Source organism: Melospiza georgiana, chromosome 11, assembly GCF_028018845.1.
Source record: "Melospiza georgiana isolate bMelGeo1 chromosome 11, bMelGeo1.pri, whole genome shotgun sequence".
NCBI classification, from domain to species: Eukaryota; Metazoa; Chordata; class Aves; order Passeriformes; family Passerellidae; genus Melospiza; species Melospiza georgiana.
The window spans coordinates 12,015,024-12,068,412 of NC_080440.1; the positions used below are offsets into that span (position 1 = coordinate 12,015,024).

The 53,389-nt window shown below is 56.4% G+C and overlaps 3 protein-coding genes across 4 annotated transcripts; all 3 read right to left on the bottom strand.

Annotated features, from left to right (window-relative positions):
* Nucleotides 1-599: 599 nt before the first annotated feature.
* On the bottom strand, nt 600-9,373 carry LOC131088235 (cytochrome b-c1 complex subunit 1, mitochondrial). Its single transcript, XM_058032102.1, has 13 exons — nt 9,272-9,373; nt 8,802-8,942; nt 8,287-8,373; nt 7,178-7,307; nt 6,223-6,421; nt 5,565-5,644; nt 5,306-5,421; nt 4,756-4,899; nt 3,852-4,012; nt 2,809-2,894; nt 2,269-2,357; nt 1,628-1,703; nt 600-819 (listed from the first exon to the last, which is right to left on the bottom strand). The coding sequence occupies exons 1-13, from the start codon at nt 9,341-9,343 to the stop codon at nt 755-757; spliced, it is 1,446 nt and encodes a 481-aa protein (XP_057888085.1). The 5' UTR covers nt 9,344-9,373; the 3' UTR covers nt 600-754.
* Nucleotides 9,374-13,100: 3,727 nt separating this feature from the next.
* Nucleotides 13,101-18,187, bottom strand: SLC26A6 (solute carrier family 26 member 6). The gene is made up of 19 exons (XM_058031695.1): nt 18,057-18,187; nt 17,619-17,758; nt 17,413-17,523; nt 16,971-17,143; nt 16,728-16,892; nt 16,448-16,600; nt 16,187-16,269; nt 15,947-16,094; nt 15,726-15,839; nt 15,544-15,621; nt 15,317-15,412; nt 15,088-15,194; nt 14,930-14,999; nt 14,685-14,777; nt 14,475-14,579; nt 13,804-13,971; nt 13,626-13,680; nt 13,267-13,388; nt 13,101-13,188 (listed from the first exon to the last, which is right to left on the bottom strand). The coding sequence occupies exons 1-19, from the start codon at nt 18,182-18,184 to the stop codon at nt 13,165-13,167; spliced, it is 2,133 nt and encodes a 710-aa protein (XP_057887678.1). The 5' UTR covers nt 18,185-18,187; the 3' UTR covers nt 13,101-13,164.
* A 2,895-nt stretch (nt 18,188-21,082) lies between these two features.
* CELSR3 (cadherin EGF LAG seven-pass G-type receptor 3) lies at nt 21,083-52,619 on the bottom strand. Of its 2 annotated transcripts, none has more exons than XM_058031693.1 (36): nt 49,490-52,619; nt 43,039-43,671; nt 41,265-41,487; nt 40,788-40,903; nt 40,320-40,408; nt 39,748-39,905; nt 39,398-39,561; nt 38,811-38,936; nt 38,486-38,655; nt 38,069-38,254; nt 37,816-37,926; nt 37,386-37,554; nt 36,993-37,134; nt 36,697-36,817; nt 36,211-36,394; nt 36,029-36,130; nt 35,384-35,398; nt 33,765-33,859; nt 32,813-33,022; nt 32,189-32,372; nt 31,582-31,731; nt 31,082-31,262; nt 30,636-30,803; nt 30,104-30,230; nt 29,709-29,915; nt 29,441-29,615; nt 28,807-28,919; nt 28,430-28,509; nt 27,657-27,783; nt 26,913-27,026; nt 26,639-26,775; nt 26,447-26,553; nt 25,654-25,827; nt 25,308-25,508; nt 24,059-25,136; nt 21,083-23,369 (listed from the first exon to the last, which is right to left on the bottom strand). In XM_058031693.1, exons 1-36 carry the CDS (start codon nt 52,617-52,619, stop codon nt 23,342-23,344), a joined length of 9,495 nt encoding a protein of 3,164 aa, XP_057887676.1. In that variant the 3' UTR covers nt 21,083-23,341. The 2 variants fall into 2 exon arrangements, with proteins under 2 accessions (XP_057887676.1, XP_057887677.1); XM_058031694.1 differs by having other exon boundaries at nt 28,846-28,919; nt 49,490-52,215.
* Between the last annotated feature and the right edge of the window lie 770 nt (nt 52,620-53,389).

Here is a 53,389-nt window from a genome sequence, read left to right on the forward strand (position 1 = left end):
TTAAATCTCCCTTGTCAGGGCAGAACCTGGAAATTAAATGAGAACCTCAGAGACATATCCCAAAGAGAAAAATCAAATAGGAATACCTCACAGGTTCCAAGGGGAGCTGTGACAGGCTAGTGCCACCTGGTGGGAAACTTTTCTCCATCCCCCTTACTCAGCTTTCTGTTCCATGTTCCAGCTTCCCAGTGGCAAGACAACGGAGCAACAACCAGTTTAACACCAAAAAGGCAGAGCTGGGTAGCTCTTCCAACTACTCAGACCTAGAGATTATCTTATGGGTTCAGGCCTGAGAAGGTTCTCAGTTATTGCCTAGCTGAGCCTGACTGCATGGAGAGTAAAAGAGGAATGTGTAGTCCAACACCACCACAAGACAATAATCTCTGCTCATTACTGAGCTGGTTTACAGATAACCAGGAAGATGAGAGGTAACAAATCTCCATATAGAAACACATGGGTTATTATAACCTAGCCCCTCTGGACAGATGTTTGCCTATCAACAGCTCCAGCTCCTCACATCCCATGTCCCCAGTTTGGCAAGATGAACACTGTCTACACGCACCACCCAGGAAGAACAGTTGACTACCAGCAGAACTAACTCCACTTAGGATGTATTTATTTTTATACATTTAACACAGAGAAGACAGCTGCTGTGAATGGACTCAGCTTGCCCGTGGTGCCCAGGACATTCAGAGCCAGAGGCAACCTGGCACAGTCCACACGTTCATGATTTCCAATCTGCAGGCAACACCTCCTAGAGACGGACCCAGTACATGGCACTGCGGAGGCGGTTGTAATCCAAGAGCTGCTCAATGGGACCTGAGTGAACAGAGCAAAGTTACTTTGAGACACAGTTAAAAAATCCTTCTACAATTTCTTATGGTTTTTACAGCAGATGGTGGCAGAGCAGCCTGTGCTTGCAATCCATAGCAGCTCTGCACAAAACCAAGCAACTACAGCTCAAGCTTGCATCAGGAAAACTAACAGATACCAGCTCCTGACAGAATAAGGTGTTTTCTCACACTGCCCCACAATGCTCAGTATCAAATACAGGGAACCACCAAGTCATTTCAACATTTCAACTTCCTGCTCAAACACTGTATCCCTTTTCCAGCCTGCTCCACTTTTGAAGGCCAGAGGAAACAGCTGCAAGGAGGAGGGGAATTCTCAACACACAGGAAGGAGGCAGCAGAGCTGAGCTGCTTAGGCAGGTTTTCCGAAAGGAATTTGTCCTTGGCCAGACAGACATGCCAGAGCAGCACAGGAGAATCAGGTCCCTTCACTTCCCTTACATAAACCACCCTGACCCCAGGGTAAGGACACCTGGCAGACGTGCTGGGCCCGCACCCAGCTACAGGACTCCCTGTCTTAGGCACAGCTCCACAGCAGGCAGAGGTGGGAGCACAGCCAGAGCTCACTGCCACTGCTTCTCCATCACCTGCAAGTCTGATCTCGTGGCAAATGTGCCTTGGCACACCTCATGTGCACAGGCAGGAGGGTATCAGTGAAGAACCAGAGTGGCTTAACGAGTCAGGACAGACACATGAGGACTGCCTGTAACACCTGCACTCAGCCCTTGGCCCTGCCTTGTTTTTTAAGTGTGTACTGATTGTCACCTACTACTCACCAACTGCTGCAATTGCCGGGCATTTGTCATAGATGTATTTACTGCACACATCTCTCACCATTTTTGCATCAACAGCCTAAAAAAGATTCAACAAGCAATTAATGACTCTTCCAGCAGATCTACACTTCTCAAAGTTGCAACTAACTGCTGCCATTACATATCAAGATCATTAAAAGTTACAATCAGACCCTTGGAACCATCTGCACCAACTGCCCAGCTCTGCCTGCAAGGATGGCTAACGTCCCTACACAGTGCATTCTCCTGGGGGTACAGAAGACAAGGCCAAAAACAGAAGCCTTCAAAGGAATAGAGTGGTTGCTGAAATTCCACAAATTAGGCGTGGGACACCAGTAGGAAAACTGTTACAGGAATTTCAGGTTGTGCTGCTTAACACAATTGAATGCCCTCTTTTTGGGATGGACTGACTCCAGTCACAGGGACACAGCATACACTGTGTCTAAGCCAGAGATTCTGACAGTTACATCAGTGTCAGCAGGATAACCACTGGACTGACTCCAGGCAGTCTGATTAAGGGATAAGTAAACCACATGTTACTGCAATGTTACTGCAGCACACTAAGGCCAGACAATGCTGACACCCACCATGCTCAGGTATACCAGCCAAAACAAATGGATACCTACAGAAATCCTGGCATCCCACTCCTCCAGAGGGATACGGCGTCCATAGTGCAAGAGGTGGCTTGCAATATTCTCACACACTCGTGTGGTACCTGGATGTTGAAGATATTGCATGGTCAGTGCACCAAAAAGCCTTCCAAAATTGCACAGCCTGATCATCAGCCAAAGCAGAGAGTAGAAAGTCTAAGCATTAAACCCTCTGCTAACAAAGCACAGTCCCAATTCCCACTCTATGCAGCTCCAGCAGGAGCTACACAATACACAGATTTCTTTACTCATCTCCCAAGTGTTAGAGCCAAGGCAGGCCAGTTTGAGGGTCTCAGTTCTTAGGTCACCAGCAGTGTGTCACTCCTGGGAGCACAGAAGGCCAGGGTCAGTGGCTTTGACAATGTGGCAGGAGGAGTGTGGAGCAGGAAAAGCAAGTTTTGCCCAGCGCCTGCCAGCAGAACTGCAATCTTTAGCACAGGTCCTGCTCCCCAGGAGAACCTCAAGCAGAAACCCTCTGAAAGCTGCACAGTGGTCAATCCATCAACCAGAACATACCATCCAGCTGAGCCACCATGGCATTTCGGACATAGTTCTTGGCTCTTGCCACTTCTGACTCTGTGGTACTGGTGCACAAACGCATCCTGGAGAAGACATGGAAGCTCTTAAGATGTTTGTCTGCTCAGACAGAACATTAATTCCTCCCTTTCCCAGTCTCCTCAAAAATAAGCTGCTATCAACACCGCTTCTCTTGCAGGCTGACATTCATCCTGGATCTCCAGAGAGCAGCAGGAGGCAGAGCTCCAGCACACAGGCAGGGGATTCAGCCAGCAGGATACACGCTGAGCTGCACTCAGAGGTTCAGCAGCCCTGGTGCTGGCTCTGGCTTGCCCAGCAGGCACAGCAGCACGTGCTGTGCACGGCCCTATCACAGGAGAGGGAAGGCGTGTCAGCCATTCCCATGCATGGCAAGCTGCTATGGAAATTGATGCTGGAAGAACAAGACAGCTCCACAGTCTGTCTGGACTCCAGCTGCTACATCCCTTCTTCTCCTGCCAATGGGCCACGTCTCTGGGGCAAGGGCTCACTCCACCTGCTCCTCAGAGAGGGGCTTGCAGCTCAGATGTAGCCTTGAACTGGTTCATGGACACAATAAGATGGACAGCCAGAAATCTCCCAAACACTGGCATGATTCCAGCAGCAGGTCATTCATCAGCCACAAGACAAGAGCCTGAGCAGCAGGAACTCTGCCTGTTTTGCTCAGGCTTAACAAGACAATGGAGATAAATCTCTTGGGCACCTAGGAAAGCCTTGTCTAAGGAATGATCTCACTTGTATACAAAAAGCCCCAAAGCCTCAGTGCTAATACTTGAAAGCATGAACAAAAGACCAGAGGAGCCCTAAGGGACTAAAACAGCTCCTCAAAAGCCACATTCCTAGAGATTTACAAAAACCACTTACAGGATCACTTAACCAAGAAGTTACCAAGAAGTTCATGAAGAGACACAGCTCTCTGTAAACTTAATATGCTCCCTCAGCAGCTCAGTCTCCTACAAGAGGCTCAGATCTTGAACAGCAACTTGTGCCAAAGTTGTACTTACCACTCTCCCTGAGCACAGAACATCATATCATCTACAGAGAGGGGATCAGAAACAAAATGGAAACCGAAGAGGCCGGTGTCAGAGTAGCAGGTGTTGAATGGCTCAAAACTGTGACAGAGATTATGCTCCACAGCAAGCGTGGCCAGCTTGCTAGACTGATTCTGTAAACAAGGAGATGCTGTCAGCCATTTCATTTTCAGTTTCCTCACAGCTCAAATTCTTTCCCACTGAGCTGTTTTCACAAAGACCATAGACAAGACAGAGCGGAACACTTTGCTGAAGGAGAGCTTAATTTAGAGCCTTCATGTGGTCAACAGATGAGAATCACTGCTGGAAAAGCCACAGACAATGGCCTAGGAGTCCCTCCAGCAGAACCACTTCCTTTCCCAGCTGCAGATGAAAAGCTGGTATGCACACCACCACAGGAGTGGAAAAAAAATGAGAAGGACAAGGTCTCCCAGCAGCAGGGGTTAGCACAGACATACAGGCCAGACAGATTTCAGACAATAATGGATTCAATACTGAGGTTTTAAACAAGTTCCATTTGCTCTGCAGTGGCAAGACAAGCTTGCATCATGAGACTGTAGAGTATTCTGTCCTGCTTCCATCCCCACCCCCACTGAGTGGTTAGTTGTGAGGGTGGGAACAAGCTGCTGTGAATCCACCAGCTACACCTCTCCCACAAAAGGTTCAGTTCATTTGCCAGCATCACCTCTCAAGAACTGTCCTGGATTAGCCTCGATTACACTTCTATTTACTTTCCAGCCTCCTACTCCCTTCACAGCTGGAAGCTAACCACGACAGCCTCTCCTAAAGCACATCCACCATAATAAAAAAGCACATTCTCCATAACACTTCACATGAAAAGGCTCCAGGCTCTCCCTGCTGCACTCACAACTCTTACCTTGCCACCTCCGAACGTGCGGTCGTAGCGCCCTATGATAGCATTGGCCACGTTGAGCACCACGTTGTCAGGATCAGCCCATCCTGGCCCCTCCACAGCAAGAGCAATATGGGCAAGAGGCAGACCATCATCTCTGGCACGGATCTGCAAAATCATCAAAGAGTGGGGGAGAATTGCATCAACACTGCACTCTGTCTGCAGCCTGCTGCAATGTCAGGCTGACTAACTGGGGCACTTGATGTTATTCCAGTGAAATAAAAGAATCCCAGGCAGAACTGAACACAAACCAGCTGCTCTGATGTGAATTTTGTAGCAGATCATATGAGCAATAGCCTCACACTCCTAACGGGTTTGGGTCCCATCTAAAACCCAACACGTGGCAATAATCCCCAAGAAGAGAACGTGGGAGCACTACCAAGATGGTGCATCATCAGCTTCTCTGACACACATGAACAGACTTTTCCACTGAGAAGCAGCTCTAGTTGCTTTCCCATTCATTCCACAGCTGGGCAACAGCTGCTCGTTTTGATGGAGACCAAAACAAATTTACCTCACTCCCTGTGAAGCGACAGCGCCTGAGGGTAGGCACAGAATCCCCCTTGGATGTAAAAGGTGGCCCAGTGAAGTGCTGCTTAGCTGCCTCTACCAGTTCTTTGTGGGAAATACCTGGCAATGATAAAAAGAGAGATCTCCAGTCTTAAAACAGACTAATTTAACAAAATTATCTGATTTTACCTTAGTGATGCGAGACAAGTCTGATCACATGAAAATACCAAGGCTTCCCAGGATTACAAGGATCTAGAACTTACCTCCAGCAGCTGCCAGGACCATACGAGGTGCCTTGAAGTGAGTATCAACATATGAAACCAGATGTCCTCGAGTCATCCTCCTGGAAAGAACACAGAGACCCAGAACATCAGCATCTCCAACTCTGCAGGAATGAGATGCTTAGAGGAAGCAAGTTCACACTGCAGAGACAACAATGATTGTCTTTGCTGCAGGGTAACAATGCTTTTTAGAAGCAAGACTGCACTGTGTACTGTGTTTGCCCTGTGCTCTAATTCTAGAACACAAAGAACAGGAACCAGCAGCCAAGATGGAGAGTCAAAGACAGACTTCAATACAGACTGGAGAGTACTGAACCCGGTCACTGAGCTAACACAAGGCCACTGTGTTAGTGGCATCCCTAGCTCTCTAATTTTTCTAACAAACTGAGAAGTATGGGAGGAGGTTCAACCTGTCCCCTCCAGCCTCAGGAAGGGCTTGCACGGGGTGGTTCTAAGGAATGCCTGCAGCATTACACTTTCACCAGTGCCAACGGGGGAAACAGAGTCAGGGCACAAGGAGCAGCCCATGGGCTCAGATCACCTCCCTGTACACACTGTGCAGTCATCCCACCCAGGATCAGCAGTCGTGCACCCACACACTGCACCCCAAGGCTGTGCACCACACCCAGCTGCTGCTCACTTGATGTTGTCTGTGGTCCCTTCAACGGTGTGGGCCAGCGAGGTCCCCTGGTAAGCAGTGGCATGAAGGTAATCAAAGGTGACATCTGTCAGGTTGCTGTCCATTTCCTTCAACTCCTGAAGGATGACAACACGCTCCTTCTCCATCTGAGACTCCTCCAGTGCACAGTTCTGCACAAGGTCACTCAGAAGCTCCACAGCTGCAACACAATTCCTACATTAGCATCCCACTGCCCAACTGCTACCCAGTGCTGCTGAAAGGAGACACACAGGAGTGAGCAAAAACCACGAGGGGGAGGGCATGCAACCTTGCAGAGCTGGGTGCTACCCATTCCCAAAGCATCTGGGAGGAACAAACAACACTCATTTAGCAAGAAGGCTCCAAACCAGCTTGCCAAGCACCTTCACCAGCAGAGTGCAGGCTACATCTGCAGAAGGTGAAGTGTATCAGAAGCAGGTTCTCCTCCAGATACACACTGAATCCTCACAGAGAGTTTGTGATGCCTACAGCACAGCCCATGTCTACCATAAGACCCCTACTCAAATCACTGCCCTGCCCAAAAGCAGCCCAGAGAAGGCAGCACGTGGCAGTACAGAGCACGAGGAGCACCTGCAAGAGCTGCACTGAGGACTCCTCACACAGCAGCTCTTGCTGACCTCAGTTGCTAAGCTGCACAAAACAACCACAAACTGGTGAATCCCTCCCATCTTCCCTCCTGGCAAGGCAGTGCAGCCTGAGATAACTGGAACCCTTGGTTTAGGGACACACCAACACACAGCCTTGAAGCACCACATCACTGCACTGCTCTCTTCAGCTACCAACCAGAACCTCCAATTCACTGCTCAGCTTCAACTTCAGTTCCCGGTCTGCTGATAGAAAAGCTGCTTGGGGATGAGAAACAGAAGCACATGCACTTACTTAACCTCCCAGTCAGACTCTGCCCTGGCCATCCTACCTTTGGGCATGTCCTTGGACAAGGCTTTTATGTAGAAGGCAGTTTGCTCACGGGAGGTGTACCCGTTCAGGTGAGCTCCCAGACTCTCCACTTCCTTCTCAAAGTCTGAGCCAGGACGCTTCTTTGTGCCCTAAAGGAAACCAGACAAACTCAGCTATGAAATGAACAAAGTTCCCTTTAGGTCAGAATTAAAGCAATGAAAACAACAATAAACACTGTCTTGTGAATCATAAAAACCAAGGGCAGGTGCACAAGAGATTTAATACGTGGTTTATTTCCTCTAGATAAAGGATGGCTGAGGTGTATTTTGAAAGACCAAGACAAACTGTCAATAAAGCTTGTGTTTATTGAAACACAATAAAGCTGCCTGAAAAAATAAAGGCTGTCATCACCACCAACCAACACAAACTCAGCAGGGAAGGAGACAACCTATGCTGAGACAACAGTGTTTGAACAGCACATCCCTGGAAGTAAACCAACAACAAGCCCAAAGCAAAAACAAGCAGGTTTCTAGCTATCCAAGCAGAAAAAGACAAATAGATGCAGGAGACTATTTCTAATACAGGGCCCATCTCTTAAGGAGCTAGCCAAATGCTGTAGCTGTCTATGAAGGCACAGGCTGAACTTGAGCCAGCAAGTCCTAGGCTTAGATGTCTTCTGCCCTGTTCAGCAGACACCTGAATAATTTAAGAAGCAATAATTGTAGCCTCTGAACTTTGCTGTACCAGTAAGAAAAGCTAAGCAAAATAAATGGCAACAGGAAATGCTGCTTTGAACTCTCTGTGCTAACCTGAGGAAAAATGCTTCATAACACAGTGCTCAAAGTGTACTACACTGTTTAATTGCAACTTTTTTCCTTTAAGAGAAAAACAGCAAATAAGAGTTATTTTTATTTCATGCATGCTTGCAAGTTGCTGCATATTCAACCAATATGCACCACATAGGCTAGATGCCATTTTAGACTTATTTTTATACTGTATGCAAAGACTCTAGGACTCAGATGACCTGGTTTACACCCTCTTTCAACAGCCACAGCCTCCAAAACGACAGGTCAATGCACGGACAGAATATTCAGGGCAGCTGTGTGCAGAGCTGGCACACATCCTCACCTTCAAGGCCATGTGCTCCACAAAGAAAGCAGCCCCGTTGGTCTTCGGGTCTTCATAGCGGCTCCCAGCCTTGATCCACACACCCACCTGGCAGCAAAACCAGCCAGTACCAACATCAGAGAGGAAAACAACCAGCACCCTAATGACACAAACACAGCAGCAGCGACAAGGGGTCTGCTCCACACACATTACACTACAAGAACCAAAATAAGAACAAGCAAGCAACGGTTCCCTGCACATATTTTGACTTTTTCTCTCTCAGCTTCACCACATCTGGTTTTGCCAAAGAGATAACTTTTACTGCTCACTTACTGCTCATACAAAAGGCTGAGCACATTTGTACAGCACAAAAACTTGTCTAAAGACAATACAACACCAGTCTGGGCCTCCTGCTGCTGTATTAATCCCATCTGCTCACAAACAGAAGCAGTGGGGTCTCTCCCTTTTGGAAGACCAGCTGCAGGCTAGGCAAGGCTGATTGTTTCAAATAAGCCCCTAATTTATGTTAAGCTTACCGTGCAGGTTGGGTGATTGGACTCCTCTGAGGCTACCCGGAGGCCGTTCTCCAGGGTGGTGACCTGGGTCTCAGGCATATTCTGGAGTGTCTGGGCATAGGTGGCAGCACCTCGCTTCCTCGTCAAAGTCAATAAAGCTGCCTGTAAAAATAAAGGCTGTCATCACTACTAACACACTGTTCCCTCGGCAGGGCCGGGAACCCAGAGGTTTGAAGAGGTGGGAAACCCCAAGGGGTACCGGGGCAGAGGGCGGCTCGGTGGCAGCCCCGCACTGGGTGACAGTGACAGCCGCCGCTGCTCCCCGCCCGCCCTGCCCTGCTCCGGGGCTCGGGGGCTCCCACCGCCCGCCGCGTCCCCATGACCTTCCCGGCCGGGACACAGGCGGGCCCGGCAGCCTCTCCGCACTGCGGGACCGCCGCGGCCCGGCCGGGCTCCCCCCCGCGCTGCCCCGGCGGGATGCGGTGACTCACGGAGGGGCGCGGGCCCCACAGCAGCGCCCGCCCGGCCGCGCTGCCCGCCCGGCACACTGAGCGCGCCGCCATCTTCTTCTTCCGCAGACCGACGGCCCGAGCGCCGCGCGCATGCGCATGGGCGGGGCCGGGCGCGCGCAGAACGGGCGGGAGGGCGGGCGCGCCCCCTCGTGGCGGGAGGGCGCAGCGCGGGGGGCGCGGACGGGGATCCGGGAATGGGGATCCGGGAATAGGGTACGGGAATGGGGTACGGGAATGGGGGTACCGGGAATGGGGTACGGGAATGGGGTACGGGAATGGGGGTAACGGGAATGGGGGTAACGGGAAGAGGCATACGGGAATGGGAGTACCAGGAAATGGGGATACGGGAATAGGGATACGGGAATGGGAATACGGGAATGGGGTACGGGAATGGGGGTAACGGGAATGGGGGTAACGGGAAGAGGCATACGGGAATGGGAGTACCGGGAAATGAGGGTATGGGAATAGGGATCCTGGAATGGGGGTAACGGGAATGGGAGTACGGGAATAGGGATCCAGGAATGGGGGTAACGGGAATGGGGGTACGGGAATGGGAATACGGGAATGGGGGTAACGGGAAGAGGCATACGGGAATGGGAGTACCGGGAAATGGGGATACGGGAATAGGGATCCGGGAATGGGGGTACGGGAATAGGGGTACCGGGAATGGGGAACCAGGAATGGGAATACGGGAATGGGGGTACGGGAATGGGGATACGGGAATGGGGATACGGGAATGGGGTACCGGGAATGGGGGTAACGGGAATGGGGGTAACGGGAAGGGGGATACGGGAATGGGAGTACCAGGAAATGGGGATACGGGAATGGGGTGCGGGAATGGGGTACCGGGAATGGGGGTACGGGAATGGGGGTACGGGAATGGGGGTGCCGGGAATGAGGGTACGGGAATGGGGGTACCGGGGAATGGGGGTACCGGGAATGGGGATATGGGAATGGGAATCTGGGAATGGGGGTAACGGGGAATGGGCGTCACGGAAATGGGAATCCCTGGAAATGGGGGTCTATTGCTTACATTCCAAGAAAGAGTATTAAATACTGAAACGACCTATGGAAGGTGAAGTGGTTGTCAGTGTGAAAGTCCGGTGTGTGGCAGTCGCAGAAAGGAACCCATGAAAGCCCTTTAAATCCCAACACACAAGCTGTGAGTTGGCAGGGTATGCCAGCTTTTACCAAATCACAGCAAACTGCAGATCCCAAAAATTGGCCATTAGGTCAGATATATAATGAAGCAATAGGCATCAGCATCAACCCTGGTAAGTGGTATAAGAAATTACAGTATTCTTATTGATATTAACAGAAATTTCAGTGAGTCTATGAAAATTATAAACTAGGCAAAAAAAACAAAAGGGGGACACTGATGCTTACTGTGGCATAGTGTTTCCCAACAGAGATTTTCAAAATGTAAAAATTATATCATCCTTTAATCTGAAGGAAGGTATTAAAATGACAGTAAGGAAACGACATCAAATGCTAGAAATCTTAGCATACTTATAGACAGAAATGTCACTGGTACACTGAGAAAATGGACACCAATGCAGCATGGTATTGAACCCCAGAAATGTCCACTGCTTCACTGTCTGGCATTTCATTAATATGCACATAGCAGCTCTACTACATTTCTACGGATCCCCTTCTTGGCAAACCACTAGTTTCTTCAGTGCCAAGATTTTAGGTACATGATCTTAGTGATACAAATCTATGCCCTTCAAGTGAAATGTATTTGGAGAGAAAATCCTGTCTGACATGTTCAGTCATTCCATTTTCTAGACAGACTAAATAAAAAGAAAGCCAAGCTATAGGATTGTGTACTTGCTATTACAAAACACCTGCCGGCATCTGAAAATAAGCTAGCAAAAAATCAGCATAAATGACACTTGAGGCAAACAACCTTTTGAAGAGAATAATGATGTGATAAATAAAAACAATACATTTCCAGGCTATCAAGGTACTTCAGAAAAGGATTGAAAGCAGAGGCTGAACTAGTGGGGAAAGATTAGAGAATCCCAAGAAAAACATGACCTGGCAAAACTCCTGAAAGATATGGGCAACTGACCTGTTGAAACCTTCAGGAAATCAGCGGCCAATGGTTTAGACAGACTATTAAAGTAACTTGCAGGTAATTTTCACCTTCTGCTGCTTTTTCACCAGTCAGCATCACAGGGTGAATTGTGACCATGGAATCACGATTTTTTGGATTATATTTTAGCTTTAGGAGAGAAGTACAGCAGCTGAAGTACCTGTTACTGATGTGATACCCAAGAGCACAGATTTGACACATTTCATTCAAGTCCAGTTACAAATATTAATACTAATAGGAAAGGATTGGTCTTTTGCATTGCACTCTTGTTTTACAGCCTGCTCTGATCCTGGTGAAACTTTTATGATTAGCTTCTCCCTAAAAAGGAGGAAGTCAAATTAAATTTCCCTCCCTATTGGTGGAGGTTTCACATTTTGTTTGTTGAGCCTAAAAATGGAACTGAAACTAGCAGGAATGACTGTATTTTAAGTGCTATGTCCTTGAAGGCCATCTCAGTTTGATGAAAGCCTACAAAGAATATTCTGTTTCCTCCAAGACCAGATGCATGCCATTTAGTCAAACTTTCTTGTAATAAACCCCAGTTATACAAGATAGTCACAAATAGCAGAAACACTTATTTCACCATTTAGGGAACCAACCTTCTCACCCTCTTTAGGGTGAGCATTATCTGGTAGCTGAAGTAATAAACTTGAGAGAACATAAATCTCCCTACTTCTGAGAAGCTGCTGACACAGGAACCACCCAAGCTCTGTGACTTCCTCCTTTACATTCACTAGTCAAGCTTAGAAGCCTAAAGTTACTGGGTCAATCAAAGACTAATGCTAACCTAGCCAGAGGTCTATAAAAAGTCCAAAAATAATCTGAGTTCTTCTTAGATAATGAGAAATGGAACCAGAACTACCAATCTGGTTACTTGCAACATACCCCTAAAACTTATTCCCTTCTATTCTTCCTTAATGCCTAGCCACGGGTACAACCAGGAAAAGATGAAAGTTACTGATGTCAGCAAGGGAAAGATCATAAAGAACTATTCCTATTAATCACCATACAGGCAGCAACTCTATAATTAAAGACACAGAAACAGAAAAAATATTGAATGAATGCTAGATATTGAAATTGTGGAACTAGCCTTACCCCTGCCCCCAAAACCCCATATCAGCCTTCTCTTGGCTGCAAGCCCTTTCCCCTTTGGTGTAGGTATGATTGCAGCCAGCAGGTGCTGGTGGCTCCCCAGTCAGGCAGGGAGGGTGCTGTGACCCTTCTGAGGGTGGGGATCCCTGCCCATACTGCTATCCAGAGCAGGTGATGGTGAGAAGTGGCAGAAAAGAGCCAGAGGGAGTGTGCTGGGACAGGGAGGCCATTCCCAGCAGTGCTGGGGTGCAGCGGGGTGGTCTAGCCCAAAAGTACCATTATTGAGGAAAGGGCATTGAAACCAACCCTGGAGAACACCACGGAGCTTTATTCATGATGCCAGCCTGCTGCTGGGAGCAGGAACCCTTTGGCCCCTCCATCACCCCCAAACCACATCCTGGCCTGGTGGGGCAGGCCGGGCTGGGCAGTGTGGGGGCAGCAGGCGGCCCCTCAGTGTGACAGCCAGCTCCTCCGTGTGACAGCCAGCAGCAGCTCCATCCTGCAGCTCCATCCCCATCACAGCAGGGGTCACGGACAGGGCAGAGCCCCAGCACTGAGAGTCCAGAGGAGCTGGTGGGGATCAGGGCATCTGGGCCCTAGGGTGGGTGACTTGGTGCCATCAGGGTGGCAAAGCCTTCCTTGCCCGCCCGTCTCCTGGGGGAGATGTCTTCCTCTTGAGGGGCTACATTCTGGTGCTGTGGTCCACCTGAGGGGGCAGAGAGGGAGGGGTTGGTGTGGCTGCCCTCTCCATCGCCATGCTGGGACAGCAAGGCTGGGTACTCACCGAGGCCTGGGGCCGCTCCCTGCTGATGTGCGCCACGGCATCATGCACAGAGGGGAAGAAGGAGTGCTTGGTGATGGCTGAACTGAAGAAGTTGCCCCGCTCCAGCTGGGCCAGGACAGATACTGTGTGGAGGAATAAGCACCCAGCTGAGCCCCCGTCACCCACCCAGAGCAGCCTCCTCCCACCTCCTGTGTTTTGGGGGACACCAGGGTCACCACCATGGGACAACCTGCAGGACCCATCCTCTGAGGAAACCCTGGGGGTGGGAGCACCATGGGGGGACCCCCCAGGCTATCAGCTGTGTGCCAAAGGGGTGGCCATGCCCAGCCAGGGCTCACGACTCTGCAGATCCCCCTCACCCGAGCAGCTGGCAACGAAGACATCCACTTCTATCTCATGGAAATCCCTGAAGATCTGCAAATGGGAACAAACATTTTACCCAGGAAGAGGAATGGGCAGCAGCCATTGGGGCACCCCACAGGGCCCCAGAGACACCATCAGTGAGGCTGCTGTCCTGCCTGCTCCCCAGCCCCTTACATTCTTCAGGATCTTGATGGCGACAGTGTCCACGAAGTTGATGGGGCTGAAATCCAAGATGACAGCGTGGAAGTTGGGCTTGGGCAGCCCTAGGCTCTGCAGGGTGGGCTCTGAGGGTGCACCGCTCTCTTCTGAACTCAACTCAATCACTGACACACCTGGACCGTCCTCTGCATGCTGGGGAAGGGAAGGAGACCCGGTGTCAGCAGCACCCTGGTCATGGCAGTGCTCCCCCGGGCTCACCTTGGTGAGGCTCTTTGGCTGCCTGAGGGCACAAGCAGTGGGTGGCTCCAGGAGTGGCTGCCCCTTTCACATCTTCACCGACTTTTGGGCTCCTTTCAGATGTATCAAAATCCACCCCTCTCCCCAGCACCACTCTGTAGAGCCAGGCTCATTATCTGGCACCAGGCCAGCCTTTGTCCTTGCTCTTAATTCTGATTAACTAGCAAAAGGTTAATGACTTGGCAGCTCCAACACATAATCATTAACAGCCCAGCTTTCCTACCAACCTTGGGGGGTGTGACTCAGTTCAGTCCCAGTGCCTTTCTCACTCATTGGCCCTAAACTGAACTGGGAATCATGTGGGCCACCAGGCCACACCAGTGCACTGACAGAAGTGTCAGAGCTGGGGAAGGAAGAGGTGCAGGATGTCACTGGAGGAGTGGAGGCACCTTTTTCCTCTTTGCCTTTTCCTTCTCCAGTTTCTTCTGCTGTTTCTTCAGCTTCTTGAGGGCCTTCTTCTTCTTCTCAATCAGGCGGTCCACATCAATGCCGCTCTGCAAAGCAGTGTGGCCCTGTGTCCCCAGCTGCCCCAATGCCACCCTGCTGCTGGCAGGCAGGCAGGAGACAGAGGAAGCACTCTGAGCTGGTGACTCTCCTACCTTTTTCTTCAGGGCCTCGGCGTACAGCTCCACATTGGCAAAATAGATGGTGGAGGAAGAGCGGAAGATCTTCACGCCAGGGACCTCCTGAGCCTGGGGGCAGATGGGGAGGGTGCTACCCCAAGGATGGAGCCACCTGTTCCCCTCCCCTTCCCCCCACCAAAATGCCCCCAGCCCCTTTTTCCAGTGAGCTTTGAGCTGCCCCCCAGCGCAGGCAGCTCTTCCCCCACCGCTTGTGCTGTTACCATCTCGTATTCCACCACATCCCTGTAGACGTCGGTGTCGGAGATGCGCCCCAGGATGGAGTAGTGGGGGCTGCAGGGAGGAGAGCAAGGGGCTGAGGTCAGCACAGGCTCCTCCTGCCCTTGGGACGTGGCACAGGCCCCAGCCCCGGGGTACTCACAGCTGGGTACGGAAGATGACCGTGAGCAGCCCAAATGCCACTGAGGCCGCCAGGCCGATGTCCAGGTTCAGCAGGAGGGTGGCTATGAATGTCACAACCCAGACCAGCTGGAGAGGGGACACAGTCAGCTGCAGCACAGCCTCTCCACTGGCACCCACAAGCCTCAGGGAGGGTGGAGAAATCCTCTCCAGGAACAAGAGAACAGCCCTCGGGCTGGCCAGCACCTTACCAGGTCCACCTTGTTGGACTTCCAGAGAGTGCATAAGTCCTTGAACTGCTTGAACATGCCCTTGAGGTTGGCAATGATGATGGCAGCTAAGATGGCCTAGGAGAGAAATTTCTGCAGCTGTGAGGAAGCTGAGGGCAAATCTCTTTCCCGTTCCCCTACCATATCACCATTGCATGGGACAGGCACAGGTGAGGGATGTGACACTGGGGCTGTGGGACTAGATGTACCTTGGGTAGGTCCCTGAAGAGCTCTCCAATCTTCAGAATGGTCACCAGGATGACCAGGGATGCGATGACACCAGCTACCTGTGCAGAAGGAGAGCGGGAGGCAAGGGGTGAGCCCCCACTGCTAGCTGTGCTGCCTGCCCCTGCTTCAGCCCCAGAGAGGGGGCAGCACTGCCCAGACCCACCTGGCTGTTGCCCCCTGTGCTCTCCTGTACCAGGCTCCTCGACATGGAGCAGCTGATGGCAAAACACTGGAAGAATCCTCCTAAGAAGTTGCAGAGACCCAGTGCAATCAGCTCCTGCAAGGACAGAGCAGTGGCAGGGCAGCACCATGCTTTCATCTACCTGCACGAAGGGCAAGATTAGCTTTCACCCAGGGTGGGGGCCCTGTGCCTCAGAGCATCACCTGGTTGCTGTCCACTTTGTAGCCATGTTTCAGGGCAAAGATTTTGCCCAGGGAGATGCAGATGGCATAGCCTACCACAGCAATGGCAAAGGCATTTCCTGCCACCTGCCCAAAGTAGCTCATGTTAGGGACCACAGGTGGCTTCAACCTACATTCAAGAGAGAGATGGGGCTCAAACAGGGGTGCTGTGGGCAGCATGGTGCCCTGGCACAGCCCCCTGCACCCTCAGGCCCCGCTCACCCACTGGGGATGTTGCCCACCACGGAGATGCCAAACTTTTCTTTCAGGTTGACCCCATAGGAGATGCCAGTGGAAACGATGATCTGGGGGAGAATGACTGGAGTGAGGCAGGGTCTTCCTGCACAGGGACTGTGGTGGAGGAACACATGCCCTGGAGCTGCCAAGGAACCCAATCCCACCACTCCCCACCCTGAAGGGGACAGGGATACAGCAGGAATTCCTGGCTGTGTCCCCACAGGAGGCCGGGGCAGCTCTGGGTACCGTGATAAGCTCGATGGGGATGGGCATGGGCAATTTGGCAGCAAACTTGTGGTTGAGCTCCTTCACAATCAAGATGGCCACAATGGCAATGATGGCAGTCACCAGGGTGCCCACATTGGTGCCTGGCAGCTTCTTGCAGAGATCGATGATGGTCTAGAGAACACAGGAGGAGGGAATGTGCTCAGGAAAGCAGATGTCTCCCCAGCAGGTTTTTGGAGGCCTCTATGTGCCCCACAGGTGAGCACCAGCGGTCCTTGTGTGCCAGCAAGCTGCCACTCACCACAAACAGCGAGAGTGGCCCTGAGGCCTCGCCTTGGGAGATTCCAAAAACATTTTTGAGCTGGGAGACAAGAACGTGCACAGAGGCAGCGGTGGTGTAGCCACGCACCAGCGGGTCTGAGAGGTAGGTCACCACAAATCCAAACTGCAGGAGGCCCAGGGCCACCTGGAAGAACAGATGGCAGAAATTACCCACAGGTTACGGTCTCCTGCTCTCTGCTAGACTAGGCTGGGACCAACTTACCTGGAAGATACCCGTCAGGACAGTGATGGTGGCCACCAGCTCCACCCTGGCAGCATCGCGCCATTCCTCATCGATCGTTGTATTGCTGCCATTGATAGATACCATGAAGTCCTCACTGGGCATCAGGGACTCTGTCAAGCTCCCAATCATGACAGAGATTACAGCAAAGGGACCTGAGAACAGGTAGAGTATGGGCAGGGAGCCCAAGGTGGGCACCAGGATCTCTCTGAGAGGATCTCTTAAGGGGTCAGCTCCTCTCTCCTTAGGCCAGGCTCAAAGCACACACACTGTACTTTGGCTCTGGCTTGGCCACCCCCCTTCTTGGTGGAGCAACGTAAAGGCAGGAAGGGTTCCCCCAGCTGCTGATGTGGTAATGCAGTGCCATGGACATCCTTGCTCCCTGCCCACCATTGCTGTGCAAGCACATGGTCCCTCAGCTCACCCACGGAGTTGTGCCTTGACGTTCCAAAGAAGAAGTAGAGGAAGACGGGGTAGAAGGAGGAGTAGAGCCCCGTGACCGGCGGCAGCCCGGCCAGCAGCGCATAGGCAAGCCCTAAAGGTGGAGAAGGGAGACATGTCACCAACGGCCAACCCCTGAGCACCCCAGCTGTGGGGGGCCCCTGGCAGCCTGGGCATGGCACCACTCACCCTGGGGCAGGTGCATAATGCCCACACTGAAGCCCGAGACAATGTCCCCCAGGAGCCAGTCCTTGATGGGGTAGCGGGGCAGCCAGCGCAGGAAGGGCAGGAAGCGGAACAGCAGGGACTTGGCAGCAGAGCCCGAGCACCTGGTGGGGAGGCAGCAGGAGCTGAACTTGAGCACAACTGCAGGGGGCTTGGGGACATCAGTGAGGGTGGATGAGGCCCCATGGGAAGCAATGTGGGACCATCAGCTCCATCCAGTGCACGATGGTGTCCCTCCAGGCAGGAGGACAGAGTGGGCACATGGGTGTCTGGGCATAGGGAAATGAACCCCCAGGTCTGCAGCTCCCTGTCTAGGCAGGGCTGGGGGCAGAATAGGGCAAGGTGGGGCCCACACTGTGTGGGGCAAGGTCCAGGCACATCCCACTGGCCACATGGTCTTACCTGGTCTTGCGGAGATAGCCACGCAGAGAGGGCCTGGGGGGAGGTTTCCTGTGAGCCACCTCCTCGAGTTCAGCCTCATCCAGCACCTTGTGGGGCCCTCGGTGGCTCAGGGCCATCTCTGCTGCCATGCCCACCTGGCTCTCCGGAATGCCAGTCCACTGCAAGGACACAAGGGACAGCTCAGCTGCATTCCCACTCTCAGGGGCATCCCACCCACCCTGAGGCCCCTCCTCCAGCTCCCCTCGCCCATGGAACCATCCCACCTGCCGACCAGGGGGGCAGGAATGGCCCTGAGAATAGGCACCAGCTGAGTTTTGGGAGTCCTGAAGCAGCAGCACTGCCTCACAATGGGGAGCAGTAGGCAGTCAGCAGGTGGGCAGGGAAGGCTTTGGCAATCAGTGCTGCCCACTCCTGCCCCAGAGCAGCCCCATCCACCCCACTGAAATGCACGGGGGGGGTCTGCCAGCAGAGCTGCCTCGGGGGGCTCCCTCTCCACCTGCCCACGCAGGACCCACCTCGGTGCCAACACCTTCCCCTCCGTGAACTGCAGCAAGGCAGGGCAGTGGGCCAGCACAGCTGCTGGGCAGAGCCCCATCCATCCCACAGCCCCATCTGCAGACTTTGTCCCTTTACACATGAGGGAAGCAGGAATGTGAAACCCGGCAAATGTCACGGCTCACCATCCCTCCAAGAGTGCCCTCCCTTGACCCCTGAAGTGCAGAGCAGGATGAGCCTGTGAGCAGAGGGGCCGGGCTGGGCTGAGGTCTCACCCTTCCCAGGGCTGGGATGGTGGGTCTGAGGAACCCCTGTACAAATCTACAGCTTGTTCTTGCTCAGGGCTCACTCTGAGGGCTGCACCATCATTCCAGGCCCACCCAGCTGGTGGCCTGATCAGTCTTAAGGTGCTCATCCACTTGCAGCTGGACCCACAATCCCCTCCCTGAGTGCTGGGGCTGTGCCAGCCTGAGCCCCTGTGTTACCCCCAGCCCTCCTACCTGCTGTGCTCAGCTTGGTCAGGAGCCACCAGGTGTGTACTCAGCTTCCTCCTATTTATTAAAACCAGCCAGTGATCTTTGAGACGCTGTTCCTTGCCTCCTGCCCTTCCTCCTGCCCTGCCAGGAAGCCACCCTGCTTCCCAGCCCCATGGATGCACAGCACCCACTATGCCCCCCTTGGTGCCCTGGTGTGCTCGGTTCCCCAGCTGTGCCAGACCCAGCACTGGTACCACTGTGCCCAGAGCCATCCCATTCTGGGGTCTGTCCACCACAGTCCCAGCTCCTGGTCTCCAGCTACATCCAGGATGCTGCCATGCCTGACCACCCATGTCACGAGTAAGGCAGGGGGCTTCTTGCCCCTGGGCACGACCTGGTGCCAACCTCCTGCCAAGAGCTGCCTCCCCAGAGCACTGCTGTGCCCCCATGGCTCCCATGGATGTCTGCTCCCCAGCCCATGCCCTGGAGCAGGAGCTGTGACCAGGACAAGAAGGGTTACCCAGAGCCTCTGGCCATGGCATCCAGGGTACTTTCCCCAGACCCTTGCTTACCTGCTGGAACAAGGTGTGCTGTGCTCTGTGGACTACCCTGGTCTCACACAATTTGCACAGACCCAGCTGTTATCTTGTTCCAAAGGTCCCCCGCGGGCGCTATAGTCCCACTGAACCCATCACACCTCCCTGGGCTCTATCACAATGTAGAATTGGCTACAGGGAATTTCTGAGTCACATTTGGCCCAGGCCCACGGGGACACGGCTGCGGAAATCCAGGCTCAGATTTCTGACTGGTAGCAAGGTGTGATGTGAAGGCAGTGGGCAGGGCCAGGCATTAGAGAACCCTGGGTCCCCTGCGTGGTGGGATGGGGATGAGAAGCAGCAGGAGCGGTGACATCCAGGACCACAATCTCTGGAGTTGGAGCAACTTGTCTCCATCCCTGGTGCCTTGTGGGGGCAGCCTGTGGCCACCTTGGCTCTCTCTCAACCCAAGTCCCCCTAGCTTTCAGTGAGGCTGAGTCTCTTCCCTCAAGCCATCCCTGGCCCTCCCTGTCCACCCTCCTGCCCATCAGTGGTCAGGTAAAGGCATGTCCAACACAGGCACCCACACATGACTGCTGCCTCCTCGTTTATCTACTCCCCATCATTTATTCACTCCCCCAGCACATGAGAGGCTATCACAGGGCTCCTGCTCCCAAGCAGATAACACCCTGTGCCATTTATTGCCTCTTTATCAGTGCTCCCTGTCCCCTTCCATGCCATTCCTTCCCTCACTCCAGCCTCCAGTGCCCCACGTGCACCTCAGGCTGGTCACCCTGCCTGTGCCCCTCTCTCCATTCCAGCCCCCCAGTGGCTCTCCCTGGCCCTCACCCCCCAGCCAGCCTCTGGCAGGGCTGCAGGGCAGGACCACAGCTCCTGGCACTGCCAGCACAGCTCCTGAAGGCTGCCCTCCACTCCCTCCCAGCGGCTCAGGTGACAGCCCCTAGGGGACAAAGGGATGACAATTGATGGTGACCCTTGCTCAGGGCACTGTGTATCAATGCTGCCCTTTGCTCACCTGTTATTTCCTCTTCAGCAGGAGGGGAGGACACAGGGCACCAGGATCACGTTCAGCCTTCTCTCCCCACACTTCCTTCTCCTTGCTTGACCCTGCTGAGGTCACGCAGCCTTTGGAAAATGGATCTTCTTCCCTTCGCCTGGTCAGGCTGGGGGTGCTGGCAGCTGCCAGGCACGAGCCCCACAGCTCACCACAGCCACTGTGGCACTGCAGCCCTGCCAGCCAGGCCTGGAGCCACGGCACAGCACCACAGCCAATCCCCCCTCTGGGTGAACAGCCTGTACACAGCCCAGTCCAACCACCTCACCTCGAGTCCCCATCCCAGTGCCACCTTGCCTCGGGGCACAGTGACTCCAGGCAGCTCAGGAACTGTCTGTGAGCTCCTGCCCAAGCCCCCTGCCAACAGCAGCTCGAGCCCAGGTGCTGCATCCACAGCCCCAGCCATGAATCCCCAGCAGAGGGAGAGACAGCACAGAGGCCAGCACCATTTTATAGACTTTTATTTCCAAATCTGGCGCTTCCATGATACACTTTTACACAGCCAAAAGGGGGTGTGGGCATCTCTCCCCTCCCTGCCCAAAGAGTCAGGAGACAGAGAGGAAACAAAACCCAACCAAATCCCCCAAAGGAAAAAATCCAAACTCAAGGAGGATGCTCCCCAGAGCCCAGGTCACAGCACTACAATCAGGGACCAAGCTGCAGGCTGGTCTGCAAGAAGCAGATTTCTGCTTCTTGAGTGGCCCAGCTCCGCAGGGATGGCCACCAGCCCTGCAGGGATGGCCACCATCTCTGCTGCTCTCTTCTTTTTGGCACTTGACACTTGCTCTCCATTTGGCAGCAGCATAAAGAGCCCTGTGCCCAACTTGGCAGAAACATGGGCCCTACAGTGCAGCAGGGACAGGATCCCAGGACTCTGGAGAGAAACTTGTAAACGAGCTTGTTTCCAAAGGCAAAGATGGGCAGCGTGGAGGTGCCTGGCTGTCCCAGCAGGTGGGGCCAGCAGGCTTTCCCTCTGCACACTGGTCCCAAATGGCATGTAAACATGTCAGCAGGCCTTTCTCTCCTCATCCCTGGGAGAAGGATGACAGTGAGCCTGCCTCATCAGGGCTGTGCTGGGGACCCAGGGCACCCCCAGTCACCAGCCCTTCTGTTCCCTCCATACTCTCCCCACTGACTCGGGGAGGCAGCCCAGAGGACGTGGCCTCCCTAGAGGCATGAGGACAGCAGCATGGGTCCTCTCCTGTAAACATGGCGGGCTGGGCTACAGTAAGATGCCATGGCAGTGTGGTAGTAAGGCAGTAAAGAGCACATGGCCATGCAGCCCTGAGAGCACCCGGCAGGTGAAAAAGGGAACATGCTGGCCCTGCTGTGCCTTTTTCACCTGGGGGGTGAAAAAGGGAACATGCTGAGCCAAATGTCCCGGCCTGAGGCTGAGGTAGGCACAGAGTGCCATCTCACAGCACAGTCAGGGGTCAGGCCCCAGGCTGAGCAGAGAAACCATCTGGGTAGCCTGAATTTCCAGAGGGGGCAAAGTGCTGCTTATCTCCATCTCCCAAAATTCAGGCCACTCTGAGCTGTGGTCCTTTGCTACTCAGGGGACAGCAGGTGTACACAGAGCCCCCAGGGAACCAGCTAGATACAACTTCTGGGGGCAATGCTGGACCCTAGAACTGGAGCCACATCATGCTCCTGTGGAGGTTAGTCCTCTGCAGAGTGAGGACTGGCTCTGGGAAAAGCCAAGCCTGCTCCTCAGCAGGGCAAGGGTCATCCAGCTCCTTTACCAGAGCCACAAACCAACAGAGGTTTGTTCTGTAACATGCAGGTTAAAGAGCACAACACCCAGTGGGTAAAAGCCCGGTGCTCACTTGCTGAGCTGAGGAAACCAGCAGTGATGAGGGTGGGACCACCCTAGGACAGGACAGGACTGCACAGCAGAGCTTGGCTCCTCCCCAGCAGGTTCCCAGTGCTGAATTTGCTGCCCCACTCACCCGTGCTCTCGCTGGCACAGCCCCAGCTCACAGACAGCCCCAAGGTGGTGCCATGGCAGGGCAGAGGCCTGGCTGCAGGGGCTCAGGGACACCAGGCAGGCAGAGACAGAGTTTGGAGCTGCAGTGGGAGGGCAGGGGGGCAGCAGGGCCCCTGCAGGGGGAATGGACAAAGCACTGCCAGCAAAGCCTTAAGGACTGCCTGGCACTGTCTCTTCAGTCCACTGGGATTCTCGTAGCCCCAGGGAAACTGGCAAGGGGCTGTTGGTGAAACAAATGCTCCAGGTCCTGGGAACAGACCATCCGTAAAAATAACCATAGAAATTTCTCTTCTCTCTGATTACAAAGATACAAAAGGATAGAAAACCCTCCCTGCCCCCACATCCTAGGCTCCATTTCTGTCCCCCTGCCACTGCCCACCCTTCACACACACACAGGCACACCCCACACACAAACAGCTCGCAGAGAAAGACCTTGGCCCCAGGGGGTCGGAGATGCCACCCTCACCCAGTACTACCTGTCACACCAGGCAGGTGATGGAGAGCACGGTGGCAGTGAGAGCCTGGAGGCTCCTGGCAGTGGGTGGTGTGGGCTGCTGGCCCCTGAGCCCACAGGGCAGGGGAAAGCAGGGTTGGTTTTGGGCCTCTGACAACCATCAGTTCTGGCCCCTGCTCCATGGGGATACCAAACCTCAGCTGGCAGTGCCTGGTGAAGAGCCCTGCTTCTTCCATCTCTGTTGTGATCCATCTCCGGCCCCTCAGGAATGGCCATCGTTTCTCATTATTCTTCTCAGAGGAAAGAAAAACAGTGTTAAGCTATGGCATCTCTCCTGGGCTCCAGCACCCTTTCCCCACTATGCCAGATGGGGACAGGGCAGAAAACCTCTCCTGTGTCAGGGCAGGAAGAACTGTCTCTGAGTCTCTGAGATAAGGGAAGAGGGAAAGAGGGAAGGGCAGGGGTGGGAGCAGTGCCAGCAGGAAGCACAGCTAGAGGGGAAAAAGTGACATGCTAAAACAGAGTGCCTGGAGAGAAATGTGGCTGGGGAAGGCAGGGCTTCCCTAGGACTTGGGCTCCCTCCTCTCCAGCCAGCCTGGCCCTTGCATACATCTATGGGACTTAGAGCCAGCACTGCCCAAGGGATCAGCCAGGAGGCCAGTCTAGCTGCACAGAGCATCCTCCCTGATTACCCTCAGGCCACAAGCAAGGGCCATCATCTCTTGGGCAGAGAGGACACTCACATACACAGAGGCTTCTGCTTGTGCTGCTCAACAAGCATCTGGAGCTGTCTCACCTGAGGCTTCTCCCTGCCCAGTCACTATTCAGTCCAGGAGACACTTGCCACTCACCCAGGGAGCTCCTCCTTCCACAGCCCTCTCCCTCCAAACTAAACACCTCTGGGAAGAAGCCAAGCAGGTGGACAATGCACAAGATCAGCTGAACAAGACCTGGCTGAGGAAGGAAGGAAACCACTTACTCTGAGTCTGGTGACAGCTCTGAGATGCTGTGGGAGGTGGCAGAATGAGGTGTAGAGGGACACACTGCAGAGGGCGTCGAGGTCTGCATGGCAGAGGGGGTGGCGGTGGTCTGGGGGCCTGAAGGTGTGCTGGAAGATTGCACTGAGGACAGCACAGAGGAGTTAAAAGAAGCAAGGATGGAAGAAAGGATATCCAACTGTTCAGTGGAAGGATGTCTGCTGGGAATGGCCTCCAGGTTCTCCCTAGAATGCTGTCTCCTTGACAGCGGTTCCAGGCTCTCCCTGGACAGCTGCCTCCGAGACAGACTGCCCAGGTTGTCCTGCGAGGGCTGCCTGCTAGGCACTGTGTCCAGAGGCTCTCTGGAATTGGATCTTCTGGACAAAAAGTCCAGCTGCTCCCTTGAAGCTTGTCTAGCTGATGCTAGCAGATCCCTTGAAGGCTGTTTTCTAGAAAGCAAATCCAATTGCTCTCGAGAAGTATCCCGACTTGGCAACATGTCTATTTGGTCTCTGGACACTTGCCTACTTGGCAATGTGTTTAGCCACTCTCTAGAGACTTCTCTCACTGGTCCACAGTCTAGCTGCTCTCTTGACCCAAATCTGCAGGGTAAAGTGTCAAGACAGTCTCTGGAGCCCTGCCTCCGGGGCAGTGTGTTCCCATGATCTCTCTGACTGGGCCTAGCAGCAAGTAGATCCAAGTTCTCCCTGGATGCATGTCTGCTTGGGATACTTTCCAGGTGTTCAGTAGATCCATGCCTGCTGGGGATAGTGTCCAGCTCCTCTCTGGACCCATGCCGACTGGGCACGGCTTCCAGGCACTCTCCTGAGTTGTGCCTGCTCAGCTGCTCCCGGGACATCTGTCTCCTCATCAGCATGTCAAGCTGCTCCCGGGACGAGTATCGGCTGGCTGGCTGGGACAGACTGCCAGCCCCAGAGTAGATCCTGCCATAGGAGGCAGCGGGGACAGCCCTGTGACCCAGCGTGGACGTCTTGTACCACGTCAGCTCGTTGGTCATCCTGCCAACGGATGGCAAGCCCTGGAGAGTTGGGGGGTACTGGAGGCGGTTCTTCAAAATCCCTGCACCAGACAAAAGAGAAGTCAAATATTTGCATAAGAGCAAGAAGAGCAGGAAAACCAGGGAGACACCTCCCCAAGGGCAAGGCCACACAGATCTGATTCCGAGCTTTCAGTGTCATGTCAGCCTGAGACAGGCAAGGCCACCCTTGCCCACTCGCTCCAGATTTTTACCTTTTCTCTGCCGCTGGGTCTGGGTGAGGGAGTTCTCATCCCCACTGGTCAAAGCCAGGTCTGGCTGATTATTGTTGGCTGCATCCTTATTGATGTCAAATCCCAGCTTCCGCTCGGAGCCCCACTTCTGCAGGGAGCAGGGGTGAACCTCGCACTCGCCCAGCGCTGGCCAATACGACATGAGGTCATTGCCATCCACATCTGATGAAGGACACAGCAAATCAGGCCCCAGAGAAGAGGGAGGGAATATTTCCATGAGCAGCAATTGAGCCATCACAAGACATGCATGGCCTGACCCCCTAGGGAGCTGAGCTCATTCTTTTCCCTGCCAGAGCCCCAGCCTTGCCTTTGGGAGTGTTGTTGGCAGGGTTGGTGAGGAGGCGCTCGCTGTGCGCCGCCCGCTTGAGCTGGCGCTGGAAGCGGCCCCGCAGGCGAACGTTCTCCTCGCTCTCCGAGGATGGGATGGAGAGGCTGCGCTCCTCATCCAGAGACAGGTCACTGTCCGAGTCTGAGTCCTGGTCTGGAGGAACATGGTGTGGTGGGGAGACATTTGGAATGAAGGTGGGAGAGGTTCCTGCTGAGAGCACCAGGAAGGCAGAACCACCCCAGGCTGACCACACTCATGAGTTGCCCCTGCCCTTTGCTGCCCCTCCCTCAGCAGCAGCCTGTGCCAGCTCCCTCAGCCCTATCACCAGGTACCTGTGAGAAGAGCCCAGGTCCATCTCACTGCACCTTCCTGTAAGACAGCTGCAAACAGCACTAAGATCCTCTCTGCCTCCTCTTCCAGGCTGAGTAAACCCACATTCCTTACCCTTTGTTTCCCTATCCCACACCCCAGCCGGTCTAGCTCCAGTGAGTCAAATGTCTGTGCTGTACTGCAGAGCCCAGTGTCCCCAGAGATCCCACAGTAGCCCATGTCCCCTCTGTTGCCTCCCCCATTTCTACTCCCTTGGGGACTGGCTACGCCCTTTGCCATCTGTCCAGGAGGAGGCTGTGCTAAATGACACAATGGCTGCCTTTCCCGCCATCTCCCACATATTTGGAAGTTGCAGCTGAACATGGGGTACAAGACGTAACCACACACCCAGAGCCTGCACCAGGAAGAACTCCCCCAGCTCAGGAACAGGGCTGAGCCTTACCTCCCCCAGCATCACGGTGGAACATTGCCATGTCGATGTCCGTGGGGCCAGCGTGAGCCAACAGGCTGTGATCCAGGGCTGAGCCCTGACGTGCTGCCACGTTGTCTCTGAAAGAGAGGAGGCTCAAACTGTCACAGTGGCAGGAGCCTGTGGCTCTGCCCAGGCACTGCTGGCCCCCTGGCTGCTCCCTACCTGAGGTAAGCTCTCTGGCTGGAGTGGGTGCGGGCAGAGCGCACGCTGCTCACCGAGGACACTGTGGAGGCCCCCAGGGTGATGCGGATGAGCCCGCTCTCCTCAAACAGTGCTGTGTTGTTGTAGGCATTGGGGCCCTGGGAGGAGGGAGAGGGCACATGCCCTGTTAAGGAGCTGCCACGGCAGCCCAGGGAAAGTGGAGATATCCCTGTCAGCTCCTGTCCCAGATGTGCAGCCTGAGCCCAGCCCCCTGGGCTGCTCTGCTCTCACCCACCTGGGTGCTCCTCGTGGCCTCCTCGCTCTGCCCCTTCTTGCTGAGGCAGGCCAGCTGCCATGCCTCCCTCACCTCCTCGTTCAGGACACAGAACAGGACCAGCACTGCCAGGCCCTGTGGAGAGAGATGCCATGAGAGACAGCCCCTCACTGCCAGCTGACCTGCTTGCCCACAGTGCCAGCAGCACGTTCCTCCCCTGGCTCCTCCCAGGCCACCGGACTGGGATGCACCAAAAACCCCAAATACCAATGAGAGCTAACACCCATAGTGGCCATGGATGAGGGAGGAACAGGTGGGGTGTCCACCTGTCTGACAGTGGCCAAGAAGCAAATGGCAGGGTCCCCTGCAGCAACATCAGCTCCAATGGTGGGAGAAGGTTGGCAGGGTGCTGCCATGGATCATATTTTGAGTGTCCAACACCTCCATCACATTCTCTTACTCTGCCCTCTCAGGACCTGGAGGCACCTTCCCTCCAGATGGCACTTGCCATCCCTTGGATGTTACCTCTGAACCAAATGCCTTGCAGCCACCTCCTGCTCTGTGTGGCTGCTCACCACAGGCACAGCAGCAAGGAGTGGCAGGAGTCCCTCAGTGCCACAAAGGTGGCAGCAGAAGGGACAAGGAGCTCAGTGAGATGTTGGGAGCTCAGCACAGGGCACCCATTCTCCACAGATAGCTGTAGGGACCACAGGGATGCTCCACTGGGCTGACCCTTGCCCTCCCCAGCAGAGGCTGGGCAGTTACCTGGAGGCTGCAGAGGACAGTGTAGAAGTAGTGGAAAGCCAGGACACTGTTGTTGACAGCCAAGAGGCCAAAGAGCCAGGTAGTGCTAATAACTAGAAGCAGAACAAAGGAGCTCCGTAACGTCATGCTGGAGAGAGAGAGACAGACAGACAGACAGGGACATAGACACACACCGAGAGGTTAGTGCGAACTGTTAAGCTACAGGCTAGTGCTCCCTGAGATCCAGAGGGGAAAGCTCCTGCAGAGACCTCCCTGCTGTGCCCAGCACTGCAGGCACATCCCTGCACAGTGGCCCAGCTTCCCCTGACTGTCAGGCCTTCCCTTCTGGATCACACATGGCAAACACAGGGGCCAAAATGACACAGGTCATTTTGAGCCACAGAGAGCTCAGCCATGCTCCAGGGCTGGCTCAGAGGGAGTGGGGAAAGTTCTCAGGAGCATGTAGGAGAGGTAGAAACAGGTGCTCATAGCTGACAAGGGCTGAGTGCTGAACCAAAGCAGACACAAGAGGTGGCTGTGAGGGCAGGTGGTGAAAGGGGACCAGCTGGGAGGTGAGTGTGAACATAGTAGGGACATAGGAACTAGAAAGGATAAAGTTTAGGAAGGGTTAATGTGGCTGGCAGGTGTGGGAGAGGAGAGAGGAGAGTGGCTGCAAGGCTGACACTGATGCACAGAAGGGCCCTTTGATGGTAGAAGGAGGAGGATGGTCACTGAAAATGCTAAAATCCACTAGCTGCCAGAGCTCTGCTGGGAGTTTGGCCACTAATACTCACAGAACCGATTTCTTCTTGGTCTCCTTTTGGCCTGGGGAACAGGACATCTTGGCCACAAGCAGGAACATGATCCCATTCATCTGAAAGTGTTGGCACTGATTAGAAGCTGTGCCAAGGGCTGGCTCTGACCTGACCTCCCCACTGCAGACTCCAGGCTTGCCAGGCCCTGCAAACATCCCCTCCTTTCCCTTCATGCCCGAGCTGTGGCCTCCCCCAGGTTTGGCTAGAGTTGAGGAGGCACAAAAAGAGGGCCTCTAACTGAGGGAGAGGGACACAGAGAATGGGACAGGCAGTGGGCAGCCAAGGAGGGGTGAGTGCCCATGGTGCAGAGAAGGGAGGCAGGAGAGGGTTGTGGGTGAAACAGGACAGGGTTTTACCACAATGACGACAGTAATGGGGCCTGCAAAGCTCCAGACCAGCTTATCATGAATGGAAATCCAGCAGAAGTCGGGGTTCCCGTAGCCCTCAGGATCCAGGCCAACGGCCAGCCCTGCAGGAGGAAGGGAGAGGTCAGGTCCACACCCAGCAGCCTTGGACTTGTCCAAACCATGTCAATCCCATGCCAGGACTGTCAGAAGTGAAGGAGCTTTCTCCCTGCTCCTTGCCATGTGCATGGGCTTCCCCACCACAGGGGGAGGGAGTCAGGACTGTGAGACTCAACGATGGGGACTTTATTTCCTTTTCCTCAGATGTCCCTGACAGGGACAGTGCAGGAGGCATTCACTGCCAGCAACAGGTCACCCCAGTATGCAGGCTTGGGAAACCAAGAGACTTTAACTAGAAGACCTGAGAAGAGGTGCTGACAAATTATTTCTCCTCAGGACGCAAGATGACAGTCCTTGATACATGGTCCCTGACCACCACAGCACTGCTTGCTGCCAGCACTGCTGACCATGGCAAGCCCACTCTCAGCTCTCCACCCTAGATGAGCTGGGCAGCACCAGGTGGTCAGGGACTGCTGAGAAGCAGCAGGGCTGGTTTGGGCATGGCTCCAGCACCAGCAGCTCCTACCAGTGATGATGGCAGGCACGCCCCAGCCGATGGCGTAGTAGAAGCGCATGGCCCCAAAGTTGACGTTGCGCGCTTCTGTCTGCATGCGGTAGATGTGGAGGCCCTGGACGAAGAGCCAGGCGAAGGTGGAGAGGAAGAAGCAGTGGAGGAGGATGGCAATCACAGTGCAGAGAAACTGGGGAGAGAAGAGTGACTTAGAGATGGTCCCACTGTGCCAAGGCTAATGGCATCGTCCACACCTCACCCCCAGTGCGTTCAGCCCACAGACCTGGTTCTCAGTGCGGTTGATACCCAGGAGAAAGAGCAGCTCAGAGAAGAAGAGAGTGACAGATATGTTGGAGTGGATGCCACGTGTGTTGGACTTGAGGCCTTTGAGGCAGGTCAGAAAGGAGAAGGTCAGCAGCAGAGACACCAAGGAGAGAGACACCAAGGAATAGGTGACAATTGCCAATGTCTCCAGATCACCTTCCAGTTGCTGCAGCAACAGAGAACCAAAGGCAAAGAGCAGGGTTAGGGGCAAACACAGGAAGCTTGCAGAACTCTCAAACTGGGTTTGTGTCCCACATGGAATTTTTTGCCTGTGCCCAGAACATTTTCTGCCTGTTCTGGGACCCAGCTGCTAGCAGTCCCCACCATCACCACAGTCCCACAGGCTGAGGTTACCTCTCGGTGCGAGCTGTCCATCAAAACCCCAAAGGTGCCAAACTGGGAGCACTGGCAGTGGACGTGGGTGGTGTTTCGGTACACGAGCTCGCAGTCCCTGGCTGTCCAGAAGCCAGAGGGGTTGGTCCTGCAGCCACCAAAAAGCAGAGTGCACTTAGGAGAGAAGACACACAAATGTGTGTGGGGGCAGGAACCACAGAGAAGAGGGGTGACTGACAAGGCTCTTCTGCCAGCAGATACAACTGCTCTGCTAAAGTGGAAAAATGGGAGCCAGAGCGTGGACTTGACACTGAGGGAAATGGGTCAGTGGTGGACTTGGCAGTGCTGGGTTAATGGTTGGACTCAATGATCTTAAAGGTCTTTTCCAAACTAAATGATTTTGACCCTGCTCTGCCCTCCCAAAAGAAACAAATCCTATGGGAGAGGATGGAACCCTCCCCCCCATCCCAGTGCTGCTCAGGGAAACTTGGGGAATGAGGAGGTATGTGGGGAAAGCAGCTCAGAGAGAGCAGCCCAGTCATGCTCAACTCACAGGTTGGAGTGGTTCCACTGGACACAGAGAGGTTTGCTCCTGTTTGCTGTCTCCAGCAGGTAAAATTCCAGCACAAGAGGGGTGTCCAGGGGTCCTTGCAGGAAGGTGTGATTGCTGAACACAGACACACTCACAATGGGGGAATTCATCACAGGATTCTTGGGGAGCCTGCAAGGAGCAACAGAGCTCTACCATCACTATCACTGTGTGGCAGCTACAGACGCCCAGAGACTTCTCAGGTGTCCAGCTCTGACATCTCAGAAGGAATTGCTCACAATACAACATGGGGCTGAGAAACGTGGCACAGAGCAGCACCATGGCTGGGAATCAAACCCTCGCCATTGCAGACAGACTTGGCAAGTGCCAGAGGGAACAGAACAGAGTCCAGCCAGCCCCTGTGCCCTGGTGCTTGTGGGGCACAGGGGAGGAAGGGGAGGAGGATGTACCTGACGCTGCGGCGATCCACCTGGTAGCGTGCAGGCAGCAGCCCCCCGAGGGTGCGGTACATGATGAGGATCACCACGGTGAGGGTGGGCTCGGGCTCTGGCAGCGCCTGCCTCGGCGAGGAGTTCTCCACAGAGTAGTTCCCTTCAGCCCCAGCCAGCGTGGGCACTGCTGTGGGCACAGCTGGGGCACACAGAGGGGTGGTGAGAACACACACACACACACACACACACACACACAAGCACACACATATAACCAGCACATGATGCTCTGAAGACAATCTGCAAGGCCATCAGGAGCCTTTGGGATGTGGTGAACACGTGTAAAGCTCAGGATCTCAAGGCTGGCTCTCAGACCTCTGACAGAGACATGTCTCAGTAGGGTACATGCAAACTAAATGGCTTTTAAAGGTCATTTCAACCCAAATCTTCTTATGATTCTACATCTTTCTTGCCAGCTGTACCCACCCATGCTGTTCCTTGAGTGATGCTCTTGTGCTCACCTTCAGCTTTTGGAGGGCTCAGCACGGACAGTGGCAGCACCACGTGTGTGTGGGGGTCCCAGGCGGGCTGGCCCCTGAAGAGGCTGCTGTGGTAGCGGGGATAGCGCCGGCGGATGTGGGAGTGGTTCTCCATGCGGTCGATGCTCAGCACTGCGGAGGAGCAAGGCAGTGAAAGTCAGCTCAAGGATGGATACCTGGATACCAACTGTGCTCCAGAGCACCCCAGGATTCAAGTCCACGGCCAAGGGAGTTGGGGCTATGACCTCTGTTTGGGCATGACACTAAATCTCACTACCCACAGTGCTCCTTCCCAGCCCAGGTCCTTGCTCTGCCATAGGGCATGCTACTCCTGCCACCAAGGCCAGGTGCTTTTTCACTAGACACTGGAAAGTAACTGTGAGCAGGCAGCACACTCTGAGCTCTGCTAGCTCTTGGAGGTCAGCTAGTCCAGGCAGGGATGGGACCAGGACATCTCTCACAAATGCCTCCCCATGCTAGAGAGAGCCATCAAGAACATTACCAGCACACTCCCTGGGGTGCAGTGAGATGAGAAGGGAACAAGCTGTGATGGAGGAGTGTCCCTGCACCCCAGGCAGCTCCTACTCACTGATGTTGGGGGTGACGACACCGACGGGGTTGAGGTAGGTGAGTTTCATGTTGCTGGCCAGCGTGCCCGAGTAGTCGTGCAGCTGCTCCATGAGGCTGGCGCTGCCGTGCTCCCCGTGGGGCAGCATGGCCCAGTGCTCCCGGTTCTCGGGGGCCAGCACAGAGCTGCCTGCACGCAGCAGGTTCTGAATGGGAGAGACACGAGGACAGAGGGTGAGCGTGGCCTTTGGGCCTCTCCTGACCACCCCCAGACTGCAGCACTGTGCTCTCTGCACAAGGGCTCTGGGAAGAGAGGGACTTCGTACTATAATGGGCTCCCCCCTCAATTCTCATCAACCAATGCCCTGCAGAGATACCTTTCCTGCACCCTTGCCATGAGGGACCTGCCAGCAGCAGTAAGACCTTCCCTTGCCTTCCCAGGCTGAGCAAACCCAGCTCTCTGCCTCTCCTCAACCACTCTTTGCTCCAGCCCTGACCATGCAGGCCTTGCTTCCCACACTGCTGGTGCGAACTGAGAGCCCAGAGCTCCTCACGGGGTCCCACCACACCCTCAATCCCCTCAGAATCACAGGGGGGCTGCTCAGAGCAGCAGCAGAGAAGGCCCTGTGGCATGGGCAGCACTGACCTCGTTGAAGTGTGCGTCCTGCGTGGCGGTGAGGCCGAAGCCGCGCTGGCGGCTCTCGAAGGCCATGAGGCGGGACAGCAGGCGGAAGGCGATGTGCACGTCGTTGCCAAAGTAGTGCTCCATGTGGTCTGTGACAGCCCGCAGGCGGTGCGCCAGCTTCTTGGCTTCAATCGTGTTGAGCTCAGTCTTGTTCCTCTCCAAGCCCTCCAGCTGTCAGCAGGGAGAAAAGAGAGGGTTAAACAATGCAGCAGGTTCCTCACCAGGGATGCTGCAGGCCCTGCTGGACACAGAGATTATTTCTGAAGCCACGGCAGAAGCCATGGACACTCACAGTGGTGGTCTCTAGCACAAGGAGAACATCTGGCAGAAAACCAGCCTCCAGCAACACACCAGGGTCTGCACTGGCCTGGCTAACCCAGTGCAGTTAGTGCAGTAACACAACAGAGGCCAAGCAGATGAAAGGGCAGAGCAAGGCCCTGGCAATACTCCCCTGGAAACTCTCCTGGCTTCAGTTTCAATTCAGCCTAGATGACATGATGACATTCAGCCTAGATGACATGTAAGTGCTAAATACACTTGCCTGGATATTTCAAAGGGATTTGTCCCTGACAAAATTGAGGGGCTACAGAGGTCTCATGGAGCAGACATCCCACCAGCTTCAAACCACTCAGCCCTGCTCAGGATTATTTATATTCCCCTCAAATACTCTGCCAGGACCAAGTAATTTCTGAGGGGTACACAGATTAAATGAAGCATATGAACTTAAGCTCAGACCACTGCTCCCACAGGAGGGATTTGGGGGAAGGAGGTGAGAAAGAAAGGGACTCAGCACTGTGGCAAGGCCCTCTCATACCCCAGGCACCCCTGGAGAGCTGAGTGCTTTGAATTGTGGCTGTGAGCCCTTGTTCAGAGGGCTCCTGCTCTGTCAGGGCTGCAGAGCTGAGAGGATTACCAGCACGGACAGCTCCTTGAAGGCAGGCGAAGTGCAGTTGAAGAGATCTGGCTCCAGCCAGCCCTTCTCCTCATCACAGTGTCTGATGGCTGCACCTAAAACAAGGAGGAAGGGCTTGTTGGAAATTCAGCACAGGAGACATGGCTGATCCTCTGCACCAGCTAATCCCAAAGAGTGGCACTGACAAGCAACGGGAAGGGCCTGTAACACCCCAGGGCCATCATCCTGCTCTGCACCAGTGCAAACCATTCTGCTCTTGATTTGTGAAACCTCAGCAAGGTGCCATCACACAGGAGTGCAAAAAGGATGGACTTGGCAGGACCCAGGCTGGAAAAGCCCAAGGGGACATGACTGTGTCCTTAGGCACATCTGACCCCAAGTTATGAAAGCCCAAGCAGCTCTAGGCATCCCCCAGCTGACAGCCTGCAATGCCTGCTGAGGTCTTGCTTTCTCTACATGGCAAAGCCACTCCAGAGAACAACAGCCCTGCTGCTGGGTTGGAAAACCAGCCCCTGAGAGGAGCCCCTTCAGCCAAGGGGCATGGAGGAGTGCAATGGTGCACCCCAGTGTGGAGGATCCAGCAGTGTGGGGCCAGTATCCAGTGACAGCCCCCCAGGCTGGAGCCCAAGCATTTGTGTACAGCAAGGGAGTTTCCAAAACTGAATGGGATGAGATGGTAACCACCACCAAAAATGCTGCTAAAGCCAACACGGAGAAAAGTGTTCTCAGCTGGGTATGTCACCACAAACACTTTGAGCAAAAGAAACCAGGCAACCTCAGTGTACCCAGCAGGGCTGTGGAGCCTCCTGGGGACAGCATCAGGGCACAGGAGCTCACCAGGTGCCCATGGCTGGGAGAGGGTAGCAGGGCAGGGCAGGGAGAGGAAGCTTAGAGCAGACTCCAGCTGCTGTTCAGAAAAGCCCCAGGGACAAGTGTACCCCCTCCACCACCTCCAGCTCCTAGCAGTCCTCCCAGCCACCCTTCTCCCAGCTGCAGAAGCACAGGGACCAGTGCCATTGCAGCAGGAAGCAGTAAGAACAAGAAGTCTCCATACTGATGGCATTCCCCTTGCACAGAACAGAGATTGACTCAGATCTGGGCAGGATCAGACCCCCAGGTCCCTGTGCCTTCTCCTGCCAGCCAGGCAGAAGGAACAGGACCTTGTGCTGTGCCTGCCCATCAGCTCTGCTCCCATCCTACCACTCCCCACTCAGGTAGTTTCTCCTTCTTCCACCCCACAGCCATTCCTCCCTGGCCTCAGCACCAGCTCCTTCCCCTCCCAGGCTAAGCAAGCGAGCGCCATCCAGGAGAGCCAGCATCCATCCATCCCAGCCAGGGAGGAGAGCACAGACCTGCCAGAGCCAACACTGCAGGCCAGGCACACAGGGTGGCAAGGGCTGCATGCAGCTGCAGCTGGGCTTGTGTGGTTAGTGAGCTGGGAGCAGGGAACACTGTGGAGGAGCAGTGAGACCAGGCAAAGCGTTGGGAGGACCCTGGGCAGCTCCAGAAGCAGCAGGGAAAGTGCAGGGGTGTGCAGGATGCCAGGCAGGGAGCAGGGAGGGAAAGCCATGTGGTGCAGCCCTTAGAGCACAGGGGGAAGGAGATGGGAACAACCTTACCTGCACCCCTCAAGCCTGTGCACGGAGGGCGAGAGAACCGGGGAGAGAAGCGACAACAGTTAGGAGCCAAACCTGCCTCCTCCAGGGGCGAAGGGCTGGGGAAGGACAGGGCTGGTATTGTCCCCTGGGGCTTGCACTGCCCTGCACTCCCAGACACCCTGCTGACACCTTTTCTGTCACTGAGGACAGCTTGGCCTCCTCCAGCTCAGGATGCTGACTCCTACCCAACATTCACCTGACAGCACACTGTGTCCTGCTTCCCCTGCAGGGCACATGGAGATGGGGCTGGTGGAGCCACAGCAAGGCACTGAGGGTGCCGTGCCAGGCCTGACCTCAGCCTCGAGCCTGGTGAGCCCAAAGAGCAGCAGGAAGAAGACAGGCACCAAGACTGAGGGAACAGCACAGCTCCATGGCTGGGTGATGGGTCTTACACCCCATAGCTTTTACCCCACCCCAGTGCTATGGCCAGCACCCTCTGCTCTCTGCTCTTCCTCAGGCTGTGACATTTTCTCTTCCAACTTCCTTCTCCCAAACTTCCAGCCCAGCTGAACGGGACTGGGGTAGTGCAAGAACAGAGTGATATTGCCAGGGCTGCTACAGGACAGCCAGACTGTCCCCTCCCCTCTCCATCACATCCCCACTCACCCAAGGAGCCTTTGGGACACAGCACTGCAGCCGAGAAGCCAAACTTGGTCTGGGGCCACCACACACCTGCCTTGAGGCTTTTGGGGCAGCCGTCGTAGAGCACTGTGGGGACACACAGGTCACAGGGCCAGCCCACTGACACCCAGCCCCTGGCAGCAGCTGCCCACAGTGCCCACACTCACCCTGGCAGCCGCTGGGTGTCACCTCGGCGAAGGGGCTGTCACAGCTGTTGCACTGGCGGCCGATGACGCCGGGCCGGCAGTGGCAGCGGCCGCTCTCCCTGTCACAGGAGCGCGAGGTGGAGCCCACGGGGTAGCAGTCACAGGGCAGGCACGTGTCACTGCCCCTGGGCCGGTAGTGGAAGTCCTGCGAGGATATGGGGACAGTCATCAGAGTGCCCAATAGGACAGCAGGCTGGGGAACCCCTGGAGCCAGAGAAGGTCAAGGCATTCCTGATTTCCAAGCACCCCACTGCCCCCATCAGCACCATGCTGGTCTAAGAAGGCTGTACAGAGGAACTGAGCAGGGATCCAACCCAGATATGGGCACACAAAGTAGGACCCGGACAACTGCCAGGCCTTTGTTGGGGGACAAGGAACAGCATCAAGAACAAGCAGGGTTTCAGAGAAGCCATGGTCCATGTCCCCATTGGCACAGCTGCCCCTCACCTTGCAGTGGCACTGCCCGTTGGTTTTATTGCAGTCGGGGTCAAAGCCTTTGTTCACATCACAGTTACAGGGCCCACAGGTGGGGTTTCCCCACCAGCCCTTTGGACACTGCTGGTCTATCCTAGGGACAGAAATATCTTTGATATTACAACCACCAAATTCCCCAGGCCTTGTTCTGCCACCAGTCAGCAGCTCCAAGGAGGAAGGTGGCACTGAGAAGCCCCTGGTTATACATCCAGGATGAGAGGCCAGCATGGAGCCAGGCCCAAAGGCCACGGTCCTGCCCTGTATCTCACCTGTGCTCGCAGTACTGCCCAAAGAAGTTCTCACTGCACTCGCAGACGTAGCCCAGGCGCGAGCCAGGCTTGCGGCGACACACCGACTTGTTCTTGCAGGGGTTCAGGTGACACACGTCCACACAGTCCCCTCCGTAGTACCCTGAGGTGGGGACAGACACCACCAGGTAAGCAAATACCCTCTGCCTGAGAGGTGCTGGAGTACCAAGGAGTGAATTCAGGGGACTCAGGAGGGATTCTGCCCTCCAGAAAAACGGATGAGTCTCTGACGGGTGTGACTTGCCCAAGGCATGGACAGGAGAGCGGTCACAGGCCAGGAGGGAGTCACGGGGGCAGAGGAGAAGATAAATGGGCACAAAGAGCAGAGGAGTAGCAGGGTGCTGCAGGTCCTACCTGGCTGGCAGACACAGGAGTAACTCTGCCACTCATCCTTGCAGACACTGTTGGCTGGGCAGGGGTTGGAGTCACAGGGGCTCGGGACGCTGCAGCCAGCCTCCACCCGCAGGGCATGGTTGGGCTTGGGCAGCACGATCCCGGTGACGCTGTCACCCAGGCGCACACCCTGCAGTGCAGGTGACAAACTCACAGTGAGGCCAGGGCAGACACACCAGGCTCCAGCTCTCCTGCCTTCCACAAACCCCCAGCAGCAGCCACTCGCCATCCTCCCTATTTAATGCTACCCCATGGCACCTCAGAGCCTTGAATGCCCAGAGGGACAGTGACAGCAGCACCATGGATGCTGGCAGCAGTTGCCAGACTTGTGTTTCCAACTCTCCACAAAACAGACCTGCTGAAAAGGGAAGGCTCAGAGCAATGGACTCACCTGTATGCAGCCCCTCAGCCCATTCTGCACCTCGCCAGAGCCCAGGACTCCCCCCACATGCAGGTGTTTCACCTTCAGGCCATGCAGTTCATTTCCCACAACCACCGTGTCCTGCAGAAGGGAGCAACACGAGGCAATGGGCACCAGCCCTGGCCCAGCCCTCCCAGGGGGTGCAGAGGCACAGCTCTGCCGGTGTTTGCCAAGCATCCCCCACAGCTCCTGCCCTGGTGCCAGGGTCCTGAGCAGCACCCACCTGGTAGAGCCCAAAGTCCAGGGTGAGGGTGATGACGTAGCGCGAGTCGCGCCCGCTGTGGACGTCCCGCAGCTCCAGCTGGAGGTCGTGCCACTTCCCATCACTGAGCTGCAGCTGGTCCAGGAGCAGGCTGGTGCTGCGCCCTGAGCCCCTGCTCACCATGAAGGAGAGCAGGCCCCCAGCCAGCTGCACAAAGGGAACAGCAATGCCAGCAGTGAGCAAAGACCTCATCAACCCTGGCTGCTTCCAGCCTACCCTCCATCAGAGCATGGGGAGGGAAATCCATCCCTGCTAAATGCCTCTCCCCTCAGCCACCCTCTGCTTGGGATGCAGCCATCAGGGAGAACAGGGTCCCCATGCCCTCCTGGGGCAGACAGCAGCAGAGGCTGGCCCGTGGTGCTGTGGCTGAGGCCATACCTGGCAGAGCAGGGTGGTGTACTGGCCCGCGTGGGCCTGCAGCAGAACCCCGTCCTGCTGGCGTGTCCGGAACGCCAGCCCCAGGTACCACGGCACCGAGATCTTCACGTCTGCCTTGAAGTCCCAGGTCAGGACACTGTTGCCCTGAAAATAGTGGGCATGGTGCATGGCTGGAAAGGAAAGTGGAGGTGAGGAGAAGGGAAGGGCACTTCACAGGGAACACTAGATGCAGGGACAGCAGAATTGGTTCATCTCATGTGGATCCATCACTCTGCCTCCACTTGCACCCCACCCTGCCCATGCCCAGCAGTGCCCCCTCACTCACCATGGCGACAGTCCTTGCCCCCAAAGCCAACAGGACAGAGGCAGGAGTAGGTCCCCCAGCTGACAGAGCAGGTGCCACCGTTCTTGCAGGGGTTGGAATCGCAGAACGTGTGCTTGGCATGACAACCTGGAGGTATCAAAGCCACCTGTATCAGCCTCAACCAGCTCACCACCTCTCCCCGGCCAAAAGGAAAGGCACCACTGCCTGCTGGCCCTTCCCCAGGCTGTCAGAGGGGCAAGCCCTGCTGCTCAGTGTCTCCACACAGACCCTGCCTGCTCAGGGATAAGGGTTAAGGCTGTTGGTGCTCCTTATGCCAGAACAAAGATACCGTAGAGCTGGACTGATGATCTGGCATCTCCCAGATCAGCCAGCTCAACAGACTCTGCACTTGGGATCAGGGGACACTCCCAGAATGTTAGCTGAGGTAGGCATTGGATCATTTAAGGGGACCTGAAGGCCTTGTTCTCCAGTGAGAATCTGCACAACTCCAGCTGTGGTGCCACAATGCTGCTCCAGCCCAGCAGCAGTGCTGTGTGAGAAGCAGATTCCATCCCTGGCAGGGCTGGCAGGAGCAGAGACACCTGTACCTGCAGCAGTTCCGTTGTTGGCAATGTAGGAGGCCAGGTCGATGCGCTTGCTGTCGATGAAGAGATCTCTCATGCACCCCACAAAGTCACGGTGAGTGATGGGGAAGTTTTCTGGCAGGTTGGGGACCCCTCCAAGGAGCAAGGGACCTGTGAGGTCCAGGGACCTGCAGGATCAGAAGCCCAGGGCTTTAAGAGGTACACTGACCTCACCTCAGTGAGCTCCCCAGTGCACAGGAGGTCTGTCCCCAGACCTCTTCAGGGACAGGCACACACAGCCAAGGTCCTGGATGTGAAGGCCTGGCTCCATAGGGGACCACCTGTCCCCACCACAGCAGCTCCAAGGAACTCACTTCTTCGAGCTGGTCTGCACACCTTCTGCAGCACAGGAGTAGTTTCCAATCTCGCTGCCAAACTGCAGGGCCACTGAAGCATCACATTCATCTATTGTCAAGATGGCCACCTTGTCCTTGGAGGGGCCCTGCACCACCCCCAGGGTGCTGACCTTGGGCTGAAAGCAAATGAAGGGTGTCAGCAGCACACAGGCCCCAGACCCCAGCACCCAAGAGTTCACACAACAGCAAGGAAAGGCCTGAGTAGCCCAGGCTCAGCTGTGCTCCTGGAGGTGTGAGCAATGCAGGAGGGAAACCTCCAGCTGAGCCCAGCAAGCAGCCCCAGAGAGGAACATGCACAAGGACACTGCATGCAGCACATCCCTGCAGCCTCCAAGTGAGGTCCTGGGTGTCAATCTGTCCCTGCACCCAGCTGTCTGCTCCCCTGCATCCATCCCCAAGGGCTGACAACCTGCTCTACCTTCTCTCCAGAGCCCCTGCCATGGGACAGAGGCAGGGAACAGGAGAGCCAGCACTGCTCACTCATGGGGAGAGAGAGCCCTGAGTGCTGGGGCCAGCTGGGGCACACGTACCTTGTTGTAGTAGCGGAGCTGCAGCGTGTGCCACTGCCCATCACTCACACCCCCCGGCAGGTAGGGGCTCACCACCGTGCTGGACTCTCCTGGGGAGACAGGGATGATGGCAGGGCTCAGGGGAGCCACACAGCCTCCAGATGTTCCCACCCTTCCTGAGGCACCACACCCACTGTGCTGCTGATGGACTTGTGAAGCTCACAGTGACACAAGAGGACAGAACAGCAGCACAGACACCAAAGGGGTTTGTCCTGGTTTGTGCTCACAAACCACACTCCTAAGGCCAGGGAGAGTCCTGATACACACAACTCATCTCCTGTGGTATCCACTGATGCTCACCAATCCCTCCTAACCCTGCTTCCCTTAGCACAGGCTCCATCCAGGGCAGCATTCTCCTCTTCCCACTTAGCACAGGCCTTCTCCCAGCTCCCATGACACAAATCCCACAGCAGGCAGGGCCAAGAGTACCTGTGGAGTATTTCAGCTGGACCTGGCCCTGGATGATCTCCACTGCCAGGAAGTCGTGCCTCTCATTCAAACGCCCATTGTAGAGCAGGAGGCCGCCGGGCTCCACGGTGCTGAACCTGGGGCAGGACACAAAGGAGAGCAGGGTGTGTGCAAGGAGCACGTGGAGATCCCCTCTATCCTGTGGCCTGCACCAGCATCCCAGCACAGGGACACTAAGACCTGAGCATGGGGGGCAGAGAGCTGGCAGCAGCACTGCAGGAAGGCATGAGCTGATGCCAGGGCAGGTTCAGAGCCCTTTGGCCAAAGGTGCCAGGGCAGACCCATGGGGGAGCAAAGCCAGTGACACGGGGTGAGGAGCGCATCGGGCAGCCCCTGGACTGGCCCAGCATGCTGTGCACAGGAGCCACCAGAGCAGGGCTGGGTGAAGCGAGGACACTGCTGTGCAGGGGAGGGCAGAGAGACAGAGAGAGCACTCACGAGAGGGCGAGGGTGAGGTGGAAGCGCTGGCGCAGGCCCCGGAACATGATGAAGGAGCGCGGCGGGAAGGAGCGCGTGGACACGTGGCAGAAGGGCGCCTCGAAGCCGCCCGCCGGGCACTGGCAGCGGAAGCCGCCGTCGGCGCTGTCGGTGCAGGTGCCCCCGTTGTGGCACACGCCGGGCACGCAGCGCCCTGCCCGGCTGTCCACCTCACAGTGCTCCCCTGCAGGGCAAGGCACAGGCTGGGACCAACGCACAGCAGCCACCCACAGGCTCCTTGTCCTGGGAATGCAGCCTGGATTCGGCGAGGGCAGCTGAGGGAAGGAGTCTGAGGAGTAGCTGGGGGCCAGGGAAGGGTAGGACACCCCAAGTGTTACCCAGGTGCTCCCCAGAGGAGCCAGTGAGCTAGCCAGCACTGCCAGCCCAGCACGAGCCACTGGGCTGGATGTGATGCCAGGTCTGGCTGAAGGCACAACTTTGGATCCAGTACAGCATGGGAATGTGGCAGGAGGGCACTGGCCTCTACACTACAGCTGCACAGTCCTAAGAGTGGAGAGACAAGCCAGGGAATCCTGGTAATGCTGAGAGTGCCTCCTTGGGCTCTGCCACCACACAAACCTGGGACAGGCATCTCAGTCCTGTCTCTGGCATGTGGGGACAGCCCAGTGCCACTGAGCTCCTGTCAGTAGCTATAGAAGTATCACCCATGGCACCAGGAGCTTCCAAACACTGCATGCAAATGGGAACCACATGGAGAACAACAAATACCCTGGCACCTTGCTGGCATGGGTAACAGGGATGCCTCGTGCCAGCTCAACAGTGCAGTACAGGACATCTGTCAGCCCCTCTTCCTGTGCGATTCCCACAGAACCCAGGGAAGCACTCAGCTCAAGTCCTACTCAGCCCCAGGCCCTGCTCCCATTACTTGCTCTGTGATACACAAGGAGGATGAGGAGACAGCATGAAGTGACAGGCAAATGAGCTCATTAACCCTTCTGCTAATGGCTGTTCACGCTTCAAATGCCGGAGGTTAATTACCACTGACTCTGCTTATCTCACCAGGAGCCACCTACAGAAGAGCTCCAGGCAGCCATCTGCTGCCATGCTCCCTCCTGACAGCGAGAGCAAGGCAGGGGATCCCTCCTCAGTAGACTGAGGCCACCTCCCCTCATCCCTCAGTTGTCAGTTCTCCACAGCCTGTTGGGAACTTGTGGCAACCAGACTCTGGCTGGACTGTGGATTCCCCTGCCAGCCCCCCAGCTAGGACCAGATCTGCCTGGCTCAGATCCTGCCTGGTGGGGCACCTGGGCCCAGCCTCCCCTTCTGTTCTGGGTGGGTTGCACTCATCCACTGCACATGGGGCCAGTGAGGCTCCACACCTCTGCCAGACCAGCTGAACAGTGGCACAGGCTGAAACCACAGAAGGACTGCAACGGTCCCAGAGCCCATCACCCTCTAGCATGGGGCACAGCCAAGAAACCTCCTGTGCCCCAGCCTAGCCTAGTCTACCTTAGTCCTCCTGCTCTGTGACAAGGGGTGGAAAATGATGGCCAGGGTCCCCAAGAGTCCTCCAAGCCAACTCCCTACCAGACAGATTTCTATGGCAACCTCAGCCCTGCACACGCAGCACCATGGAAACACAGAGCCGGGAGCAGAGCTGGACTCTGCAGGCACAGAGAGGCTGTGACACCCACGGCCCTGGTGGGAAGAGCACCTGCCACGGTGACAGCAGTGCCAAGGGACGCTGCCAGCCCTCCCCCAGGACCGCACTCACCGCTGAAGTGCTGGCGGCAGACGCAGGTGTAGCCGCCCTCCCTGCGGGTGCAGATGCCCCCGTTGAGGCAGGGGTTGGAGTAGCACAGGTTGATCTCGGTCTCACAGTAGTCCCCGGTGAAGCCCTGGGGGCAGCGGCAGCGCAGGCCGGCGATGGGGTGGATGGGCCGGAACAGGGTGGAGCGGGAGGCGATGAAGGGCGCCGAGCTGTCGAACTTGAGCACGGAGATGCACTTCATGTAGTTCTGGCAGGGCTCCCGCAGGCACACGTTGTCGTCGAAGGGCAGCACGTCCAGCATGGAGGTGCCTGTCAGCACCATGCGCTTCATGTACAGCTGCTCCTGCAGCTCCTCCGAGCTGAAGTAGCGCCCGCCCCGGGGCGCCAGCGCCGAGAAGCTGACGTTGAGCACCGTGCCCCCCACGTCCGTGTCGTTCTGGATGTTGAAGATGAAGATGTCCTCCTTGGGCGTCGCAAGCACGGTGGCCACTCCTTCCAGGAAGGTGGAGAGCAGCGGGGAGAGGAACCTCTCCTGCCACATGTTCTGCAGGCGCACCGTGATGCTGTTGGCCAGCATGTCCTCCGTGATGATGATCACGCGCAGGACGCACTGAGCTGTCACGCTGTGGATCCCGTCTGTGGGAGGCAACAGGAACACGCTGCAGGTCTCTGCCTGCTCTTGGAGGATCTCTTCCCTCCCAGCCCAGGGCAGAGCCCTGCACCCCAGTGTTTGATTCCTGGGTAAGGAAGCTTGGAGCCACAGCCCCAAGGGCTAGTAGGGAGCCACCTGGGATGGAGAGGGAGTGGCCCATATGGCTGCACCTTCTCCCCCCATCAGGCTCTCCACTGAAAGAACTCTCAGGTTTTCTCCTTGTCCTGGATCTCGGCAGCAAACTGAGCTCCCAGGAACAAAGGTGCTCAGGAACAGAAGGAAGTCCCAACAGGAGGTTTGGCAAACACAGGAGCTGATGCCAGGGCCTGGAGTGTTTTGCTTCCCTGCTGTGCCCTGCCTGCCTTCCCCACGCTGCCTTTTCCTGTGCTCTTCTCTTGCCATTTCCTTCCTCTCTCCTCCAGGCTCTCCCAAGCTTTTGTGCTGGTCTCCCTGCTCCCCCCATTCTCACCATCTGCTCTGCATCTCTTCCTCTCTCAGCCCATCTCTGGTTTGTTTAATTCTCTTTAATCTCTGTTTTCCTTGGAAACAAACTCCTTCCCTTTGGGATCGCGCTCCACATGAGCAATCTCGCAGCCAGGGACACTCGGAGGTGCAGGGACAACTCGGAGGTGTAGGGACACTCGGAATGTACAGGGACACTCAGAGGTGCAGGGACACTGGGAGGTGCAGGGACACTCAGAGGTGCAGGGACACTCGGAGGTGCAGGGACACTCGGAGGTGCAGGGACACTCGGAGTGTGCAGGGACACTCAGAATGTACAGGGACACTCAGAATGTACAGGGACACTCGGAGCATGCAGGGACACTCGGAGGTGCAGGGACACTCGGAGGTGCAGGGACACTCGGAGCGTGCAGGGACACTCGGAGGTGCAGGGACACTCGGAGGTGCGGGGACACTCGGAGGTGCAGGGACACTCGGAGTGTGCAGGGACACTCGGAATGTACAGGGACACTCGGAGGTGCGGGGACACTCGGAGCACGCCTGCCGGCTCTCTCAGCACCTTGGCCAGCAGCAGCAGCAGCAGCAGCAGCAGCAGCAGCAGCAGCAGCAGCAGCAGCTCACCCAGGGCACATCGGGTGCACTCCAGGCCAGCAGCTCAGGCTGCAGGGGCACCACAGCACAGCCCAAAGGGGCAGCGGTGCAGCTTCCACCCTGGCAGATCTGTGATCATGGGCTCCTGCCCCACCCCACCCACCCAGCTCCCAGAGACCAGTGGATCCTGATACCCCAGGAGACCCCAGACACCTCTGACAACAGCTTTGGCTGGGAGAAGACTGTTTGCTTTCCCAGGAAAATGCCTCCTGTCTCCTGGTCCCCTCCTTCTGGGCTCCAGCACAGGCTCCAGCAGACAGAGCCAGATTTCAGCATGGCAAGGTAAGACTCTGCCAACCTTGGTGGCCCCAGAAATGTTTGATGGGGCTCATCAAGAACCTCACTGCTTTTGAAATGAAGCAATCCACCTTCCAGCCCATTGCCAGCACCCCAATGCTGGTGCCCCACGGGCATTAGCAGCACACAGCTGCCACCTGTTGTTCCCACCTCCCACCTCATATACACCTGAGAGCCTCAAACCCACACATTTCCATGGAAAACTGGCTCTCCATCATCATACCAACACAACATTACATCAGCACATCTCAACAGTGAGCCCCATGGCTAATCCTGGATCCCAAACCTCTGTGCTTCACCTGCTCCAACCCAGTGCAAGGAGCAGCAGCAGGATTCCTGGCACCCCAGCCAGCCCCATCCCTGACCAGGATCAGGTGTGCCCATCCCTCATCCATGCCCCAGCTCCCAGCCTCACATACAAAGCTGCCTTCACTGCTCCTCTCTTCCCTTGGCTGCTGTGCTGCAAAGCCTTTTGATTTCCCCCAGCCCTGTTTGAAGTTTGCAGTGCAGGAGGATTTACAAATGGAAACATCTCTCTTTCTTTCACCTCTCTCTACTCTTCAGAAGGTGAAAGCTTTCTAGTGACCCTGCGAATTCCTGCACGAGCAGCAGCCTGCACACAGGGACTGTGCTGTGGAGATAAGGCTGGCTGCAGGCTGGGGGAGCAGCGTGCCAGTGCAGGCACCCAGGAGCTAATCTCCTGCAGGAAAGGGGAGCTGCTTCTGTCTGAAGGCAAACTGCTCCCGGCCCATGTGGAAGCAAGGTGAGAAAGCACCTATCTGTGTGTGACACCCTGCCTGCTCTGGCACACAGGGCAGCATGAGCAGCGGCAACAACAGAGCTCCACTCAGCACCTGGTTGGACGTGCCAGGGTATCCAGATCTGTCAGGGCTCAGGGCAAGGAACTGGCATCACCACCTCCATTCCCCAAGGCACATCCTCTCTGCAGGAGGCTCATGGGGAACTGAGACCACCCCGACCCTGGGAGCAGGAGTGTGAGGAAAGCCTAAGTCACACTTGGCATAAGATGCTCCCCAAGCCACCACCAGCCTGGCAGCTCTCCCTGAGGAGCCCCCTGGTGAGGCAGCACCCCAGGATGCCATCACTGACACCAGCTCCCTTCTCCACACAGCTGGGTCGTGTCCCAGCTCCCTCCCCTGTCCCTTTGTCCCCTCCTCTCTGTTGTCTCTCTGGTCAAGGCCAGCATGAGCTCCCTGCCCTCTCCTCTCCAGCTCCCAGCTCACCCAGAAGCAGCCACAAGGCCTGGGGACAGCTCCTGCTCTCCCCAGGGGCTGCTCAGAGCCCAGCAGATTTCTGCCTGATTTATGGCTGCTATTCAGCCTAGGCTCAGGGCATCCTGAGGCAGGCTGGAGGCCAGGAATGCCTCACAGGAGCAAGGACTCTGTGCCTGCGGAAGAAAGTGAGTTGGAGGGTACCTGATGCCTTTGGTCCCACGGCAGGAAAGCCAAGCATCCCTTTCCCAGTTCCCCAGAGCAATGTGGAGCCAGGCCTGGCCCCACAGCCCTCCTCAGTAAACCCCCCTCTAACACTGTCCCAACCTCAGCATCACACCCAAGGCTGCCTCCCCCTCCAAGCACAGGGAAGCAGATGGTTAAGAGAATGACCCACTGCAAATGGGAAAAGAAAAAAAAATAAAGCTACCAGAAGAAAGCCCAAAGCTGGCTGGAGGCACTGACCCCCCATGGGAGGCATTTTAATCATGAATGCTCAGCCTTTCTGATTAAATCCTGTGGCTGCAGAGCTGGTGCCTGGTGAATATTCATGCAGCAGAGTGAGGAGTCCTAGAAACACAGCTACAGGGAATGGAGCAAGGAAAAGGAACAAGGGGCTCTGACCCTTGTGTTGGGCAGCATTGAGCCATTGTGTTTGCAATTCCAAGACTGACAATTACCAGCTTCAAAAGCAACGAAGCTAAAGAAGAGTTCCGTGCCCTCTTCTACTCAGTGGCAGCAACAGTGTCCAAGAGAGCCAAAAACAGTGTCCAAAAGCCACTACTGTGACTGCAATGGCCACCCCAGAGACAGCAAGGTACTCTGGGGACAGACAGGGTGACTTTCATGTTTGCAGGTGAGGAACAGTAAAACACTTACCGACAAGGAGCCAGGAAAAGACCTGGATATCAGTATAGTGAACATTCCTCACTGCTGCTGAAAGACTTTGGCAGACCTCTCAACATCTTGATAATATTTTACCAGTTAAGAGATCTTGAAAGTAAATCAGGCTTCCATCACCCAGCACAGAAGATGAATGCCATTCTCCTGCACCTGAGCCTCCACACTTGCCACCAAGCCCAGAGAAACCAGTCTGAAATGGTTTGAAGTCAACATGATGTCAGTCTCTCACACTGCCCTGATTTCAGAGTGCTGCTGGCCATGGACAGCCCCTCCATCCCACTGTCCTGCATCCTCAGCAGCCAAGAGCAGATTTTAGCAGCCAGAAGTGTCCTGTGAAAAGCTGAGGTCAGTTTTGAGGCTATCAGCCCTGCTGGAAAGGCACTGGTTTGTGATGGCCCAAGTCTGCTGCCTCCTACAAGGGGCTAGGCTAAGAATACACACAGCTCACAGGCAGGCAAAATGGCCCCTTGCCCTGTGTTTTAGGGGGTTCAGTCTCCCTGAAAAGCACCATAAAGGCAGGGATTCAGTGGCCTCCTAGGCTGCTGGCCCTCGGGGCACCCACGTAGCTGCTGCTGCCGTCTGCCAGCAGCAGGGAGCTGCTCTGCCAGGCAGTGTCTGGGGCAGACAATGCAGCCAGGGCTGACTGTCCTGGCTGCCAGCTCTGCACACCCACCCTGCTCTGCACACAGCGACAGCACGGGGCCGCGGAGCTGCCAGCTGGGCGGGGGGCTTCCAACAACAAAGACTGAAAAGCCAAACTAGACCTCCACCTCCACAGCCAACACAAATCCAACAAAAGGCTCATTTCCCAGCATCTCACTTCCCTCGCCAGAACAGCTCTTCCCCTTCCATCCTCTCCCCTCCTTGAGCACACCGCTCCCATTCTCCCTTCCCGCTGGAAGATGACGACATTCTAATTGCAAGGGCCCCCTTGCCACGAGGCGGCTCATGCAGGACTCCAGGATGTGATTGTCTCCTGCCTTTGTGCAGGGTTAAGTGTGTGAGGAGGCAGGGCTTGCATAAACACACTGGGGCAGAAGCTGGAAAGGTCAAAACCACCCCCACCTCCAGCGAGGGGCTGGAGCAGCCCTGCGGCTACAATTACCCCCACAGAGCCCCAGCCCACTGCCAGGCTGCTGCTGCTCATTCAGGATTGCCTCGGACAGGTCTCCTGTTAAAGCCCTTGCTCCATCCTTTGAAAGAAATCCTCCTCTGACAGAATAAGCCGGACTGAGAGAGCCAAAAGGGAAGGCAGCCGATGGCCAGGGGAGCATCACAATTTAGAGCACCGCTCCCCAGGCACTCCTGGCAATTCAGTGCTTGGCCCCTCCAGAGAGGGCTCCTGCCCTCCCTCCTGCAGCCACTCCATGGTTCAGCAATGGACAGATGCCTCCATTTCAGATCATGCTAAGAAAGGCTAGTGCTGAAGGCAAAGCTCAGGCTCTGGAAGCTCCAGGTCCAAACCCTGCTTGCCCACGGTCCATCTTTGTCCTGTCCTCAACTGGGCTAGAGGGCACCCAACACCCCACAAAGCCACCCCTAGCTACAGCCAGCATCTGCATTTGGATACCCCAAATTTGGATACAACAAGCACTATGCAAGAGTTCCAGGGACTGCACTCAGGCTTGTCACAGCTGTCCCCTGAACACTAAGCTGGCTGCAGAAAGGCAGCACTAGCTTCAGAAGCCACCCTGCAAAGCAAGTGCTGGCAGGAGCCACAGCCAGAGTCCGGACTGAACTGTTTGCTGCTGGCAGATGGGTGTTTGAGAGGGCTCCCTCTGCATGAGCTCAGTCCCTCCCTCTGTACAGCAGAGCCGGGGAAGCACTCAGTCCCGGCAGAGAGAAAAGCCACCTGGGCTGGGGAGCAAGGCAGTGTACCAGCCCTGTGCCAGCAGCCTGGCCATCGTGGGAACTGCCTCCTTCCTGGGCCAGCACCCCACAACACACAACACAGCCTGGCTGGCCACAGCACCTCCAAAGGTGCCTCGCTAGCAGCCAGAAGTGATCTCACAGCTCAGTAACGATGCTTTGTTCTTGCAGACCATTTCCAGGCTTGGCCCCTTCACAAGCACTGCTCAGCAGCCTGCCTCCCATGCCACCCCTCACACCACCCCAGCAGAACTCTGTCCGGAATGGACCCCCAGTCCAAACCTTGTTACCAGTCCCCACCCACAATGCACAACGGGTTGCCCCAGAGGGACCCTGCAGAGCCCCCCAAAGGTACCATAACAAAGATTCAATGATTTTCACTCCCTACCTGTGACAGTCACCAGCATGGAGGCCACAAGCGGACGGTTGTTGTCCAGCTTGCGGCTCAGCCTCAGCTCCCCGCTCGACTGATTTACAATCAACAAGTGCAGCTCATTTCCCCGCTCAAAGGAGTAGAAGAGGTGGTCAGATGCATCTGGGTCATATGCTGGGACCTTCCCTATGACCCCCGAGGGGAAGGTGTTGGATTTATTGGACACGTAGTTATTGAACAGGATTTGGAAGTTCTTCAGAACAGGGCTATTGTCATTCTGGTCAAGGAGTTTGATGTGGACTGTAGCTCTGCTGACCAGAGGGGCAGAGGTGGCCTGCACTACAATCACATATTCGGATTTTGTCTCATAATCCAAGTCTATCAAGGCTGTGAGCTCCCCAGAAAAGATGTCCATCTGGAATATCTCTGGGATGTTGCCCTCCACAATTTGGTACATGATCTGGGCATTGGGTCCCTCATCTGGGTCAACAGCTGTGACTTGGGCCACTACAGAGCCTACAATGCTGTTCTCCTTCACCAGGACCTCAAACTCCTCAGCAGGAAAGACAGGAGCGTTGTCATTCACATCCTGAATGGTGACCTGGATGTGGACAGGAGTTCTCAGGGGAGGGATGCCCCTGTCCACAGCGTAGGCAGTCAGTTCGTAGACAGGAACGCTCTCGCGGTCCAGCCTGCGCACGGTGCGAATGATGCCTGAGGTGGGCTCTATGGTGAAGTCCCCATCCCCATCCTCCCCGTTCTGGAAGGTGTACTGCACTCGCCCGTTGGTGTGGGCATCCCGGTCGGTGGCAGAGATCTGGAGCACGCTGGTGAAGGGAGGTGCATCCTCAGAGATCACGCCCTGGTAAAGAGGGCTGACAAACTGGGGGGCATTGTCATTAACATCATTCACCATGATTTCAACATATGTGGTGTCTGCCTTCTGGGGGATCCCGTTGTCCTTGGCAGTGATAGCCAACGTATACGTGACCTGGTCCTCATAGTCCAGTTGTGCCTGGAGGGTGATGGCCCCAGAGTCTGGGTCAATACGGAACTGAGGGACGTTGTCTTCCAGGTAGTAGGTGATGCGGGCGTTCTCCCCCACGTCATCATCCGTGGCACTGATCACCACCACGGTGCTGCCCACAGGCCGGTCCTCGTTGATGCTCACGGAGTAGTGGGCGCTCTGGAACACGGGCCGGTGCGTGTTGGCGTCGGTGATGTTGATGTGAACGTGGCAGTTGTCACGCAGGGTGCGGTCAGAGGCCGTCACCGTGAGCACATAGCGCCTCTCCTGCTTGTAGTCCAGCGGCAGAGACAGAGTGATGAGCCCCAGCCCTCCCTGCGTGCTGATGGAGAAGCGGTTCCGTGTGTTGCCCCCTGTGATCTGGTATGTGATGGCGCTGTTCACGTCCCGGTCCACTGCCGTGACGCTGAGGACACTGGTGCCCACAGCCGCGTCCTCGTTCAGGCGGATGAAGTATTCCTTCTGGGTGAACTCGGGGCGGTTGTCGTTGACATCCATGACAGTGATGGTGACGCTGGCCGAGGCGGATAAAGGTGGAGAGCCGTGGTCATGAGCCTCCACCCCAAAAAAATAGTGCTCGACCGATTCCCGGTCCAAGGGCCCACTGACCGTGATCCACCCCGTGGCACTGTTCACCACAAAGGGTGTGTCAGCTGAGACCCCTGTCAGTTTGTACTCCAGGCGCGAGTTCTCGCCGTAGTCTGCGTCCACAGCCTGGATGTGGATGACAGAGTGGCCAAGGGGAGCATTCTCCAGGACGGAGATTTGAAAAGGGGTGCTGACAAAAATGGGGGCGTGGTCATTGATGTCCACCACCTGGATGCTCGCCATGCCAGTGTTGTTAGAAAGAGGAGGACGCCCCGCATCCTGAGCCCGGATCCTCAGGGTGTACTCCCGCTCCACCTCAAAATCCAGGGGGGCCACCACCTGTATTTCCCCAGTGACACTGTCAATAGAGAACTGGCCCCGACTGTTCCCACTGATGATGTTGTAGTGCACCAGCGCGTTGTTGTCCTTGTCCAGGTCCGTGGCGGTGACACGCAGGATCTCGGTGTGGGGCCGTATGTCCTCCCTCACTTGGACAATGTAGCGCTTCTCACTGAACTGAGGGATGTTGTCATTCTCGTCGAGGACTGTGATGTAGACCTTGACAGTGGCAGAGCGGGGCCCCGGCTCCCTGCCCTGGTCATTGGCTTCCACCACCAGCGAGTACTTCTCCATTTTCTCCCTGTCCACTGGCCCGCTGGTGGTGATGAGGCCAGAGCGGGGATCAATCTCAAAGATGCCGTGGGCAGCCCGTTCATTGACAAAGCGGTAACGGATGTTGGCGTTGGGCAGGGAGTCGACGTCGGTGGCCCGCAGCTGCAGGATGGGGTATCCCTCCTCGACGTTCTCCCGGATGGTCTCCCGGTACTCGCCCTGCTCGAAGACGGGGTCGTGGTCGTTGCGGTCAGCCACAGTGATGGCCACCATGGTGGTGGCGGAGAGCCGCGGTGCCCCGTGGTCAGTGGCCGTCACTCGGAAGTAGTGCAGGTCCATGCTCTCGCGGTCCAGGGCCTGGGTGGTGGAGATGAGCCCGGCCCGCGGGTCGATGCTGAACAGATCCCGCGAGCGGCTGTTCATCAGCGCGTCCATGGAGTACACCAGCCGCCCCGCCTCGCCCCCGTCGGGGTCCTGGGCCGTCACCGCCATCACCGCCGTCCCCGCCGGCTGGTTCTCCGCCACCTCCGCCTGGTAGTTGTACTGGGGGAACAGCGGGTGGCGGTTCGGTGCCGCGCGCCGGCCCCGCCGCCCCGGGGCCGGTGCCGGGACCGAGGGCAGCGGGCGCGGCTGGGCGGCGCGGGGCGCGCAGCGCGGCGGGGACCGGCGGCGCGGCGCCGGGGGCAGCCCCGGGGGCACGGCCGGCGCCCGGCACGGCACGGCGGCGGGACAGCCCCAGCGGGCTGCCGGCCCCCAGCCTGCCGGCGGCGGCGGCGCCGTGGCCCCCAGCCCGGAGGGGAACAAAGGGAGCAGCAGGAGCGGCAGCAGCACCAGCAGTAGCGGCGGCGGCGACGGCTCCCGGCGGCGGCGGCAGCAGGAGCGGCTCGGGGCGGCCACCGGCTCCTCCGCCGCTGCCATGGTGCCTCGGCGGCCGCCGCCCGGCCCGGGCGCACGGCGATGGGCTCGGCGCCGCCCCCGCTCGCGCCGGCGATGGCCGCCCCCTGCCCCGCCGCCGCCGCCGCTGCTGCCGGGGGTGGTGGCGGCTCCTCCCGCAGCCCCAACATGGCTCCCGCCGCCCCGCCCCGCCGCGCCCCCGCCCGCCCTGCGCCGCCATCTTGAGCGCGGGCGGCCGGGCCGTGCCGGGCGCTCCGGGCGGGACGCGCCGCTCCCGGGCCGGGCATCGCGGGGCGGCCGCTGCCGGCGCTGGAGCGGCGTGTGCCGCCCGCGAGCAAACCCGCGGGCTCAGCGCTGCCGGACGGCTCTTTGCCAGGGGCTGCACCGGCCGGCCCCGGGCGAGCGGCTCCCAGAGCATCCCTGCCAAAGCTGCAACCCCGGCGGCCACCGGGACACCATGCACACAGCACACACCTGCTGAGCCCACCGACCCTGCGGCTCTGCCGGTGCACCCGGGGCCAGAGCAGTGCCCGTGCCGCTACCAGCATCCCCAGGCCAGACTGTGCCCCGTGCCCGAGCAGAGCCCGCACAAAGGGCGAGGCAGCGGAGTGCCAGCAGGCAGGTTGGGCAGGAGGCACTGCCGTGCCTTGGCAGCCCCACGGGCCCCTTCCATTTCCCATGGCCTTCAGGCAGCACCACGTTGGGCATCTGCAGGGATGGGCTCTACCGCGTGAATGAGGACCGGCTTCCTTCCCTGTGTCCCGCTTCTCCAGGTGGTGCAAGTGTTGTCCCAG

Coding starts and splice junctions, on each gene's coding strand:
- CELSR3 (XM_058031693.1), bottom strand. CDS start 52,619: ATGGCAGCGGCGGAGGAGCCGGTGGCCGCCCCGAGCCGCTCCTGCTGC. Junction 39,562..39,747: donor GTGCAGACCAGCTCGAAGAA/GTGAGTTCCTTG, acceptor CTGATCCTGCAG/GTCCCTGGACCTCACAGGTC. Junction 31,732..32,188: donor TGTCGTCACCCCCAACATCA/GTGAGTAGGAGC, acceptor GCTCCTCCGCAG/TGCTGAGCATCGACCGCATG.
- SLC26A6 (XM_058031695.1), bottom strand. CDS start 18,184: ATGGCAGCAGAGATGGCCCTGAGCCACCGAGGGCCCCACAAGGTGCTG. Junction 16,270..16,447: donor TCCCCATCGAGCTTATCACG/GTACCCAGAGCT, acceptor ATTCTCCCCCAG/ATCATCGTTTCCACTGGCAT. Junction 14,580..14,684: donor CCGAGGCCCTGAAGAAAAAG/GTAGGAGAGTCA, acceptor ACTGCTTTGCAG/AGCGGCATTGATGTGGACCG.
- LOC131088235 (XM_058032102.1), bottom strand. CDS start 9,343: ATGGCGGCGCGCTCAGTGTGCCGGGCGGGCAGCGCGGCCGGGCGGGCG. Junction 1,704..2,268: donor AGTGGGATGCCAGGATTTCT/GTAGGTATCCAT, acceptor AATCTTTTTTAG/GCTGTTGATGCAAAAATGGT. Junction 820..1,627: donor CCCGGCAATTGCAGCAGTTG/GTGAGTAGTAGG, acceptor CTGTTCACTCAG/GTCCCATTGAGCAGCTCTTG.